Below are 63,075 nucleotides of genomic sequence, written 5' to 3'. Positions count from 1 at the left end.
GCTGTTTTATATACAAATGTATGTAATAGTTCTACAACATTAAATCTCCAAATAGCCGATATCACAAACGTCCCCCCCCCCCCTCCCAACCTGGGGAAAGTTGTTACTACAGACGTTTACTGCTGTTTTATATACAAATGTAAGTAATAGTTCTACAACATTAAATCTCCAAATAGCCGATATCACAAACGTCCCCCCCCCCCCCCCCCCCCCCCTCCCAACTTAAAAAAATACACACGCACGTGGTCACAGTGGCCTATAATATTTCGGTGTGATTGAATCGAAGACCGGGAAAGTTGTTACTACAGACGTTTACTGCTGTTTTATATACAAATGTATGTAATAGTTCTACAACATTAAATCTCCAAATAGCCGATATCACAAACGTCCCCCCCCCCCCCCCCCCCTCCCAACCTGGGGAAAGTTGTTACTACAGACGTTTACTGCTGTTTTATATACAAATGTAAGTAATAGTTCTACAACATTAAATCTCCAAATAGCCGATATCACAAACGTCCCCCCCCCCCCCCCCCCCCTCCCAACTTAAAAAAATACACACGCACGTGGTCACAGTGGCCTATAATATTTCGGTGTGATTGAATCGAAGACCGGGAAAGTTGTTACTACAGACGTTTACTGCTGTTTTATATACAAATGTATGTAATAGTTCTACAACATTAAATCTCCAAATAGCCGATATCACAAACGTCCCCCCCCCCCCCCCCCCCCCCCCTCCAACCTGGGGAAAGTTGTTACTACAGACGTTTACTGCTGTTTTATATACAATGTAAGTAATAGTTCTACAACATTAAATCTCCAAATAGCCGATATCACAAACGTCCCCCCCCCCCCCCCCCCTCCCAACTTAAAAAAATACACACGCACGTGGTCACAGTGGCCTATAATATTTCGGTGTGATTGAATCGAAGACCGGTACCTAAAACACTTTATAAGTCTGACTAGAAATAATCTTAACTTCATTATAACAACCTTGTGTGTTATTTTTAAGTCTGTAGAAGTACAGTGTAAGGTATACAGGTATGATGTTAGTATGTATAAACACCTGTCCACGCCGAGTACAAAGGGAGTGGGGATTATCGGATCAGAAAGGGGGGGGGGGGGGGGGGGGGGGGGGGATATCAAAGGAGGGATATTTGTCCTATATAGGCACTATATCTAATCTAAGTCTGCGATAGTACACAAAGCCGAGGATATATATCTACAGACTCAATTCAATTCATTTATTGACTTTAGGTCTATGACCCATCAGTACATAAATTAATATACATGTATTTATATATGTATATATACATATATGAATACAACATGTATTATAATAAAATTACTGCGCCCAATCACAGAATTGATACTAATTATAATACACTGTTACAGAATAAGGATTCTAGGAGAACTTTTATAACAGTCAGTCAGAGAGACATGGAAAAAAAGTATCAGATAATACCATTTGGTAAACACGACAGACGGACACCGGGAGGTTCAACAATGTATAAGTACACTATTATGCAATAACGTGTTACATCAAAACTCAACACCTACACAAACCGAGTATATTTACACAATTCTGCAACTAAAAGCTTCTTTGATAAATCTTCCTAGCAAATTCAATTCTTTAAGACTATTTGTGTTCAGTAATTCTATTACTTTGAAGACTGAAGGTTTTTTCCAAAAATATTTCTTTATATATTTTCCTCTAAGAGTTGAATATTTTTGACATACGAGTAAAAAATGAAATTCATCCTCAACTTCTAAAGAATTACAGTTAAGGCAATACCTATGACACCTGGGAATATTCCTATACCTTCCTGATTCTATAGCTAGATTGTGTGCTGAAAGTCTCAGTTTTGTTATCATTTTTCTCAATTGACTTGGTAATGATTTGGTGAGGTAGAATTGCAGTGTTACTTTATTAACCATATGTTTGTATAGATCACATTTACTCGACATATGTAATGAGTTAAACAATGTCTGAGAGGCCTGGTCATTAATTCTTTCTTTTATAATAGGCATATAAACAAAATCAGAAGGTAACTGACGTAACCATATACATTGTATATCCAAATCCAAGTTCAAATAATTTGTGCTTCACATGCAAGAGCCAATTCTGACTCGAGGGAACGTGAAGTCCACAAGTATTTCTGTGACGTAACAAAGCGGTGTGTTTTACGCCCGTCACTGGTTGTTTTGTTGTTAGTGGTCAGTGTTACGGTCAATCTGGCCGAAGGCTGAATTTTATATTTACTTTCAGACAAAGGATGGATGACATCGCAGTCAGGGTAATTTACGACAGGTTGTCGAATGTTACGTCACAAAGCGACCAAGTCAACAATTACGTGTCAACATTACGTCACCGCAGGCTCTGGCACTGCTCCGTTATTAGGGGCTTGTGGGGGTCCGAGGTCACGTGATCGCCATAGACGTGGTAGGCACATTAACGTCAATTATATGATATATAAAAAAAATCGTCGGTAACAATTAATATTCGCTGGATCGTTACATACTCTTTGAAACAAACAACTAGATTATTTATTTAAACACCATGACCCTGGTATGAATTTGCAATTCTATGCAATAATGTTGTATGATTATTATTTTTTTTTGTGATTTTTTTTCTTCTTTTCTTTTTTATTAAGTTTATCTCCGTATCAATTCAACAATTACTCCGCCACGTTCCGTTGGTGGCGTGGAATTTACAAATTATGATTTCACATACAATGTAGGTTGTCTCAGTTTAACTTGACACAACTTTTCCCTGTAGTGACCGACCACTCGTCCAGATCTATAAATAGCTCGTTTATATCGCTGGTTGATATTCCATGGGGATAACACACAAAATAAGGTACAAATTGCCACGGTCCACGATACATTTTATATACACATATATTATATAAATGTACATTTATATACACATATATTATATAAATGTACATTTATATACACATATATTATATAAATGTACATTTTATATACACATATATTATATAAATGTACATTTTATATACACATATATTATATAAATGTACATTTTATATACACATATATTATATAAATGTACAATTTATATACACATATATTATATAAATGTACATTTTATATACACATATATTATATAAATGTACATTTTATATACACATATATTATATAAATGTACATTTTATATACACATATATTATATAAATGTACATTTTATATACACATATATTATATAAATGTACATTTATATACACATATATTATATAAATGTACAATTTATATACACATATATTATATAAATGTACATTTTATATACACATATATTATATAAATGCACATTTTATATACACATATATTATATAAATGTATGGCAAGTCGTTTTAACATTTAATCCCATTTAAGTGAAAAAAACATAATGCAGATAAATGTTAACTTCCCTTAAGACAAAAAGAATTTCACTGAAGTGAAAAAGAATTATGTGCAGACATAATGCAAAATACTTGTCCCTAAAGTGAAATTCTTTTCATCTTAAGGTAAATAAACTGACCATATGTTCATAAAGTCACTCTGTCCTCCTATCCACCCCATGGTATAATGGAATGAACCCTCCCATTGGACCTGTCTCCAAACCGGTTTATAGTACCACATTTATATACCAACAACCATAATTGAAGATACTTTTTTTTAAAGTGAAACACATTTCAATATACGTTATGTTTCATTTCCATTATGTTTTCTTTCACCAAAGTGAAAAAGATTTTCCCTTAAGATGAATAAAAATTATTTCACTTAAGTGAAATAAAACATAATGCAAAAAAAGTCTTAAGGTAAAAAGTATTTCACTAAGTGAAATAAATTTGAAGCATATTTTATCTTTTACCTCCACATAGTCTCGTCAGTCGGGGTCATTTTATTGTACATTTACTTAAACGACATTGATGTGTTCAACTTCAATAAGATATTATTGTACTGTAGTGTAATCCCGGTCCCTGTGTTTTCACAGTTTTAAACTTCAATAAGATATTATTGTACTGTAGTGTAATCCCGGTCCCTGTGCTGTCAATGTTTTAAACTTCAATAAGATATTATTGTACTGTTGTTTAATCCCGGTCCCTGTGTTTTCACAGTTTTAAACTTCAATAAGATATTATTGTACTGTAGTGTAATCCCGGTCCCTGTGTTTTCACAGTTTTAAACTTCAATAAGATATTATTGTACTGTAGTTTAATCCCGGTCCCTGTGTTTTCACAGTTTTAAACTTCAATAAGATATTATTGTACTGTAGTGTAATCCCGGTCCCTGTGTTTTCACAGTTTTAAACTTCAATAAGATATTATTGTACTGTAGTGTAATCCCGGTCCCTGTGCTGTCAATGTTTTAAACTTCAATAAGATATTATTGTACTGTAGTTTAATCCCGGTCCCTGTGTTTTCACAGTTTTAAACTTCAATAAGATATTATTGTACTGTAGTTTAATCCCGGTCCCTGTGTTTTCACAGTTTTAAACTTCAATAAGATATTATTGTACTGTAGTGTAATCCCGGTCCCTGTGTTTTCACAGTTTTAAACTTCAATAAGATATTATTGTACTGTTGTTTAATCCCGGTCCCTGTGTTTTCACAGTTTTAAACTTCAATAAGGTATTATTGTACTGTAGTTTAATCCCGGTCCCTGTGTTTTCACAGTTTTAAACTTCACTAAGATATTATTGTACTGTTGTTTAATCCCGGTCCCTGTGTTTTCACAGTTTTAAACTTCAATAAGATATTATTGTATTGTTGTTTAATCCCGGTCCCTGTGCTGTCAATGTTTCAGTCTCCTGTTTTTTGGGCGCCACGTGACCTACACGAGCTCCAGGGAGATAGACTACCCGAGATTATATTGTACATTTGTATTGTTATATACGGATCCTGACTGGGTGGGATTCCTTAACTTCCGTCAATCTGCGATAAAACACTCATACATAGTAATTTGGTTTGAGACAAATTACTCCACAGAAAATCCTATTTTTACAGTTTGTTGAAGGGGAGAACTTTGAAAAAGTCTGTTTTTCTGTGTTTTGTAAAAGGGTCATAATTAACTACATATGTATATGCGAAGGAAAAAGGAACGATATTGCATTTCAAACATGTCAACAAACAAAGTAGAAAACGTCTATAGCTGACAATGGGAGTGTGTAGCTGTCCTGTTTACGACATGGCCGACCTTCCGTAAGGTACTTAACTCCTATCTGAGGAGTTTTATCTTTAACAATGGTCGCCCTGGCAGCCAGGTGAGACAGGCCAGGTGAGACAAGCCAGGTAAGACAACACACTACAATACGGATAAAGCCAGCAATGTAAACAAACCCTGAAATACGATCTGGCTGTGACGGACGATAACGTAAAAGTTGTATTTTGTGACGAATGCAGCTAAATACTGCACCGCTCAACGAAATCTACACGTGATAGGACAATTCTGTCCGAAGTTGTCACGGAGGATCCTGATAGGACACTCCAGCCGGAAGTTGTCACGGAGGATACTGATAGGACACACCAACCGGAAGTTGTCACGGAGGATCATGATAGGACACTCCAGTCGGAAGTTATGACGGAGGATCCTGATGGGACACACCAGCCGGAAGTTGTCACGGAGGATCCTGATAGGACACACCAGCCGGAAGTTGTCACGGAGGATCCTGATAGGACACACCAGCCGGAAGTTGTCACGGAGGATCATGATAGGATACTAATTAGTACTAACATTCCGAAGTCCACCACGATATACCAGGACAAAGTTTACCAATTCAATTTTATTTCACTCAGGCACACTTTATATTGTGTTGGACAGGAGGTCAATATAGAATACAATAATACAATACGATTGACAGTGAAATATACATCTTACAATAACATACACGCAATTACACTCCTCATACAATGATATACACGATATTACACTGTCCATACGTACTATCATACCTTGTAATAATAGTCAATATCCATACACTGTCCATACGTACTATCATACCTTGTAATAATAGTCAATATCCATACACTGTCCATACGTACTATCATACCTTGTTATAGTGGTCAATATCATACCTTGTTATAATAGTCAATATCCATACACTGTCCATACGTACTATCATACCTTGTTATAATAGTCAATATCCATACACTGTCCATACGTACTATCATACCTTGTTATAGTGGTCAATATCATACCTTGTTATAATAGTCAATATCCATACACTGTCCATACGTACTATCATACCTTGTTATAACAGTCAATATCCATACACTGTCCATACGTACTATCATACCTTGTTATAGTGGTCAATATCATACCTTGTTATAATAGTCAATATCCATACACTGTCCATACGTACTATCATACCTTGTTATAGTGGTCAATATCATACCTTGTTATAATAGTCAATATCCATACACTGTCCATACGTACTATCATACCTTGTTATAGTGGTCAATATCATACCTTGTTATAATAGTCAATATCCATACACTGTCCATACGTACTATCATACCTTGTTATAATAGTCAATATCCATACACTGTCCATACGTACTATCATACCTTGTTATAGTGGTCAATATCCATACACTGTCCATACGTACTATCATACCTTGTTATAGTGGTCAATATCATACCTTGTTATAATAGTCAATATCCATACACTGTCCATACGTACTATCATACCTTGTTATAACAGTCAATATCCATACACTGTCCATACGTACGATCATACCTTGTTATAATAGTCAATATCCATACACTGTCCATACGTACTATCATACCATGTAATAATAGTCAATATCCATACACTGTTCATACGTACTATCATACCTTGTTATAATAGTCAATATCCATGCACTGTCCATACGTACTATCATACCTTGTTATAGTGGTCAATATCATACCTTGTTATAACAGTCAATATCCATACACTGTCCATACGTACTATCATACCTTGTTATAATAGTCAATATCCATACACTGTCCATACATACTATCATACCTTGTTATAGTGGTCAATATCATACCTTGTTATAATAGTCAATATCCATACACTGTCCATACGTACTATCATACCTTGTTATAGTGGTCAATATCATACCTTGTTATAATAGTCAATATCCATACACTGTCCATACATACTATCATACCATGTAATAATAGTCAATATCCATACACTGTCCATACGTACTATCATACCTTGTTATAATAGTCAATATCCATACACTGTTCATACGTACTATCATACCTTGTTATAATAGTCAATATCCATACACTGTCCATACGTACTATCATACCTTGTAATAATAGTCAATATCCATACACTGTCCATACGTACTATCATACCTTGTAATAATAGTCAATATCCATACACTGTCCATACGTACTATCATACCATGTAATAATAGTCAATATCCATACACTGTCCATACGTACTATCATACCTTGTTATAGTGGTCAATATCATACCTTGTTATAATAGTCAATATCCATACACTGTCCATACGTACTATCATACCTTGTTATAGTGGTCAATATCATACCTTGTTATAATAGTCAATATCCATACACTGTCCATACGTACTATCATACCTTGTTATAATAGTCAATATCCATACACTGTCCATACATACTATCATACCTCGTTATAATAGTCAATATCCATACACTGTCCATACGTACTATCATACCTTGTTATAATAGTCAATATCCATACACTGTCCATACGTACTATCATACCTTGTTATAATAGTCAATATCCATACACTGTCCATACGTACTATCATACCTTGTTATAATGGTCAATATCATACCTTGTTATAATAGTCAATATCCATACACTGTTCATACGTACTATCATACCTTGTTATAATAGTCAATATCCATACACTGTCCATACATGCTATCATACCTTGTTATAATAGTCAATATCCATACACTGTCCATACATACTATCATACCATGTAATAATAGTCAATATCCATACGCTGTCCATACGTACTATCATACCTTGTTATAATAGTCAATATCCATACACTGTCCATACGTACTATCATACCTTGTAATAATAGTCAATATCCATACACTGTCCATACGTACTATCATACCTTGTAATAATAGTCAATATCCATACACTGTCCATACGTACTATCATACCTTGTAATAATAGTCAATATCCATACACTGTCCATACGTACTATCATACCTTGTTATAATAGTCAATATCCATACACTGTCCATACGTACTATCATACCTTGTTATAATAGTCAATATCCATACACTGTTCATACGTACTATCATACCTTGTTATAATAGTCAATATCCATACACTGTCCATACGTACTATCATACCTTGTTATAATAGTCAATATCCATACACTGTCCATACATACTATCATACCTTGTTATAATGGTCAAATCCATACACTGTCCATACGTAGTATCATACCTTGTTATAATAGTCAATATCCATACACTGTTCATACGTACTATCATACCTAGTTATTATGGTCAATATCCATACACTGTCCATATTATATCAGTGTCAGCAATTTGTATGAACATGTATCTGATTAAATAGACAGACGTCAAGTTTGTTAAAATAAATGACCTTGATCAGGTAATATTACAAATAAAATGTCTAAATCGACACTCGTTAGTGTAAATCGGAGACGATCTGTATCTGTATGTAGTGTTAAATTCAATACCGATAAAAATGTCGTTTAAACAGCTGACCTTGAAGTCACCCTACGTAAAAAAACATATATGATAATGGAGCATATGAACAAGGAACACATTCTGTCAAACCCCAGCCTGTGGTACAGTTATACTTGGTGTTATGTTATACTGGGAAGTATTTAGTGTGAGGTTCGTCCTGAACGGTCACTCTCTCTCTAACCACACATTTATCACACACACGTACGTATGCCGACACACGGAGATGACAGCCACATTTAAATGTATGTAGATTTCCCTCACGGACGTAAAATTAACCTTGTACAGTACCGAATGTCGTCGGGACATTAAGACAAATGTTCCGCTCAATGTCACGTGTCACGTGTCTGCCTGACACGCGGTGAGGGGGAGGAGTGTTCTAGGTGTAAATGACGACTACTTTATCATAAAATTGTTAGAAACTATAAAATAATTAACATGTATCCATTGGATATATTTAATTAGTGTCCTGGGTCGGTATCAATACTGACGTAGGAGATATTTAATGGGTCGGTATCAATACTGACATCGGAGATATTTAATGGGTCGGTATCAATACTGACGTAGGAGATATTTAATGGGTCGGTATCAATACTGACATTGGAGATATTTAATGGGTCGGTATCAATACAGACAATGGAGATATTTAATGGGTCGGTATTAATACTGACGTAGGAGATATTTAATGGGTCGGTATCAATACTGACGTAGGAGATATTTAATAGGACGGTATCAATACTGATATTGGAGATATTTAATGGGTCGGTATCAATACTGATATTGGAGATATTTAATGGGTCGGTATCAATACTGACATCTGAGATATTTAACGGGTCGGTATCAATACTGACATAGGAGATATTTAATGGGTCGGTATCAATACTGACGTAGGAGATATTTAATGGGTCGGTATCAATACTGACATTGGAGATATTTAATGGGTCGGTATCAATACTGACATAGGAGATATTTAATGGGTCGGTATCAATACTGACAATGGAGATATTAAATAGGTCGGTATCAATACTGACGTTGGAGATATTTAATGGGTCGGTATCAATACTGACGTTGGAGATATTTAATAGGTCGGTATCAATACTGACGTAGGAGATATTAAATAGGACGGTATCAATACTGATATTGGAGATATTTAATGGGTCGGTATCAATACTGACAATGGAGATATTTAATGGGTCGGTATTAATACTGACGTAGGAGATATTTAATAGGTCGGTATCAATACTGACGTAGGAGATATTTAATAGGACGGTATCAATACTGATATTGGAGATATTTAATGGGTCGGTATCAATACTGATATTGGAGATATTTAATGGGTCGGTATCAATACTGACATCTGAGATATTTAACGGGTCGGTATCAATACTGACATAGGAGATATTTAATGGGTCGGTATCAATACTGACGTAGGAGATATTTAATGGGTCGGTATCAATACTGACATTGGAGATATTTAATGGGTCGGTATCAATACTGACATAGGAGATATTTAATGGGTCGGTATCAATACTGACAATGGAGATATTAAATAGGTCGGTATCAATACTGACGTTGGAGATATTTAATGGGTCGGTATCAATACTGACGTTGGAGATATTTAATAGGTCGGTATCAATACTGACGTAGGAGATATTTAATAGGACGGTATCAATACTGATATTGGAGATATTTAATGGGTCGGTATCAATACTGATATTGGAGATATTTAATGGGTCGGTATCAATACTGACATCTGAGATATTTAACGGGTCGGTATCAATACTGACATTGGAGATATTTAATGGGTCGGTATCAATACTGACATTGGAGATATTTAATGGGTCGGTATCAATACTGACGTTGGAGATATTTAATGGGTCGGTATCAATACTGACATAGGAGATATTTAATGGGTCGGTATCAATACTGACATTGGAGATATTTAATGGGTCGGTATCAATACTGACATAGGAGATATTTAATGGGTCGGTATCAATACTGACGTAGGAGATATTTAATGGGTCGGTATCAATACTGACATTGGAGATATTTAATGGGTCGGTATCAATACTGACATTGGAGATATTTAATGGGTCGGTATCAATACTAACGTAGGAGATATTTAATGGGTCGGTATCAATACTGACATTGGAGATATTTAATGGGTCGGTATCAATACTGACATTGGAGATATTTAATGGGTCGGTATCAATACTGACATTGGAGATATTTAATGGGTCGGTATCAATACTGACATTGGAGATATTTAATGGGTCGGTATCAATACTGACGTAGGAGATATTTAATGGGTCGGTATCAATACTGACGTAGGAGATATTTAATGGGTCGGTATCAATACTGACGTAGGAGATATTTAATGGGTCGGTATCAATACAGACAATGGAGATATTTAACGGGTCGGTATCAATACTGACAATGGAGATATTTAACGGGTCGGTATCAATACTGACATTGGAGATATTTAATGGGTCGGTATCAATACTGACATAGGAGATATCTAATGGGTCGGTATCAATACTGACGTAGGAGATATTTAATAGGTCGGTATCAATACTGACATTGGAGATATTTAATGGGTCGGTATCAATACTGACGTAGGAGATATTTAATGGGTCGGTATCAATACTGATATTGGAGATATTTAATGGGTCGGTATCAATACTGACGTTGGAGATATTTAATGGGTCGGTATCAATACTGACGTTGGAGATATTTAATGGGTCGGTATCAATACTGACGTTGGAGATATTTAATGGGTCGGTATCAATACTGACGTTGGAGATATTTAATGGGTCGGTATCAATACTGATATTGGAGATATTTAATGGGCCGGTATCAATACTGACATCGGAGATATTTAATGGGTTGGTATCAATACAGACAATGGAGATATTTAATGGGTCGGTATCAATACTGACATTGGAGATATTTAATGGGTCGGTATCAATACTGATATTGGAGATATTTAATGGGTCGGTATCAATACTGACGTTGGAGATATTTAATGGGTCGGTATCAATACTGACGTAGGAGATATTTAATAGGTCGGTATCAATACTGACGTAGGAGATATTTAATAGGTCGGTATCAATACTGACGTAGGAGATATTTAATGGGTCGGTATCAATACTGACAATGGAGATATTAAATAGGTCGGTATCAATACTGACGTAGGAGATATTTAATGGGTCGGTATCAATACTGACGTTGGAGATATTTAATAGGTCGGTATCAATACTGACGTAGGAGATATTTAATGGGTCGGTATCAATACTGACGTTGGAGATATTTAATGGGTCGGTATCAATACTGACGTAGGAGATATTTAATAGGTCGGTATCAATACTGACGTTGGAGATATTTAATGGGTCGATATCAATACTGACGTAGGAGATATTTAATGGGTCGGTATCAATACTGATATTGGAGATATTTAATGGGTCGGTATCAATACTGACGTTGGAGATATTTAATGGGTCGGTATCAATACTGACGTTGGAGATATTTAATGGGTCGGTATCAATACTGACGTAGGAGATATTTAATGGGTCGGTATCAATACTGACATTGGAGATATTTAATGGGTCGGTATCAATACTGACGTTGGAGATATTTAATGGGTCGGTATCAATACAGACAATGGAGATATTTAATGGGTCGGTATCAATACTGACATTGGAGATATTTAATGGGTCGGTATCAATACTGACGTAGGAGATATTTAATGGGTCGGTATCAATACTGACGTAGGAGATATTTAATAGGTCGGTATCAATACTGACATTAGAGATATTTAATGGGTCGGTATCAATACTGACATCGGAGATATTTAATAGGTCGGTATCAATACTGACGTTGGAGATATTTAATGGGTCGGTATCAATACTGACGTAGGAGATATTTAATAGGTCGGTATCAATACTGATATTGGAGATATTTAATAGGTCGGTATCAATACAGACGTTGGAGATATTTAATGGGTCGGTATCAATACTGACATTGGGGTTATTTATAAGGTCGGTATCAATACTGACATTGGGGTTATTTATAAGGTCGGTATCAATACTGACGTAGGAGATATTTAATGGGTCGGTATCAATACTGACGTTGGAGATATTTAATGGGTCGGTATCAATACTGACGTAGGAGATATTTAATGGGTCGGTATCAATACTGACGTTGGAGATATTTAATGGGTCGGTATCAATACTGACGTAGGAGATATTTAATAGGTCGGTATCAATACTGATATTGGAGATATTTAATAGGTCGGTATCAATACAGACGTTGGAGATATTTAATGGGTCGGTATCAATACTGACATTGGGGTTATTTATAAGGTCGGTATCAATACTGACATTGGGGTTATTTATAAGGTCGGTATCAATACTGACGTAGGAGATATTTAATGGGTCGGTATCAATACTGACGTTGGAGATATTTAATGGGTCGGTATCAATACTGACGTAGGAGATATTTAATGGGTCGGTATCAATACTGACGCTGGAGATATTTAATGGGTCGGTATCAATACTGACATTGGAGATATTTAATGGGTCGGTATCAATACTGACGTTGGAGATATTTAATGGGTCGGTATCAATACTGACGTAGGAGATATTTAATAGGACGGTATCAATACTGATATTGGAGATATTTAATGGGTCGGTATCAATACTGATATTGGAGATATTTAATGGGTCGGTATCAATACTGACATTGGAGATATTTAATGGGTCGGTATCAATACTGACGTTGGAGATATTTAATGGGTCGGTATCAATACTGATATTGGAGATATTTAATAGGTCGGTATCAATACTGATATTGGAGATATTTAATGGGTCGGTATCAATACTGACGTAGGAGATATTTAATGGGTCGGTATCAATACTGACGCTGGAGATATTTAATGGGTCGGTATCAATACTGATCTAGGAGATATTTAATGGGTCGGTATCAATACTGACGTTGGAGATATTTAATTAGAGAGGGTCCTGAGTCAGTATTATAACGGACATTTGAGGATATACTCTGTATGTGACGTACGCCGCGGATTTAAATTGACATTAACGTCCTATGTGACCACACATTGTTGTCAGTTTTACCCTCTATATATAGCATGTTTAGAAATTGACACTTCTGTTTCAATTAGGATATAACAAAATAACTTTCTCGTTAATTATAACAGCGATGTCTATAGAGGGAGCTGATTGTATAATTATAACGGTGATGTCAGAATTATTAGAACTGTTGGAACCTACGTAAGTAAAACAGCCCGTGTCAAGATATCGCCGTCAGAGGTGAAGTGTACAGATGTTGTGTCACAGTATGATGCTCAGATCGACAGCGTCTACACAGACGGGATTCATTAAGTCACGTGCATTACACGTGCACAGATAAACTCTACGTCCGTTTGTACTCTCTAAACCTGTATATGTACGAGTCCTATCTTACTGAATCACGAATCAAACCCCGTATTTTACTATCCATGTTATTATACTGATGTCTGTAATGTGGTGTACGTCCTACTGGGGAATAGATCACTATAGGTTAATAATCACACGCTCCTCACCCCGGGGGTGGGGCTCTTATATATCACTGTTTCCTGGACAGAGCGGCATAGGATGGGGTGGGGGTAGGGGGTGTTCTAATACAATGTCACCTAGCCCGAGGGTGGAGTTCATGTAGTGTCACCTAGCCCGAGGGTGGAGTTCATGTAGTGTCACCTAGCCCGAGGGTGGAGTTCATGTAGTGTCACCTAGCCCGAGGGTGGAGTTCTTACATGTAGTGATCCTTAGACAGGGTTGTTATATTTTACTTTCTCCAAATTTCTTTATAAATGTTCCTCAGCCCGATGGGTGGGTTTTATATAATAATTCTTAGCCCGATGGGTGGGGTTTATATAGTATTCCTTGGTCCGATGGGTGGGTTTTTATCAAATGTTTCCTGGCCCGATGGGTGGGGTTTATATAATGTTCCTTGGTCCGATGGGTGGGGTTTTATATAGTATTCCTTGGTCCGATGGGTGGGGTTTTATATAGTATTCCCTGGCCCGATGGGTGGGGTTTATATAGTATTCCCTGATCCCGATGGGTGGGGTTTTGTATTATGTTCCTCAGCCCGATGGGTGGGGTTTATATAATGTTCCTCAGCCCGATGGGTGGGGTTTATATAATGTTCCTCAGCCCGATGGGTGGGGTTTTGTATTACGTTCCCTGGCCCGATGGGTGGGGTTTATATAGTATTCCTTGGTCCGATGGGTGGGGTTTATATAATGTTCCTGATCCCGATGGGTGGGGTTTTATATAATGTTCCCTGGTCCGATGGGTGGGGTTTATAAAATGTTCCTCAGCCCGATGGGTGGGGTTTATATAATGTTCCTCAGCCCGATGGGTGGGGTTTTGTATTATGTTCCCTGGCCCGATGGGTGGGGTTTATATAATGTTCCTCAGCCCGATGGGTGGGGTTTATATAATGTTCCTCAGCCCGATGGGTGGGGTTTTGTATTATGTTCCCTGGCCCGATGGGTGGGGTTTATATATTATTCCCTGGTCCGATGGGTGGGGTTTATATAGTATTCCCTGATCCCGATGGGTGGGGTTCCTGGCCCGATGGGTGGGGTTTATATAGTATTCCTTGGTCCGATGGGTGGGGTTTATATAATGTTCCCTGGCCCGATGGGTGGGGTTTTATAAAATGTTCCCTGGCCCGATGGGTGGGGTTTATATAGTATTCCTTGGTCCGATGGGTGGGGTTTTATAAAATGTTCCCTGGCCCGATGGGTGGGGTTTATATAATGTTCCCTGGCCCGATGGGTGGGGTTTTGTATTATGTTCCCTGGCCCGATGGGTGGGGTTTATATAATGTTCCTTGGTCCGATAGGTGGGGTTTTATGTAATGTTCTTTAGTCCTATTAGACAGATAATTCAGCGTTCTATATTTAGATTATGCGGCCACACGCGAGGTATTATTTATTACCTAAGTGATGTTGGTTACCCAGCTCGTTTGTTAACAACTGTACGAGGTCAATATAATAGTTCTATAATCCCGTTTATCTTAAGTAACGTTACTGGAAATATTTTAAATATGGAGATTTTTATAACGGATTGACCCATGGCTGGTCAAAACAGCTGATCGTTTAAAAATAAAACCTCGATAAATATGCTCTCCGAGCGTTAGGTCGAGAGGAGTTACGTCCCTTGTCTCGTTACTCGCCTGCTATCTCGTGGTAGATACGACACGATCAGATACTAGTGAGACGCTCGTCGTTAATAATGTTTGATATTTGCAACATATTTTTAAATGATATCAATTGCCAAGCTAATTTTGTCAAAACATTGACGATTTTTCTTCAAAGATTAAAGATAAAATAGCACATTTCTCGATCTGTACATCTAAGTAGTCAGAGAGAGAATTCAATTTGAGGTGGCGGTTGGAGGTGATTTTTTATTTCGCCAAAATATAGAGATTTTAGCGTCTCTTAAGAAAAGAAGTTGTCATGATTGAAATGTTGTAACCTCCTGTCGTGATAAGTGACATATTACATATTAAAGTAACCATGGAAATAAAAAATACAACAGACTATAGGCCTACCGTGATTGTTCGTTCTAACCAAGTGGAGTTATCTGCCAAATGATTCTACCTTTCTACAGTGTCTGTATCAAACCGACGTGAATGTCTGTATCAAACCGACGTGAATGTCTGTATCAAACCGACGTGAATGTCTGTATCAAACCGACGTGAATGTCTGTATCAAACCGACGTGAATGTCTGTATCAAACCGACGTGAATGTCTGTATGACTGTTATATAAATGTTTATCTATATGACTGTTATATAAATGTTTATCTGTGTGACTGTTTTATAAATGTTTATCTGTGTGACTGTTATATAAATGTTTATCGGGACCGCGGAGGCCGAGTGGTTAAGGTGTCCCGACACTTTATCACTAGCCCTCCACCTCTAGGTTGCGAGTTCGAAACCTACGTGGGACAGTTGCCAGGTACTGACCGCAGGCCGGTGGTTTTTCTCCGGGTACTCTGGCTTTCCTCCACCTCCAAAACCTGGCACGTCCTTAAATGACCCTGGCTGTTAATGGGACGTTAAACAAAAACAAACCAAAGTTTATCTGTGTGACTGTTATATAAATGTTTATCTGTGTGACTGTTATATAAATGTTTATCTGTGTGACTGTGATATAAATGTTTATCTGTGTGACTGTTATATAAATGTTTATCTGTGTGACTGTTATATAAATGTTTATCTGTGTGACTGTGATATAAATGTTTATCTGTGTGACTGTTATATAAATGTTTATCTGTGTGACTGTTATATAAATGTTTATCTGTGTGGCTGTTATATAAATGTTTATCTGTGTGACTGTTATATAAATGTTTATCTGTGTGACTGTTACATAAATGTTTATCTGTGTGACTGTTATATAAATGTTTATCTGTGTGACTGTTATATAAATGTTTATCTGTGTGACTGTTATATAAATGTTTATCTGTGTGACTGTGATATAAATGTTTATCTGTGTGACTGTTATATAAATGTTTATCTGTGTGACTGTGATATAAATGTTTATCTGTGTGACTGTTATATAAATGTTTATCTGTGTGACTGTTATATAAATGTTTATCTGTGTGACTGTTATATAAATGTTTATCTGTGTGACTGTTATATAAATGTTTATCTGTGTGACTGTTATATAAATGTTTATCTGTGTGACTGTTATATAAATGTTTATCTGTGTGACTGTTATATAAATGTTTATCTATATGACTGTTATATAAATGTTTATCTATATGACTGTTATATAAATGTTTATCTGTGTGACTGTTATATAAATGTTTATCTGTGTGACTGTTATATAAATGTTTATCTGTGTGACTGTTATATAAATGTTTATCTATATGACTGTTATATAAATGTTTATCTGTGTGACTGTTATATAAATGTTTATCTGTATGACTGTTTTATAAATGAGTCTTTTAAATGCATTTCTTTATTTTTTTTATCTTTTAGTGCTAAAAGATACGATGAAAACCTGGAACGCTTACCTTAGTTTGATATTTTCCCTCTCGTCACTACAGATATGGATTTATAAGAAGTTTTTGCGGTGCCCTCAATTGCATGATCTTTATATGTTATAAGTTCGTTTTTCCACTTTTCTCATCTTTCCTCTAAACTATCTGTTATTCATTTTTATCTGTTATTCATTTTTACAGGAATGTTGATATTATGTTCTTCTTGAGAAATATCATAACACCTTTGTATGCTCACTCTCATAAATATTGACAGTAGTCCTACAAATATAATGTACCTTAGTTAATTCCAGTTGTATAAATATAATATACCTTATATAATTCCCATGTTATATATATATAATGTACCTTATATAATTCCAGTTATATATATATAATGTACCTTATATAATTCCAGTTGTATATATATAATGTACCTTATATAATTCCCATGTTATATATATATAATGTACCTTATATAATTCCAGTTGTATATATATAATGTACCTTATATAATTCCAGTTATATATATATAATGTACCTTATTTAATTCCAGTTGTATATATATATAATGTACCTTATATAATTCCAGTTATATATATATAATGTACCTTATATAATTCCAGTTATATATATATAATGTACCTTATTTAATTCCAGTTGTATATATATAATGTACCTTATATAATTCCAGTTGTATATATATAATGTACCTTATATAATTCCAGTTATATATATATAATGTACCTTATATAATTCCAGTTATATATATATAATGTACCTTATATAATTCCAGTTGTATATATATAATGTACCTTATATAATTCCAGTTGTATATATATAATGTACCTTATATAATTCCAGTTATATATATATAATCGTCGGTATTCTGTATTCTCTGCCCACGATATACTTTTAACACACGATAGTTTTGTTTGTTTTGATAGTTTTGTTTGTTTTGATTGTTTTGTTTGATTTCAACCATCAAAGTCTATAATTCGTAACATACAGGATCAATACTCACATCTAGTGTCGATTTTACAGGTATTATAAGTACCTGTTAAATTTCTAAAGTGAAAAATCCCATACTTCACATGTAAAGAAATAATATGTGAATTTCAAACATCAAATTGTAAAATTTATATAGTGAATATTGTAAAAATATTAAAGTGATATATTGTAAAAATATTAAAGTGATAAATTTAAAACATAAAGTACTACTGTATGGTTAAATATACCATCCTGTATTGAACGAACGTTTCATGCAGTGTACACTACAAACTTTGTCTCAATGTATGTTTCACTATTCTGTACAGAATATTATATATTGTATTATGATGTTGTTGTTGACCTCTTGTCGCACACAATAGTGTACCCCCCCCCCCCCCCCCCTCCCCACCACGCTCTACTTGTTGTTTTTAATTTCAAATTAGTGTCTATCACTTAACATAACGTTTCTATATTTAACTGTACTCACGTTGTTTTTCTGTCTGTACAATATCGCTGGGTTAATTTACCGCTGACATACTTTGATATACAAATGTATTTTGATAAAGTACCAAGTGTGTGTATCTCCCAGAGGACTGACATCTGCAGTAAACCATGACTTGTCCCTTTCTGGCTGTCGCGGAGTAAAGGCCGCCTGGCCGGACCATCATCATCTTCTCTAGCCAAGGCTTCTGATTACGTCTGGCCGGACCATCATCATCTTCTCTAGCCAAGGCTTCTGATTACGTTATACTCCACATCCTGGCCGGACCCGGTTGAGGAAATCTTGGAGTATTTATTAGGAAAATCACAGAATTTATTTATTTATTTTACAAACATTGCAAAACAAGTTAAGAAAAAAAAAGATTAGCGCATGAGAGGTCCGTCAGGGGAGAGAGTATCCCCTCACGGTCGACCAGGTGATCCCGTACCCGCCCGATAAGTCAGTGTATCACGACCACCTCAATTCATAGGCCTACGGGAGATAATCCCGGCCGCGACAGTGACTCACCTGTCCAATTCACAGGTAAACATCATCTGCGCATGTCCAAAGGTGTGCGTCCATGTTTGAAAGCAAAGGAAGAAATTTTAGTTATGTGCTGAGCAGGACACACTGTTTACAATGAGGATTCTACTGCTGTTGGTGGTGTTACCGGCCGGTATGTTTGTTGAAATAACTTCAAAATGTGACACCATACTTATTGTTTAATTACAGGTAAATTGTAAAATACAGACGAGTACAGATGTACAGGCGTATGACTCAGGTATTTCCGGAAATGGATTTCGTTGGTATAGTTCACGGAATGTATGGAATATAACATACTCTGTGTCAAATTAGATGTCAGTTTAGGTTTTCTGATAGCGTCATCTATATATAATTCAATTTGGTGACGAATCTGTCAACAGACAGTTTTAACTCGAACAGCTGTAGAGATTATAACTCGATAATATAGGATATTATGGTGTAACACTGAGTAACCAACCCCGGGTATTATAACTTTTCTTCATTCTCAAATAGTCAGATCTACTGACAACTATTTACTTTAGTCATTGTCGTGTATAATCCCCTCCATACCCCCCATGTTTACCTGTCATATATAATGTCCCCACCCCTCTATACCCCCCATGTTTATCTGTCGTGTATAATGTCCCCACCCCTCTATACCCCCATGTTTACCTGTCATATATAATGTCCCCACCCCTCTATACCCCCATGTTTACCTGTCATGTATAATGTCCCCACCCCTCTATACCCCCATGTTTACCTGTCATGTATAATGTCCCCACCCCTCTGTACCCCCATGTTTATCTGTCATGTATAATGTCCCCACCCCTCTATACCCCCATGTTTACCTGTCATGTATAATGTCCCCACCCCTCTATACCCCCATGTTTATCTGTCATTTATAATGTCCCCACCCCTCTATACCCCCATGTTTATCTGTCATGTATAATGTCCCCACCCCTCTATACCCCCATGTTTATTTGTCGTGTATAATGTCCCCACCCCTCTATACCCCCCATGTTTATCTGTCATGTATAATGTCCCCACCCCTCTATACCCCCATGTTTATCTGTCATGTATAATGTCCCCACCCCTCTATACCCCCATGTTTATCTGTCGTGTATAATGTCCCCACCCCTCTATACCCCCCATGTTTACCTGTCATGTATAATGTCGCCACCCTCTATACCCCCATGTTTATCTGTCATGTATAATGTCCCCACCCCTCTATACCCCCCATGTTTATCTGTCATGTATAATGTCCCCACCCCTCTATACCCCCCATGTTTATCTGTCATGTATAATGTCCCCACCCCTCTATACCCCCATGTTTATCTGTCGTGTATAATGTCCCCACCCCTCTATACCCCCCATGTTTACCTGTCATGTATAATGTCCCCACCCCTCTATACCCCCCCATGTTTATCTGTCATGTATAATGTCCCCACCCCTCTATACCCCCCATGTTTATCTGTCATGTATAATGTCCCCACCCCTCTATACCCCCCATGTTTATCTGTCATGTATAATGTCCCCACCCCTCTATACCCCCATGTTTATCTGTCATGTATAATGTCCCCACCCCTCTATACCCCCATGTTTACCTGTCATGTATAATGTCCCCACCCCTCTATACCCCATGTTTATCTGTCATGTATAATGTCCCCACCCCTCTATACCCCCATGTTTACCTGTCATATATAATGTCCCCACCCCTCTGTACCCCCATGTTTATCTGTCATGTATAATGTCCCCACCCCTCTATACCCCCATGTTTATCTGTCATGTATAATGTCCCCACCCCTCTATACCCCCATGTTTACCTGTCGTGTATAATGTCCCCACCCCTCTATACCCCCATGTTTATCTGTCGTGTATAATGTCCCCACCCCTCTATACCCCCCATGTTTACCTGTCATGTATAATGTCGCCACCCTCTATACCCCCATGTTTATCTGTCATGTATAATGTCCCCACCCCTCTATACCCCCATGTTTACCTGTCATATATAATGTCCCCACCCCTCTATACCCCCCCATGTTTATCTGTCATGTATAATGTCCCCACCCCTCTATACCCCCCATGTTTATCTGTCATGTATAATGTCCCCACCCCTCTATACCCCCCATGTTTATCTGTCATGTATAATGTCCCCACCCCTCTATACCCCCATGTTTATCTGTCATGTATAATGTCCCCACCCCTCTATACCCCCCATGTTTATCTGTCATGTATAATGTCCCCACCCCTCTATACCCCCATGTTTATCTGTCATGTATAATGTCCCCACCCCTCTATACCCCCATGTTTATCTGTCATGTATAATGTCCCCACCCCTCTATACCCCCATGTTTATCTGTCATGTATAATGTCCCCACCCCTCTATACCCCCATGTTTACCTGTCGTGTATAATGTCCCCACCCCTCTATACCCCCATGTTTATCTGTCGTGTATAATGTCCCCACCCCTCTATACCCCCCATGTTTACCTGTCATGTATAATGTCGCCACCCTCTATACCCCCATGTTTATCTGTCATGTATAATGTCCCCACCCCTCTATACCCCCCATGTTTATCTGTCATGTATAATGTCCCCACCCCTCTATACCCCCCATGTTTATCTGTCATGTATAATGTCCCCACCCCTCTATACCCCCATGTTTATCTGTCGTGTATAATGTCCCCACCCCTCTATACCCCCCATGTTTACCTGTCATGTATAATGTCCCCACCCCTCTATACCCCCCCATGTTTATCTGTCATGTATAATGTCCCCACCCCTCTATACCCCCCATGTTTATCTGTCATGTATAATGTCCCCACCCCTCTATACCCCCCATGTTTATCTGTCATGTATAATGTCCCCACCCCTCTATACCCCCATGTTTATCTGTCATGTATAATGTCCCCACCCCTCTATACCCCCATGTTTACCTGTCATGTATAATGTCCCCACCCCTCTATACCCCATGTTTATCTGTCATGTATAATGTCCCCACCCCTCTATACCCCCATGTTTACCTGTCATATATAATGTCCCCACCCCTTTGTACCCCCATGTTTATCTGTCATGTATAATGTCCCCACCCCTCTATACCCCCATGTTTATCTGTCATGTATAATGTCCCCACCCCTCTATACCCCCATGTTTACCTGTCGTGTATAATGTCCCCACCCCTCTATACCCCCATGTTTATCTGTCGTGTATAATGTCCCCACCCCTCTATACCCCCCATGTTTACCTGTCATGTATAATGTCCCCACCCCTCTATACCCCCATGTTTATCTGTCATGTATAATGTCCCCACCCCTCTATACCCCCATGTTTACCTGTCATATATAATGTCCCCACCCCTCTATACCCCCCCATGTTTATCTGTCATGTATAATGTCCCCACCCCTCTATACCCCCCATGTTTATCTGTCATGTATAATGTCCCCACCCTCTATACCCCCATGTTTATCTGTCATATATAATGTCCCCACCCCTCTATACCCCCCATGTTTATCTGTCATGTATAATGTCCCCACCCCTCTATACCCCCCCATGTTTATCTGTCATGTATAATGTCCCCACCCCTCTATACCCCCATGTTTATCTGTCATGTATAATGTCCCCACCCCTCTATACCCCCATGTTTACCTGTCATGTATAATGTCCCCACCCCTCTATACCCCATGTTTATCTGTCATGTATAATGTCCCCACCCCTCTATACCCCCATGTTTACCTGTCGTGTATAATGTCCCCACCCCTCTATACCCCCATGTTTATATGTCGTGTATAATGTCCCCACCCCTCTATACCCCCATGTTTATCTGTCATGTATAATGTCCCCACCCCTCTATACCCCCATGTTTACCTGTCATGTATAATGTCCCCACCCCTCTATACCCCCATGTTTACCTATCATGTATAATGTCCTCACCCCTCTACACCCCCATGTTTACCTGTCATGTATAATGTCCCCACCCCTCTATACCCCCATGTTTATCTGTCATATATAATGTCCCCACCCCTCTATACCCCCATGTTTATCTGTCATGTATAATGTCCCCACCCCTCTATACCCCCCATGTTTATCTGTCATGTATAATGTCCCCACCCCTCTATACCCCCATGTTTACCTGTCATGTATAATATCCCTACCCCTCTATACCCCCCATGTTTATCTGTCATATATAATGTCCCCACCCCTCTATACCCCCATGTTTACCTGTCATGTATAATGTCCCTACCCCTCTATACCCCCCATGTTTACCTGTCATATATAATGTCCCCACCCCTCTATACCCCCATGTTTATCTGTCATATATAATGTCCCCACCCCTCTATACCCCCATGTTTATCTGTCATATATAATGTCCCCACCCCTCTATACCCCCATGTTTATCTGTCATATAATGTCCCCACCCCTCTATACCCCCATGTTTACCTGTCATGTATAATGTCCCCACCCCTCTATACCCCCATGTTTACCTGTCATGTATAATGTCCCTACCCCTCTATACCCCCCATGTTTACCTGTCATATATAATGTCCCCACCCCTCTATACCCCCATGTTTACCTGTCATGTATAATGTCCCCACCCCTCTATACCCCCATGTTTATCTGTCATGTATAATGTCCCCACCCCTCTATACCCCCCATGTTTACCTGTCATATATAATGTCCCCACCCTCTATACCCCCCCATGTTTACCTGTCGTGTATAATGTCCCCACCCTCTATACCCCCATGTTTATCTGTCGTGTATAATGTCCCCACCCCTCTATACCCCCCATGTTTACCTGTCGTGTATAATGTCCCCACCCCTCTATACCCCCCATGTTTACCTGTCATGTATAATGTCCCCACCCCTCTATACCCCCCATGTTTACCTGTCATGTATAATCCCCGGCCTTTATACCCCCATGTTTATCTGTCATGTATAATGTCCCCACCCCTCTATACCCCCATGTTTATCTGTCATATATAATGTCCCCACCCTCTATAGCCCCCATGTTTATCTGTCATATATAATGTCCCCACCCTCTATACCCCCCATGTTTATCTGTCATATATAATGTCCTCACCCTCTATACCCCCATGTTTACCTGTCATATATAATGTCCCCACCCCTCTATACCCCCCATGTTTACCTGTCATATATAATGTCCCCACCCCTCTATACCCCCCCATGTTTATCTGTCATATATAATGTCCCCACCCTCTATACCCCCCATGTTTACCTGTCATGTATAATGTCCCCACCCCTCTATACCCCCCATGTTTACCTGTCATATATAATGTCCCCACCCCTCTATACCCCCATGTTTATCTGTCATATATAATGTCCCCACCCCTCTATACCCCCATGTTTATCTGTCATGTATAATGTCCCTACCCCTCTATACCCCCATGTTTATCTGTCATGTATAATGTCCCCACCCCTCTATACCCCCCATGTTTATCTGTCATGTATAATGTCCCCACCCCTCTATACCCCCATGTTTATTTGTCGTGTATAATGTCCCCACCCCTCTATACCCCCATGTTTATCTGTCATATATAATGTCCCCACCCCTCTATACCCCCATGTTTATCTGTCATATATAATGTCCCCACCCCTCTATACCCCCATGTTTACCTGTCATATATAATGTCCCCACCCCTCTATACCCCCATGTTTATCTGTCATATATAATGTCCCCACCCCTCTATACCCCCCATGTTTACCTGTCGTGTATAATGTCCCCACCCCTCTATACCCCCCATGTTTACCTGTCATGTATAATCCCCGGCCTCTATACCCCCATGTTTATCTGTCGTGTATAATGTCCCCACCCCTCTATACCCCCCATGTTTACCTGTCATATATAATGTCCCCACCCCTCTATACCCCCATGTTTATCTGTCATGTATAATGTCCCCACCCCTCTATACCCCCATGTTTATCTGTCATATATAATGTCCCCACCCCTCTATACCCCCATGTTTACCTGTCATGTATAATGTCCCCACCCCTAAGTCCCCACAATAAGCTTTGGCATGAAAGAGTCGCGACGAATCAGACAATTTTAATTTCAGGCCAGGTGTGTGATGAACAGATGTTGATCTAGACTTCATCAATATGATTTTATTATGTATTCTGTCATTTTCTCTTCCTATTCCATTTCTTTCTCTTTTCTGGATGGTAGACCATAACTCCTTAGATGGTAAGTGGATATATGTATTATGTTATAACCGATGTATGACCACACCTTTTGATTATGGATGACCTAAATATTTTGTCAGCAAACTGTCAGGGACTGGGGGAACACGTTAAGAGAAAGGATATTTTCTCATATCTGAGAGCAAAAGATTATAATATATATTGTCTACAAGATACCCATTTTACAGCAGAAAAAGATAATTTGATTCGCAGCGAGTGGGGATATGAATGTTACTTTAATTCTTTTAAATCAAATGCTAGAGGAGTTGCAATTTTATTTAATAATAATTTTGAATTTAAAATTAAAAAAACAAAATCGGACTCAACTGGTAACTTTTTAGCAATTAACCTAGAAATTAGAAATATGGAATTTACTCTGATTACTGTCTATGGCCCTAATTCAGACAATCCTAATTTTTTTAACCTTATTGATGATACTATAGATATTTTCAGTAATAATAGAATAATAATATGTGGTGATTTTAATCTAGTTTTAAATCCTGATAAAGATTATGATAAGAGTTACAGAAACATAAACAATTCAAAAGCCAGAGAGAAGATCTTAGAAATAATTGAAAACCACAACCTAGTCGATATATATAGAGAACAGCATCCTGATAGCATTAGATATACATGGAGAAAGCCAAATCCATTAAAACAGTCTAGATTAGACTTTTTCCTAATTTCAGAAAATATTTCGTCGTTAGTAATAAATTCTTCCATAGAAACAGGATATAGATCAGACCATTCATTCCCCAAAATTTGTATGCAACTTCATGAATTTAAGAGAGGTAAAGGACTGTGGAAATTTAACAATTCGTTACTTAGTGATGTAGAATATATAGATGTTGTTGATAATATTATCCTAGAAACTAAAAAACAATATTGCTTACCTATGTATAATATAGACAATTTAGAAAATATTCCAAATTCAGAAATACAATTTAATATCGATGACCAACTATTTCTTGAGACACTTCTGATGAATATAAGGGGAAAAACAATATCTCATGCTGCTTATAGGAAAAGATCACAAAATTTAACAGAAATTAATCTTCAAAAATCAATAGAAGAATTAGAAAGTCAAAGTGTTTTAAATACAATAGAAATTGATAAAAAGAAAAAAGAATTAGAAGAAATCAGAACGAAAAAGATAAAAGGCAGCATTATTAGATCTAGGGCAAAGTGGGAAGAAGAAGGGGAGAAACCAACTAATTACTTTTTCAGTTTGGAAAATAGAAACTTTACATCAAAAATAGTTCCAAAAATTCAGTTAGAAGATGGCACCTTAATTACAAAACAAGAAGAAATTCTAGATAAAATCCAATGCTTTTATGAAAATTTATATAATTCAGATGATACTTTAACTGATATAACTCTTGATTCTCTTATTGATTTCGAAAACATCCCAAAACTAAATATGTATGAATCTGATAAATTAGAAGGACTTATTACTATTGAGGAAGCATATAAGACATTAAGCAATATGAAAAATAATAAAAGTCCTGGCTCTGATGGCTATACCGTTGAATTTTTTAAATATTTTTGGGAACAACTTGGGTATTTCATTGTCCGTTCACTAAATTATGGGTACATGAAAGGAGAATTATCTGTAACACAACGCCACGGTGTAATAATTTGTATTCCAAAAAAAGATAAACCACGTCAATATATCAAAAACTGGAGACCTATAACTTTATTAAATATTATATATAAAATTGGATCAGGGGTTATTGCAAATAGAATAAAATCAGTTTTGGACATAATTGTTAACAAAGATCAATCAGGTTTTATAGCAGGTCGATACATTGGGGAAAACACTAGACTTTTATATGACATTATGAATTATACTGAAGAAAATGATATTCCGGGGATGGTTTTAATGATAGATTTTGAAAAGGCGTTCGATTCTGTTTCTTTTAACTTCATAGCAAAAGTGTTAGATTTTTTTGGTTTCGGAAATTATATAAAAAATTGGGTACAATTGTTTAACTGTAATGTAGGAGCTTCTATTAATCAGGGAGGGAATCTTTCATCATTTTTCAGAATAAAAAGGGGATGTAGACAAGGGGATCCGATCGCACCATATATCTTCATTCTTTGTGCCGAAATTCTTGCTATTAGGCTTAGAAATAACAAACATATTAAGGGGATAGAAGTTGATAATACAAATATTTTACTTTCACAATATGCAGATGACACATACTTAACTCTTGATGGATCTGAGAAATCTCTTAAAGAAACAATGAATGAATTAAATATTTTTGCATCAATGTCAGGATTAAAAATTAATATTGATAAGACAGAAATTGTATGGATTGGCAGTAAAAAATATAGTCAAGATAAATTTCTACCTGAACTAAACTTGAAATGGGGAAAAGAAAAATTCACTCTATTAGGAATAGATTTCAGCGTTGATCTACATGAAATGATTAAAATGAACTTTGATAAGAAAATAGTAAAATTAAAAAATATTATTACTGCTTGGAGCAGACGTAACTTAACTCCAATAGGTAAAATTCATTTAATAAAATCATTAATGATCTCCCAATTTAATCATTTATTTATTGCTCTACCAAACCCAGGTGACAAGATAATTAAAAAAATAAACTCTATTTTATTTGAATTTTTGTGGCATAGTAAAGTGGATAAAATTAAAAGAGATATTATTGTACAAGATCACTCTCATGGGGGACTAAAAATGCTCAATACTCAAAATTTTGTTGATTCATTAAAAATTGGCTGGGTTAAGCGACTGTTTCAATCTTCAGGAAAATGGAAAACACTACTAGAAAAATATTTAGACCTAGATAAACTAATGAATATTGGAGGGAACTATATAGATCTATGCCAACAAAATATTAGCAATTCTTTTTGGAAAGATGTACTTAGGGCTTGGTCAAGATTAGATAACTCTACTAATATGAAAATAGTCAAAGGGAAAGCACTCTTGCATACACCTGTCTGGCATAACAAAAATATTACAATAGGTGGTGGAACAATTTTCTACTCTAAGTGGTATGAAAAGGGTATTTATGTCATTGGTGACTTCTTTAAAGATGTAAACAACAACACTTTTTTCTCTTTTAATGAATTTATTCAAAAGTATAGCATTAACACTAACTTTTTGAAATATAATGGAGTAATATCTGCAATAAAAAAATGTTTACAACACTTTGAATTTGATTCCACTACTTATAACTTTGTATATCCAGTTTTACCTAGCAATATTGCAATATTTCTTAATATTAATAAAGGCTCGAAGATATTTTATGATATTCTAAATTCAAAGAATGATATTACTGCTAAAGGGAAAGAGAAATGGTCTAACGTACTTGATTTCAATTTAAATGATTGGTGTAGTATATATACACTTCCTTTTACAGTAAGTAAAAACTCACGATTACACTGGTTGCAATTTAGAATATCACATCATATCTTAACAACTAATTCATTTCTTTTCAAAGCCAAACTAACAAACAATCCATTCTGTAACTTTTGTAACTCAGAAATTGAATCAATTGTTCACCTTTTTTGGGAATGTGATCAAGTTCAGAATCTTCTTGAAGGTCTAGATATATTATTAGATGCATTATTTATTCCCTTTAGACTAAATAAAAAAACAATGCTTTTTGGTAAATATGATGGTGATTATAAAAATCCATCCTTTAAAGTAGATAATCAAATTATTTTGATTATAAAACAATACATATACAGAAACAGATGTCTGCATAAATCTTTAAATATCAACTCTTTACTCTATTGTATCTATGATCATTATAAAGTCAGAAAATTTTGTAGCTCTAAAAAAGGGGAAAAAGAAAAAAACAAATGTTTGGCTGAATGGAGAAAATGGGATAAACTTTTGCAGATTATGGAATAATACTTTTTTAATCTGTTTTATTGACTTATACATTACACATTTATTTGTATTAAATATTAATAATCGCATACATGTGGTACCTTCTTCTTTTGCTGGAATCCCAGTGTCTGACAATTGCAGTAAATATATATAATTGAGTTAATCTACATTTTTAGTAACAAGTCTACCATCCAGTTCTTTCCTCTTTTGGCATAAATTGTGTAAAGTATGATATTTATTTATTTATTTTTTTTTTCTTCTTCTTTTGTACTATCTTTGAATAAAAATACTTTAAAATATTACAAAGTACTCCCTTCCTTTTCTTCTTCTCCTTCCTTTCTTTCTTCCACTTTTCATCCTTCTTCTCTTCCTTCTCCTTCCTTTCCTCTTCTTTATGTATGTCTGTATATGTCTATATGGATTTTTGTCGTTTTGTTCAAGATTAAATAATATAAATGTTATGATTTGTATCCTGTCCACGTGTATCTGTGTTTGTTTTTATCTTATACCATTGATGTTAGGTGTGTATGTTTTTTAGGGTGAGAGGGTGAAACCATATGACGTTAAATATGAAAGGTTTTGGAAGAATATATAGTGTGAAAGCTGAACAATTGAGTGAATAGATGCAATATACATTAATTTGAATGTCAAAAAGATAGAATGTAGAGTGAGTGAGTGAGTAAGTATGTAAATGTTTCCGAAGTAAAATATATATATGTACCTATGTATAATATGCCTTGGAAAAATAAAACAAATATAAAAAAAAATAATGTCCCCACCCCTCTATACCCCCATGTTTACCTGTCATGTATAATCCCTGGCCTCTATACCCCCGTGTTTACCTGTCATGTATAATGTCCCCACCCTCTATACCCCCCATGTTTACCTGTCATGTATAATGTCCCCACCCTCTATACCCCCGTGTTTACCTGTCATGTATAATGTCCCCACCCCTCTATACCCCCATGTTTACCTGTCATGTATAATGTCCCCACCCCTCTATACCCCCATGTTTACCTGTCATGTATAATCCCTGGCCTCTATACCCCCCATGTTTACCTGTCATGTATAATGTCCCCACCCTCTATACCCCCATGTTTACCTGTCATATATAATGTCCCCACCCCTCTATACCCCCATGTTTACCTGTCATGTATAATGTCCCCACCCCTCTATACCCCCATGTTTACCTGTCATGTATAATGTCCCCACCCTCTATACCCCCATGTTTACCTGTCATATATAATGTCCCCACCCCTCTATACCCCCCATGTTTATCTGTCATATATAATGTCCCCACCCCTCTATACCCCCCATGTTTATCTGTCATGTATAATGTCCCCACCCTCTATACCCCCATGTTTACCTGTCATATATAATGTCCCCACCCCTCTATACCCCCATGTTTATCTGTCATATATAATGTCCCCACCCCTCTATACCCCCCATGTTTATCTGTCATATATAATGTCCCCACCCCTCTATACCCCCCATGTTTACCTGTCATGTATAATGTCCCCGCCCCTCTATACCCCCATGTTTATCTGTCATATATAATGTCCCCACCCCTCTATACCCCCCATGTTTATCTGTCATATATAATGTCCCCACCCCTCTATACCCCCATGTTTATCTGTCATATATAATGTCCCCACCCCTCTATACCCCCATGTTTATCTGTCATATATAATGTCCCCACCCCTCTATACCCCCATGTTTACCTGTCATATATAATGTTCCCACCCCTCTATACCCCCCATGTTTATCTGTCATGTATAATGTCCCCACCCTCTATACCCCCATGTTTACCTGTCATATATAATGTCCCCACCCCTCTATACCCCCATGTTTATCTGTCATGTATAATGTCCCCACCCTCTATACCCCCATGTTTACCTGTCATATATAATGTCCCCACCCCTCTATACCCCCCATGTTTATCTGTCATGTATAATGTCCCCACCCTCTATACCCCCATGTTTACCTGTCATATATAATGTCCCCACCCCTCTATACCCCCCATGTTTATCTGTCATGTATAATGTCCCCACCCTCTATACCCCCATGTTTACCTGTCATATATAATGTCCCCACCCCTCTATACCCCCATGTTTATCTGTCATATATAATGTCCCCACCCCTCTATACCCCCATGTTTACCTGTCATATATAATGTTCCCACCCCTCTATACCCCCCATGTTTATCTGTCATGTATAATGTCCCCACCCTCTATACCCCCATGTTTACCTGTCATATATAATGTCCCCACCCCTCTATACCCCCATGTTTATCTGTCATGTATAATGTCCCCACCCTCTATACCCCCATGTTTACCTGTCATATATAATGTCCCCACCCCTCTATACCCCCCATGTTTATCTGTCATGTATAATGTCCCCACCCTCTATACCCCCATGTTTACCTGTCATATATAATGTCCCCACCCCTCTATACCCCCCATGTTTATCTGTCATGTATAATGTCCCCACCCTCTATACCCCCCATGTTTATCTGTCATGTATAATGTCCCCACCCCTCTATACCCCCATGTTTACCTGTCATGTATAATGTCCCCACCCCTCTATACCCCCATGTTTACCTGTCATGTATAATGTCCCCACCCCTCTATACCCCTGTGTTTATCTGTCATGTATAATGTCCCCACCCCTCTATACCCCCATGTTTACCTGTCATGTATAATGTCCCCACCCCTCTATACCCCTGTGTTTATCTGTCATGTATAATGTCCCCACCCTCTATACCCCCATGTTTACCTGTCATATATAATGTCCCCACCCCTCTATACCCCCATGTTTATCTGTCATGTATAATGTCCCCACCCCTCTATACCCCCATGTTTATCTGTCATATATAATGTCCCCACCCCTCTATACCCCTGTGTTTATCTGTCATGTATAATGTCCCCACCCCTCTATACCCCCATGTTGATCTGTCATGTATAATGTCCCCACCCCTCTATACCCCCATGTTTACCTGTCATATATAATGTCCCCACCCCTCTATACCCCCCATGTTTATCTGTCATGTATAATGTCCCCACCCTCTATACCCCCCATGTTTATCTGTCATATATAATGTCCCCACCCCTCTATACCCCCATGTTTACCTGTCATGTATAATGTCCCCACCCCTCTATACCCCTGTGTTTATCTGTCATGTATAATGTCCCCACCCTCTATACCCCCATGTTTACCTGTCATATATAATGTCCCCACCCCTCTATACCCCCATGTTTACCTGTCATGTATAATGTCCCCACCCCTCTATACCCCTGTGTTTATCTGTCATATATAATGTCCCCACCCCTCTATACCCCCCGTGTTTACCTGTCATGTCTGATATTTACCTGGATAAAGAATTACCTGTGTTTATAACTAAGTGAATGTGATTATGTTTGATAATTTCAGTTTTTTGTGTCGACCCTGAAGTAATCATTAAGGACACAAACCCAGGAACAAAGATGTTACCTGGTGGTACCAAACAGATCGTCATCAACAAGAACAAAGACGCCTACTTAACGTGTGTCGTCCACAACAAACAGGCCGACACTGAGGTAGGTGGTGTAAGGTTCCTCCCGGACAAGTTCTGGGTAAAATATTAATGATCTGTGAGTCCTGTTTGTAGGATTATACTAATGCCATCAATTATCTATCTTTCCATTTGAAAAAATCAAACTGTTTAAATTATGAACATTGAAAAACTAATATTTGAATTTATTTTCTAAAAAGGATTCTGATATATTTGTTAGGTGTGTGAATCATCTGTATACAATGGTGTTTTGTTGAGAGTACAACAGATTATACACTGTTTGTTGAGAGTACAACAGATTATACACTGTTTGTTGAGAGTACAATAGATTATACACTGCTTGTTGAGAGTACAACAGATTATACACTGTGTTTGTTGAGAGTACAACAGATTATACACTGTTTGTTGAGAGTACAACAGATTATACACTGTGTTTGTTGAGAGTACAACAGATTATACACTGTTTGTTGAGAGTACAACAGATTATACACTGTGTTTGTTGAGAGTACAACAGATTATACACTGTTTGTTGAGAGTACAACAGATTATACACTGTGTTTGGTGTTTTGTTGAGAGTACAATAGATTATACACTGTTTGTTGAGAGTACAACAGATTATACACTGTTTGTTGAGAGTACAACAGATTATACACTGTGTTTGGTGTTTTGTTGAGAGTACAATAGATTATACACTGTGTTTGTTGAGAGTACAACAGATTATACACTGTGTTTGTTGTTTTGTTGAGAGTACAATAGATTATACACTGTGTTTGTTGTTTTGTTGAGATTACAACAGATTATACACTGTGTTTGTTGAGAGTACAACAGATTATACACCGTGTTTGTTGAGAGTACAACAGATTATACACTGTGTTTGGTGGTACAACAGATTATACACTGTGTTTGGTGGTACAACAGATTATACACTGTGTTTGGTGGTACAACAGATTATTCACTGTGTTTGGTGGTACAACAGATTATACACTGTGTTTGGTGGTACAACAGATTATACACTGTGTTTGGTGGTACAACAGATTATACACTGTGTTTGGTGGTACAACAGATTATACACTGTGTTTGTTGAGAGTACAACAGATTATACACTGTGTTTGATGTTTTTTCTATAGGTAGAGTAGATATTATTTACAGTGTATTTTTTTAAGGTCGAGTGGAGACTGGTTTCCCAAGGATTCTCCTTCACGATATCTGTCGGACAAGATTCCAAGGATCCTTTCCGTTACCAGGTCGACCAGCCGTCAGCCATTTCCTGGCGTCTGAAAGTCCAGAATGTACAAGTTTGGGCGTCTGATTCGCGCTACGTCTGTCAGGTCCTCATTGGTGACAAGAAGTACGCTAAGGACGAGCGTACCATCAGGGTCGTCGGTAAGGAGTTAGCTCAGGATAACTTAGTTATCTAGTATATTATACCGAGTAGGTAAGGTGACAGCTCAGGATAACTTAGTTATCTAGTATATTATACCGAGTAGGTAAGGAGTCGGCTCAGGATAACTTAGTTATCTAGTATATTATACCGAGTAGGTAAGGAGTCGGCTCAGGATAACTTAGTTATCTAGTATATTATACTGAGTAGGTAAGGAGTCGGCTCAGGATAACTTAGTTATCTAGTATATTATACTGAGTAGGTAAGGAGTCGGCTCAGGATAACTTAGTTATCTAGTATATTATACCGAGTAGGTAAGGAGTCGGCTCAGGATACTGTCAAACTTAGTTATCTAGTATATTATACCGAGTAGGTAAGGAGTCGGCTCAGGATACTGTCAAACTTAGTTATCTAGTATATTATACCGAGTAGGTAAGGAGTCAGCTCAGGATAACTTAGTTATCTAGTATATTATACTGAGTAGGTAAGGAGTCGGCTCAGGATAACTTAGTTATCTAGTATATTATACCGAGTAGGTAAGGTGACAGCTCAGGATACTGTCAAACTTAGTTATCTAGTATATTATACCGAGTAGGTAAGGAGTCGGCTCAGGATACTGTCAAACTTAGTTATCTAGTATATTATACAAAGTTTCAGACAAACGTTGTAGATTTCCTAGTTTATATAAAGTTTGTACCAGAGAAATGCATTTGTAAATTGCATCTTTTAGGTCAAATGGAAACCATATTTTATTCAAAATAATTCAATGAGATTTCTTTGGTGTATTTCTGGTTTAATTTTTACATATAAATGTTATATTTTACAGATCCTCCTAAGATCCTCGATCTACTGACGGACAGTGATATGACGGTCGAGGAAGGTAATCCTCTTGCCCTCCGTTGTAACGCTACAGGTGTGCCATTCCCGAAGGTCAAGTGGCAGAGGCTTGCTGGAGGACTCCTACCCAGTGGTGGGGCAGAACACGCTGTAAGTACACTATAGTCTATTTCATATAACACGATATGTTAGTACACTATAGTCTATTTCATATAACACGCTGTTCGTACACTATAGTCTATTTCATATAAGACACTGCTAGGACACTATAAAGTTTATTTCATATAAGACGCTGTTAGTACACTAAAGTCTATTTCATATAACACACTGTTAGTACACTAAAGTCTATTTCATAAAACATGCATAATAACAATTATGGTCATTATGAAGACCTCTCCTACAGAAGTACATGTGGCCGATATAGATTGTGGTCATTATGTGGCCGATGTAGATTGTGGTCATTATGTGGCCGATGTAGATTGTGGTCATTATGTGGTCAATATAGATTGTGGTCATTATGTGGTCGATGTAGATTGTGGTCATTATAAACATCTCCCCTACAGAAGTACATGAGGCTGATTCCTTTAGATACATGGCTTGTCGCTGGATGATAATATTCATTCTTCACTTCCAGGATTTTACCATGAACATGGGAATCGCAACTCCGAGTCACCGTGGAGCCTACAAGTGTTCGGCTCAGAATGATGCGGGGAAGGATGAGCGTATCGTTGTAATTAACATCATTTGTAAGGACATTTATTGTTATATATATCTATATCTGATGTAGGTAGTTCTACCTAATTGTTTGATTTCTTTTGTATTTCAAATGGTTACAATTCATGCAAGCATGAAAACATTAAATTGTTGAATACCAGTTAATACCAGTTAATTCTTCTGATGCAAATTATTGCCATTTCCTTTCTAAAGTGGTTTTAATTTTTGTCGATAAAAGTAGTGAAATAGTTATATATGACCTGTACTGTTCCTAGCAGTCATAGACATGTGTTTTGTTTTACAGTCAAGCCCCGAGTACAACAGCGACATCGCATCGTGTCTCAGGCTGTTGGTTACCGTACCGACCTCGAGTGTACGGCAGCAGGGTACCCCATACCGGAGGAAAGTCAGTTTATCTGGACCAAGTTAGGCAAGCCAGTGACTGGCAGCAAGTAAGTAACTTATATCTCCATGGGAGGGGGTATATATATATAGGTAAGTAACTTATAACTACATGGGGGGTCATATATATATACATTGACTTTGTAACAAGGTGACCTATATATGATAGTTTATCTAGTTACAAGGTGACCTATATCTGATAGTTTATTTATCTAGTTACAAGGTGACCTATATATGATAGTTTATTTATCTAGTTACAAGGTGACCTATATATGATAGTTTATTGATCTAGTTACAAGGTGACCTTTGTTTGATACTTTATTTATCTAGTTACAAGGTGACCTATATCTGATAGTTTATTTATCTAGTTACAAGGTGACCTATATCTGATAGTTTATTTATCTAGTTACAAGGTGACCTATATCTGATAGTTTATTTATCTAGTTACAAGGTGACCTATATCTGATAGTTTATTTATCTAGTTACAAGGTGACCTATATATGATAGTTTATTTATCTAGTTACAAGGTGACCTATATATGATAGTTTATTTATCTAGTTACAAGGTGACCTATGTTTGATACTTGTTAACGTCAGGGTGCCTTTGTCACCTGCCGTTATAGGCGTGGTGGGAAAATGTTGTTACTGACACCTCTGTTCCGGCTAACAAATCCTCTTTTCAGTTGATTTTTTTTTTCAAACTTTACAAGCAGCTTAACTGATTCAGGAGTATATCAATAATCTTCCACAAGCATTAAAGAAATAGGGAAAGAACTATATTCAGCTATTGTAAAGTTGTCAGCTGATATATATGTTATACATGTTTTCTTGAATATATATAGAATAGGAATACCAGGGCCAGATGAAGACATTTCATCTGATACAAATGTAACTGTCTGACTATAAAATCAAATTTTAAATTTCTTATAATATGACCTCAGACCCTGACGTTTCTCGGGGCCTTTGGCCCTTTGATTTTATCTAGTTACAAGGTGACCTATATCTGATAGTTTATTTATCTAGTTACAAGGTGACCTATATTTGATACTTTTTTTTATCTAGTTACAAGGTGACCTATATCTGATAGTTTATTTATCTAGTTACAAAGTGACCTATATCTGATAGTTTATTTATCTAGTTACAAAGTGACCTATATCTGATAGTTTATTTATCTAGTTACAAGGTGACCTATATCTTACACTTTATTTATCTAGTTACAAGGTGACCTATATCTGATATTTATTTATCTAGTTACAAGGTGACCTATATCTTATACTTTATTGATCTAGTTACAAGGTGACCTATATCTTACACTTTATTTATCTAGTTACAAGGTGACCTTTATCTTACACTTTATTTATCTAGTTATAAGGTGACCTATATCTGATATTTATTTATCTAGTTACAAGGTGACCTATATCTTATATTTGTTTATCTAGTTACAAGGTGACCTATATCTGATACTTTATTTATCTAGTTACAAGGTGACCTATATCTTATACTTTATATATCTAGTTACAAGGTGACCTATATCTTACACTTTATATATCTAGTTACAAGGTGACCTATATTTGATACTTTTTTTATCTAGATACAAGGTGACCTATATCTGATACTTTATTTATCTAGTTACAAGGTGACCTATATCTTATACTTTATTTATCTAGTTACAAGGTGACCTATATCTTACACTTTATTTATCTAGTTACAAGGTGACCTATATCTTATATTTATTTATCTAGTTACAAGGTGACCTATATCTTATACTTTATATATCTAGTTACAAGGTGACCTATATCTTACACTTTATTTATCTAGTTACAAGGTGACCTATATCTTATACTTTATTTATCTAGTTACAAGGTGACCTATATATGATAGTTTATTGATCTAGTTACAAGGTGACCTATATCTTACACTTTATTTATCTAGTTACATGGTGACCTATATCTTATACTTTATTGATCTAGTTACAAGGTAACCGATATCTTATACTTTATTGATCTAGTTACAAGGTGACCGATATCTTATACTTTATTTATCTAGTTACAAGGTGACCTATATCTTACACTTTATTTATCTAGTTACAAGGTGACCTATATCTTATACTTTATTGATCTAGTTACAAGGTAACCGATATCTTATACTTTATTGATCTAGTTACAAGGTAACCGATATCTTATACTTTATTTATCTAGTTACAAGGTGACCTATATCTTACACTTTATTTATCTAGTTACAAGGTGACCTATATCTTATACTTTATATATCTAGTTACAAGGTGACCTATATCCAGGGTGCCTCTAACAACGTCTTCAGCAAACTGACCATCTTCAATGTCCAGCTCTCAGATTTCGGCCTCTACAGCTGTACCGCCTCCAACGTTAAAGGCGACTCTGTTCCCGCCCAGATAGAATTAAAACGTAAGTATATCCCAGATATATACTGATGATTGTATATATATATACTGATGATTGTATATATATATATACTGATGATTGTATATATATATACTGATGATTGTATATATATATACTGATGATTGTATATATATATACTGATGATTGTATATATATACTGATGATTGTTTATATATACTGATAATTGTATATATATACTGATGATTGTATATATATACTGATGATTGTATATATATATACTGATGATTGTATATATATACTGATGATTGTATATATATGTACTGATGATTGTATATATATATACTGATGATTGTATATATATATACTGATGATTGTATATATATATACTGATGATTGTATATATATGTACTGATGATTGTATATATATATACTGATGATTGTATATATATGTACTGATGATTGTATATATATATACTGATGATTGTATATATATACTGATGATTGTATATATATATACTGATGATTGTATATATATACTGATGATTGTATACATATATACTGATGATTGTATATATATATATACTGATGATTGTATATATATACTGATGATTGTATATATATACTGATAATTGTATATATATACTGATGATTGTATATATATATACTGATGATTGTATATATATATACTGATGATTGTATATATATACTGATGATTGTATATATATATACTGATGATTGTATATATATACTGATGATTGTATATATATACTGATAATTGTATATATATACTGATGATTGTATATATATATACTGATGATTGTATATATATTGATGATTGTTTGTTGTTTTTCAGAATCCAACACACCCACTCCTGACAGTACAGGACAGATCCGTAGTGGTGCCGGGGTTCTCAGTTTCAGCCTTACAACCATCCTCACTTTGTTACTGGTGTGTCTTCTACAGAAAATGTAAAACATTCATAGTCAACTACCCGAGACAAGACATGCCCATAACATTCCTAGACTCCTGGTATGTCCTATTATCACATCCAGGACTCATTACTTGGAGACTCATCAGTAAGTCGGAGAGACTCATTGGTAACTCGGAGACTCATTGGTAACTCGGAGACTCCACTTCTGTCCCCATTGTGTACCAGGATGTTTACCGATGTTTTGGGGGTTGATACTGCAGTTTTACATGGACAATAGATACCTACAGGACAATAGATACCTACAGGACAATAGATACCTACAGGAGAATAGACACCTACAGGACAATAGATACCTACAGGACAATAGATACCTACAGGAGAATAGACACCTACAGGACAATAGATACCTACAGGACAATAGATATCTACAGGACAATAGACACCTACAGGACAATAGATACCTACAGGACAATAGACACCTACAGAACAATAGATACCTACAGGACAATAGATACCTACAGGACAATAGATACCTACAGGACAATAGATACCTACAGGAGAATAGACACCTACAGGACAATAGATACCTACAGGACAATAGATATCTACAGGACAATAGACACCTACAGGACAATAGATACCTACAGGACAATAGACACCTACAGGACCATAGATACCTACAGGAGAATAGACACCTACAGGACAATAGATACCTACAGGAGAATAGACACCTACAGGACAATAGATACCTACAGAACAATAGATACCTACAGGACAATAGATACCTACAGGACAATAGATACCTACAGGACAATAGATACCTACAGGACAATAGATACCTACAGGACAATAGATACCTACAGGACAATAGACACCTACAGGACAATAGATACCTACAGGACAATAGACACCTACAGGACAATAGATACCTACAGGACAATAGACACCTACAGGACAATAGATACCTACAGGACAATAGATACCTACAGGACAATAGACACCTACAGAACAATAGATACCTACAGGACAATAGATACCTACAGGACAATAGATACCTACAGGACAATAGATACCTACAGGAGAATAGACACCTACAGGACAATAGATACCTACAGGACAATAGATACCTAAAGGACAATAGATACCTACAGGACAATAGACACCTACAGGACAATAGACACCTACAGGACAATCTACATCTACAGGACAATAGATACCTACAGGACAATAGACACCTACAGGACAATAGATACCTACAGGACAATAGACACCTACAGGACAATAGATACCTACAGGACAATAGACACCTACAGGACAATAGACACCTACAGGACAATAGACACTTACAGGACAATAGATACTTACAGGACAATAGATACCTACAGGACAATAGACACCTACAGGACAATAGACACCTACAGGACAATAGATACCTACAGGACAATAGATACCTACAGGACAATAATACTATAATGTCTGATCTGGCTCAAACATGGAAAAGTCGCCGTATGAAGAAATTAGTATTTTTGCTATCCAGAGATTTTTATAGCAATATTTAGTTAATGAATATTTCTTCATTTCCCATCATTACATACTTTTTGTATATAAAAAACAATGTAAATTTGAGTATGATGGTGATTACTGTGACATCATTAAACTGTGTAAGACTGGTGATATGAAGATATAGCATGAAGAGAATTTTACCTGATGGTGTGGAACTCGGAGAAGATCTGAATCTTTGACGAGGAATTCTACAGATGTGGATATCAAAAAGGTATCAACATAAGAATGAAACAGTTCTTCAGGGTTGAGAAACTTCTTTAACAATGTTTTAGTATACAAAATTATTAGGTGATTTAATTTGTTTTAAAAAACTATTTCATATTCATATGACCAGGTAAATGTGTGTGACCTAATTAGGTCACAGAAATCAAATTTTAAATAATCAAGGTAAATATCATACATTTTTTTTAATACGTTATTCATTCACCGGAGTAGAGAAGTCCTGTTTTATATAGCCATATGTACATACACACATATTCAGTCAGCTGTTTGTCATCAAGTGTTGTGAATATTATCATTTGTATATTTTGTAAAAAACAAATAATATTTTTCTAGGTAATATAATCATGTTTTGTATATAATAATGATATTGATGTCATCCTTCCAAACTTCATGCCCGACAAATTATTTCCGGTTTGATATTTCACTTTCACGATTGAATTTTTATTGAATTTAAATATACATTATTGTATGTATATCTGAGGAGACATCAAATTCATCAATACACTTTTTACTCCGAATTTAAGTAGAAATTATGAAGTTACGACACGTTTAGTACAAGATTATGTGGTTTTGTATGTGATAATAGTGATATGGGTCATAATATATAAGTCATAACATTTAAAAAAAAAAAAATCAATTTCTTTGCAATAAACAATGAATCCATTATGACTGTGTTTGGAAGATGACTGAGACTTGTACTTGGAAGACTGACTTCTGTATATAATCATTTGTACATTTTAACATTTGAAAGCATCAATTTTGTATGTCAACATTTTAACAAAATTTCATTTTTTAACAATAATCATTTTTATATTGACAAGGTACTGTGTAGCGTTATAGCTGTGTATCTCATCATTAACCGGGACCAATGCCTTTGTACTGTTAAACGTCTTCCCTCCCCAATAGTGTGGATTTCATTCGACAAAATTATTAACATTGGTTTTGAAATCTTACCAAATTATGATTAAAGCTTGTTTGAAACAAGAATTTTTATTGGCTTGAAAATTAAGATAATTTCTAAGAGAAAATATTTCGTCTATAAAACAAATGTTCACAAGGAATGTGTCAATTAGATTGTTCTAATCAATTTGAATATATTTTGAAAATAAATCGGACTTGCTTAAAATGCCCATTTTTTTTAGGGAAATAAAAGTTGTATTTATTACCGTTAATAGGTTATTTCAATGCATCAAAATTTCTAAAATATTATTTCTATGCATTTTGCTCTGTAACCATGGAAACAGGTAAATTTATCCGGAATGGTATGTAATATAATTATATTTTACTTTCAGATCGTAGTAAGATTTGTAAGACAGAATGATGAATCAATAAATAAAAAATTGACAATTATTATATTTTATTTGACTTCTGTGTATATTGTCCAGTTGATGTTGATGAGGAGTAGACAATATGTTGTGTTTCTCGGACCCCGAAAAACGTTTTCGTGGAGTAATTCTGCTTGCAGCCTGGTTTGTGGAAGGGGAGGTAACTCGTATTGTATTCAGTCTCGGAGTTTCCAATCGATAAGTGGATTCTACATTCGATACTTAAAATGAAAACAGAAAACCTCGGATTGGTTCTGACGTCATTTCCATGAAAGAGGCATACAAAATGGCCGTGCTGGTTGAGCTGATTGAAGTATTTTGTAAGCAACAATGATGTTACTTGCTTCATATCAGTCGATATTGAAATGCTTGAACAATGTATATAACATGAACATGCCAGAACAGATAGGTATATCAGGCCCAGTCAGTAACGAACAATGTATATAACATGAACATGCCAGAACAGATAGGTAAGGCCCAGTCAGTAACGAACAATGTATATAACATGAACGTGCCAGAACAGATAGGTAAGGCCCAGTCAGTAACGAACAATGTATATAACATGAACGTGCCAGAACAGATAGGTATATAAGGCCCAGTCAGTAACGAACAATGTATATAACATGAACATGCCAGAACAGATAGGTATATAAGGCCCAGTCAGTAACGAACAATGTATATAACATGAACATGCCAGAACAGATAGGTATATAAGGCCCAGTCAGTAACGAACAATGTATATAACATGAACATGCCAGAACAGATAGGTAAGGCCCAGTCAGTAACGAACAATGTATATAACATGAACATGCCAGAACAGATAGGTATATAAGGCCCAGTCAGTAACGAACAATGTATATAACATGAACGTGCCAGAACAGATAGGTAAGGCCCAGTCAGTAACGAACAATGTATATAACATGAACGTGCCAGAACAGATAGGTATATAAGGCCCAGTCAGTAACGAACAATGTATATAACATGAACATGCCAGAACAGATAGGTATATAAGGCCCAGTCAGTAACGAACAATGTATATAACATGAACATGCCAGAACAGATAGGTATATAAGGCCCAGTCAGTAACGAACAATGTATATAACATGAACATGCCAGAACAGATAGGTATATAAGGCCCAGTCAGTAACGAACAATGTATATAACATGAACGTGCCAGAACAGATAGGTAAGGCCCAGTCAGTAACGAACAATGTATATAACATGAACGTGCCAGAACAGATAGGTATATAAGGCCCAGTCAGTAACGAACAATGTATATAACATGAACATGCCAGAACAGATAGGTATATAAGGCCCAGTCAGTAACGAACAATGTATATAACATGAACATGCCAGAACAGATAGGTAAGGCCCAGTCAGTAACGAACAATGCATATAACATGAACGTGCCAGAACAGATAGGTATATAAGGCCCAGTCAGTAACGAACAATGTATATAACATGAACATGCCAGAACAGATCGGTAAGGCCCAGTCAGTAACGAACAATGTATATAACATGAACGTGCCAGAACAGATAGGTATATAAGGCCCAGTCAGTAACGAACAATGTATATAACATGAACATGCCAGAACAGATAGGTAAGGCCCAGTCAGTAACGAACAATGTATATAACATGAACGTGCCAGAACAGATAGGTATATAAGGCCCAGTCAGTAACGAACAATGTATATAACATGAACATGCCAGAACAGATAGGTATATAAGGTCCAGTCAGTAACGAACAATGTATATAACATGAACATGCCAGAACAGATAGGTATATAAGGCCCAGTCAGTAACGAACAATGTATATAACATGAACATGCCAGAACAGATAGGTATATCAGGCCCAGTCAGTAACGAACAATGTATATAACATGAACATGCCAGAACAGATAGGTAAGGCCCAGTCAGTAACGAACAATGTATATAACATGAACGTGCCAGAACAGATAGGTATATAAGGCCCAGTCAGTAACGAACAATGTATATAACATGAACATGCCAGAACAGATAGGTAAGGCCCAGTCAGTAACGAACAATGTATATAACATGAACGTGCCAGAACAGATAGGTAAGGCCCAGTCAGTAACGAACAATGTATATAACATGAACATGCCAGAACAGATAGGTATATCAGGCCCAGTCAGTAACGAACAATGTATATAACATGAACATGCCAGAACAGATAGGTATATAAGGCCCAGTCAGTAACGAACAATGTATATAACATGAACATGCCAGAACAGATAGGTATATAAGGCCCAATCAGTAACGAACAATGTATATAACATGAACATGCCAGAACAGATAGGTATATAAGGCCCAGTCAGTAACGAACAATGTATATAACATGAACATGCCAGAACAGATAGGTAAGGCCCAGTCAGTAACGAACAATGTATATAACATGAACATGCCAGAACAGAAAGGTTAGGTCCAGTCAGTAACGAACAATGTATATAACATGAACATGCCAGAACAGATAGGTATATAAGGCTCAGTCAGTAACGAACAATGTATATAACATGAACGTGCCAGAACAGATAGGTATATAAGGCCCAGTCAGTAACGAACAATGTATATAACATGAACGTGCCAGAACAGATAGGTATATAAGGCCCAGTCAGTAACGAACAATGTATATAACATGAACATGCCAGAACAGATAGGTATATAAGGCCCAGTCAGTAACGAACAATGTATATAACATGAACGTGCCAGAACAGATAGGTATATAAGGCCCAGTCAGTAACGAACAATGTATATAACATGAACATGCCAGAACAGATAGGTATATAAGGCCCAGTCAGTAACGAACAATGTATATAACATGAACGTGCCAGAACAGAAAGGTTAGGTCCAGTCAGTAACGAACAATGTATATAACATGAACATGCCAGAACAGAAAGGTTAGGCCCAGTCAGTAACGAACAATGTATATAACATGAACGTGCCAGAACAGAAAGGTATATAAGGCCCAGTCAGTAACGAACAATGTATATAACATGAACATGCCAGAACAGATAGGTATATAAGGCCCAGTCAGTAACGAACAATGTATATAACATGAACGTGCCAGAACAGATAGGTATATAAGGCCCAGTCAGTAACGAACAATGTATATAACATGAACGTGCCAGAACAGATAGGTATATAAGGCCCAGTCAGTAACGAACAATGTATATAACATGAACATGCCAGAACAGATAGGTATATAAGGCCCAGTCAGTAACGAACAATGTATATAACATGAACGTGCCAGAACAGATAGGTAAGGCCCAGTCAGTAACGAACAATGTATATAACATGAACGTGCCAGAACAGATAGGTATATAAGGCCCAGTCAGTAACGAACAATGTATATAACATGAACGTGCCAGAACAGATAGGTATATAAGGCCCATCAGTAACGAACAATGTATATAACATGAACGTGCCAGAACAGATAGGTAAGGCCCAGTCAGTAACGAACAATGTATATAACATGAACATGCCAGAACAGATAGGTATATAAGGCCCAGTCAGTAACGAACAATGTATATAACATGAACGTGCCAGAACAGATAGGTAAGGCCCAGTCAGTAACGAACAATGTATATAACATGAACGTGCCAGAACAGATAGGTATATAAGGCCCAGTCAGTAACGAACAATGTATATAACATGAACATGCCAGAACAGATAGGTATATAAGGCCCAGTCAGTAACGAACAATGTATATAACATGAACATGCCAGAACAGATAGGTATATAAGGCCCAGTCAGTAACGAACAATGTATATAACATGAACATGCCAGAACAGATAGGTATATAAGGCCCAGTCAGTAACGAACAATGTATATAACATGAACGTGCCAGAACAGATAGGTAAGGCCCAGTCAGTAACGAACAATGTATATAACATGAACGTGCCAGAACAGATAGGTATATAAGGCCCAGTCAGTAACGAACAATGTATATAACATGAACATGCCAGAACAGATAGGTATATAAGGCCCAGTCAGTAACGAACAATGTATATAACATGAACATGCCAGAACAGATAGGTAAGGCCCAGTCAGTAACGAACAATGCATATAACATGAACGTGCCAGAACAGATAGGTATATAAGGCCCAGTCAGTAACGAACAATGTATATAACATGAACATGCCAGAACAGATCGGTAAGGCCCAGTCAGTAACGAACAATGTATATAACATGAACGTGCCAGAACAGATAGGTATATAAGGCCCAGTCAGTAACGAACAATGTATATAACATGAACATGCCAGAACAGATAGGTAAGGCCCAGTCAGTAACGAACAATGTATATAACATGAACGTGCCAGAACAGATAGGTATACAAGGCCCAGTCAGTAACGAACAATGTATATAACATGAACATGCCAGAACAGATAGGTAAGGCCCAGTCAGTAACGAACAATGTATATAACATGAACATGCCAGAACAGATAGGTATATAAGGCCCAGTCAGTAACGAACAATGTATATAACATGAACGTGCCAGAACAGATAGGTAAGGCCCAGTCAGTAACGAACAATGTATATAACATGAACGTGCCAGAACAGATAGGTATATAAGGCCCAGTCAGTAACGAACAATGTATATAACATGAACATGCCAGAACAGATAGGTATATAAGGCCCAGTCAGTAACGAACAATGTATATAACATGAACATGCCAGAACAGATAGGTATATAAGGCCCAGTCAGTAACGAACAATGTATATAACATGAACATGCCAGAACAGATAGGTATATAAGGCCCAGTCAGTAACGAACAATGTATATAACATGAACGTGCCAGAACAGATAGGTAAGGCCCAGTCAGTAACGAACAATGTATATAACATGAACGTGCCAGAACAGATAGGTATATAAGGCCCAGTCAGTAACGAACAATGTATATAACATGAACATGCCAGAACAGATAGGTATATAAGGCCCAGTCAGTAACGAACAATGTATATAACATGAACATGCCAGAACAGATAGGTAAGGCCCAGTCAGTAACGAACAATGCATATAACATGAACGTGCCAGAACAGATAGGTATATAAGGCCCAGTCAGTAACGAACAATGTATATAACATGAACATGCCAGAACAGATCGGTAAGGCCCAGTCAGTAACGAACAATGTATATAACATGAACGTGCCAGAACAGATAGGTATATAAGGCCCAGTCAGTAACGAACAATGTATATAACATGAACATGCCAGAACAGATAGGTAAGGCCCAGTCAGTAACGAACAATGTATATAACATGAACGTGCCAGAACAGATAGGTATATAAGGCCCAGTCAGTAACGAACAATGTATATAACATGAACATGCCAGAACAGATAGGTATATAAGGTCCAGTCAGTAACGAACAATGTATATAACATGAACATGCCAAAACAGATAGGTATATAAGGCCCAGTCAGTAACGAACAATGTATATAACATGAACATGCCAGAACAGATAGGTATATCAGGCCCAGTCAGTAACGAACAATGTATATAACATGAACATGCCAGAACAGATAGGTAAGGCCCAGTCAGTAACGAACAATGTATATAACATGAACGTGCCAGAACAGATAGGTATATAAGGCCCAGTCAGTAACGAACAATGTATATAACATGAACATGCCAGAACAGATAGGTAAGGCCCAGTCAGTAACGAACAATGTATATAACATGAACGTGCCAGAACAGATAGGTAAGGCCCAGTCAGTAACGAACAATGTATATAACATGAACATGCCAGAACAGATAGGTATATAAGGCCCAGTCAGTAACGAACAATGTATATAACATGAACATGCCAGAACAGATAGGTATATAAGGCCCAGTCAGTAACGAACAATGTATATAACATGAACATGCCAGAACAGATAGGTATATAAGGCCCAGTCAGTAACGAACAATGTATATAACATGAACATGCCAGAACAGATAGGTATATAAGGCCCAGTCAGTAACGAACAATGTATATAACATGAACATGCCAGAACAGATAGGTAAGGCCCAGTCAGTAACGAACAATGTATATAACATGAACATGCCAGAACAGAAAGGTTAGGTCCAGTCAGTAACGAACAATGTATATAACATGAACATGCCAGAACAGATAGGTATATAAGGCTCAGTCAGTAACGAACAATGTATATAACATGAACGTGCCAGAACAGATAGGTATATAAGGCCCAGTCAGTAACGAACAATGTATATAACATGAACGTGCCAGAACAGATAGGTATATAAGGCCCAGTCAGTAACGAACAATGTATATAACATGAACGTGCCAGAACAGATAGGTATATAAGGCCCAGTCAGTAACGAACAATGTATATAACATGAACGTGCCAGAACAGATAGGTATATCAGGCCCAGTCAGTAACGAACAATGTATATAACATGAACATGCCAGAACAGATAGGTATATAAGGCCCAGTCAGTAACGAACAATGTATATAACATGAACGTGCCAGAACAGAAAGGTTAGGTCCAGTCAGTAACGAACAATGTATATAACATGAACATGCCAGAACAGAAAGGTTAGGCCCAGTCAGTAACGAACAATGTATATAACATGAACGTGCCAGAACAGAAAGGTATATAAGGCCCAGTCAGTAACGAACAATGTATATAACATGAACATGCCAGAACAGATAGGTATATAAGGCCCAGTCAGTAACGAACAATGTATATAACATGAACGTGCCAGAACAGATAGGTATATAAGGCCCAGTCAGTAACGAACAATGTATATAACATGAACGTGCCAGAACAGATAGGTATATAAGGCCCAGTCAGTAACGAACAATGTATATAACATGAACATGCCAGAACAGATAGGTATATAAGGCCCAGTCAGTAACGAACAATGTATATAACATGAACGTGCCAGAACAGATAGGTAAGGCCCAGTCAGTAACGAACAATGTATATAACATGAACGTGCCAGAACAGATAGGTATATAAGGCCCAGTCAGTAACGAACAATGTATATAACATGAACGTGCCAGAACAGATAGGTATATAAGGCCCATCAGTAACGAACAATGTATATAACATGAACGTGCCAGAACAGATAGGTAAGGCCCAGTCAGTAACGAACAATGTATATAACATGAACATGCCAGAACAGATAGGTATATAAGGCCCAGTCAGTAACGAACAATGTATATAACATGAACGTGCCAGAACAGATAGGTAAGGCCCAGTCAGTAACGAACAATGTATATAACATGAACATGCCAGAACAGATAGGTATATAAGGCCCAGTCAGTAACGAACAATGTATATAACATGAACATGCCAGAACAGATAGGTATATAAGGCCCAGTCAGTAACGAACAATGTATATAACATGAACATGCCAGAACAGATAGGTATATAAGGCCCAGTCAGTAACGAACAATGTATATAACATGAACATGCCAGAACAGATAGGTATATAAGGCCCAGTCAGTAACGAACAATGTATATAACATGAACGTGCCAGAACAGATAGGTAAGGCCCAGTCAGTAACGAACAATGTATATAACATGAACGTGCCAGAACAGATAGGTATATAAGGCCCAGTCAGTAACGAACAATGTATATAACATGAACATGCCAGAACAGATAGGTATATAAGGCCCAGTCAGTAACGAACAATGTATATAACATGAACATGCCAGAACAGATAGGTAAGGCCCAGTCAGTAACGAACAATGCATATAACATGAACGTGCCAGAACAGATAGGTATATAAGGCCCAGTCAGTAACGAACAATGTATATAACATGAACATGCCAGAACAGATCGGTAAGGCCCAGTCAGTAACGAACAATGTATATAACATGAACGTGCCAGAACAGATAGGTATATAAGGCCCAGTCAGTAACGAACAATGTATATAACATGAACATGCCAGAACAGATAGGTAAGGCCCAGTCAGTAACGAACAATGTATATAACATGAACGTGCCAGAACAGATAGGTATATAAGGCCCAGTCAGTAACGAACAATGTATATAACATGAACATGCCAGAACAGATAGGTATATAAGGTCCAGTCAGTAACGAACAATGTATATAACATGAACATGCCAGAACAGATAGGTATATAAGGCCCAGTCAGTAACGAACAATGTATATAACATGAACATGCCAGAACAGATAGGTATATAAGGCCCAGTCAGTAACGAACAATGTATATAACATGAACATGCCAGAACAGATAGGTAAGGCCCAGTCAGTAACGAACAATGTATATAACATGAACGTGCCAGAACAGATAGGTATATAAGGCCCAGTCAGTAACGAACAATGTATATAACATGAACATGCCAGAACAGATAGGTAAGGCCCAGTCAGTAACGAACAATGTATATAACATGAACGTGCCAGAACAGATAGGTAAGGCCCAGTCAGTAACGAACAATGTATATAACATGAACATGCCAGAACAGATAGGTATATAAGGCCCAGTCAGTAACGAACAATGTATATAACATGAACATGCCAGAACAGATAGGTATATAAGGCCCAGTCAGTAACGAACAATGTATATAACATGAACATGCCAGAACAGATAGGTATATAAGGCCCAGTCAGTAACGAACAATGTATATAACATGAACATGCCAGAACAGATAGGTATATAAGGCCCAGTCAGTAACGAACAATGTATATAACATGAACATGCCAGAACAGATAGGTAAGGCCCAGTCAGTAACGAACAATGTATATAACATGAACATGCCAGAACAGAAAGGTTAGGTCCAGTCAGTAACGAACAATGTATATAACATGAACATGCCAGAACAGATAGGTATATAAGGCTCAGTCAGTAACGAACAATGTATATAACATGAACGTGCCAGAACAGATAGGTATATAAGGCCCAGTCAGTAACGAACAATGTATATAACATGAACGTGCCAGAACAGATAGGTATATAAGGCCCAGTCAGTAACGAACAATGTATATAACATGAACGTGCCAGAACAGATAGGTATATAAGGCCCAGTCAGTAACGAACAATGTATATAACATGAACGTGCCAGAACAGATAGGTATATAAGGCCCAGTCAGTAACGAACAATGTATATAACATGAACATGCCAGAACAGATAGGTATATAAGGCCCAGTCAGTAACGAACAATGTATATAACATGAACGTGCCAGAACAGAAAGGTTAGGTCCAGTCAGTAACGAACAATGTATATAACATGAACATGCCAGAACAGAAAGGTTAGGCCCAGTCAGTAACGAACAATGTATATAACATGAACGTGCCAGAACAGAAAGGTATATAAGGCCCAGTCAGTAACGAACAATGTATATAACATGAACATGCCAGAACAGATAGGTATATAAGGCCCAGTCAGTAACGAACAATGTATATAACATGAACGTGCCAGAACAGATAGGTATATAAGGCCCAGTCAGTAACGAACAATGTATATAACATGAACGTGCCAGAACAGATAGGTATATAAGGCCCAGTCAGTAACGAACAATGTATATAACATGAACATGCCAGAACAGATAGGTATATAAGGCCCAGTCAGTAACGAACAATGTATATAACATGAACGTGCCAGAACAGATAGGTAAGGCCCAGTCAGTAACGAACAATGTATATAACATGAACGTGCCAGAACAGATAGGTATATAAGGCCCAGTCAGTAACGAACAATGTATATAACATGAACGTGCCAGAACAGATAGGTATATAAGGCCCATCAGTAACGAACAATGTATATAACATGAACGTGCCAGAACAGATAGGTAAGGCCCAGTCAGTAACGAACAATGTATATAACATGAACATGCCAGAACAGATAGGTATATAAGGCCCAGTCAGTAACGAACAATGTATATAACATGAACGTGCCAGAACAGATAGGTATATAAGGCCCAGTCAGTAACGAACAATGTATATAACATGAACATGCCAGAACAGATAGGTATATAAGGCCCAGTCAGTAACGAACAATGTATATAACATGAACGTGCCAGAACAGATAGGTAAGGCCCAGTCAGTAACGAACAATGTATATAACATGAACGTGCCAGAACAGATAGGTATATAAGGCCCAGTCAGTAACGAACAATGTATATAACATGAACGTGCCAGAACAGAAAGGTTAGGCCCAGTCAGTAACGAACAATGTATATAACATGAACATGCCAGAACAGATAGGTAAGGCCCAGTCAGTAACGAACAATACATTTCAGAGACAGGATACATGATAGTGATCAATTAATATGTGGAGAAAAACGCAGTTGATTGATTACGCTTTGAAAACTTTGGAAAGAAATTATACTTGGACGGTAATTCACAGGAATTTTATATAGTTTATCGGGAAACATGACGGACATCACAAGATTTAATGTGTGTACGAATTAAACTGAATCACAGTGTGAAAATTCAAGTGAGCTTTTAAAAAAGTAAATTTGCGGCTTTTTAAAGTAAATAAAATTCCATGACAGAGTATCACCTGTAAAATATCCAGGATGCACTTTTAAACATAAACCAAAACTGTCTTATTTTCTGCCGTTTAACATCTATATACTAGACCCGATAGAGGTTCCTCCTATCACAGACCCCGATAGAGGTCCCTCCTATCACAGACCCCGATAGAGGTCCCTCCTATCACAGACCCCGATAGAGGTTCCTATCACAGACCCCGATAGAGGTTCCTCCTATCACAGACCCCGATAGAGGTCCCTCCTATCCCAGACCCCGATAGAGGTTCGCCCTATCACAGACCCCGATAGAGGTTCGCCTATCACAGACCCCGATAGAGGTTCCTCCTATCACAGACCCCGATAGAGGTCCCTCCTATCACAGACCCCGATAGAGGTTCGCCTATCACAGACCCCGATAGAGGTTCGCCCTATCACAGACCCCGATAGAGGTTCCTCCTATCACAGACCCCGATAGAGGTTCCTCCTATCACAGACCCCGATAGAGGTTCGCCTATCACAGACCCCGATAGAGGTTCCTCCTATCACAGACCCCGATAGAGGTCCCTCCTATCACAGACCCCGATAGAGGTTCGCCTATCACAGACCCCGATAGATGTTCGCCCTATCACAGACCCCGATAGAGGTTCCTCCTATCACAGACCCCGATAGAGGTTCCTCCTATCACAGACCCCGATAGAGGTCCCTCCTATCACAGACTCCGATAGAGGTTCCTATCACAGACCCCGATAGAGGTTCCTATCACAGACCCCGATAGAGGTTCATATCACAGACCCCGATAGAGGTCCCTCCTATCACAGACCCCGATAGAGGTCCCTCCTATCACAGACCCCGGTAGAGGTTCCTATCACAGACCCCGATAGAGGTTCCTCCTATCACAGACCCCGATAGAGGTTCCTCCTATCACAGACCCCGATAGAGGTCCCTCCTATCACAGACCCCGATAGAGGTTCCTATCACAGACCCCGATAAAGGTTCCTATCACAGACCCCGATAGAGGTTCCTCCTATCACAGACCCCGATAGAGGTTCGCCTATCACAGACCCCGATAGAGGTTTCTATCACACACCCCGATAGAGGTTCCTATCACAGACCCCGATAGAGGTTCCTCTTATCACAGACTCCGATAGAGGTTCCTCCTATCACAGACCCCGATAGAGGTTCGCCTATCACAGACCCCGATAGAGGTTCGCCTATCACAGACCCCGATAGAGGTTCCTCCTATCACAGACCCCGATAGAGGTCCCTCCTATCACAGACCCCGATAGAGGTTCCTCCTATCAGAGACCCCGATAGAGGTCCCTCCTATCACAGAACCCGATAGAGGTTCCTATCACAGACCCCGATAGAGGTTCCTATCACAGACCCCGATAGAGGTTCGCCCTATCACAGACCCGGATAGAGGTTCCTACTATCACAGACCCCGATAGAGGTCCCTCCTATCACAGACCCCGATAGAGGTTCCTATCACAGACCCCGATAGAGGTTCCTATCACAGACCCCGATAGAGGTTCGCCCTATCACAGACCCCGATAGAGGTTCCTCTTATCACAGACCCCGATAGAGGTTCCTATCACAGACCCCGATAAAGGTTCCTATCACAGACCCCGATAGAGGTTCGCCTATCACAGACCCCGATAGAGGTTCGCCCTATCACAGACCCGGATAGAGGTTCCTACTATCACAGACCCCGATAGAGGTTCCTACTATCACAGACCCCGATAGAGGTTCCTCCTATCACAGACCCCGATAGAGGTTCCTCCTATCACAGACCCGATAGAGGTTCCTCCTATCACAGACCCCGATAGAGGTCCCTCCTATCACAGACCCCGATAGAGGTCCCTCCTATCACAGACCCCGATAGAGGTCCCTCCTATCACAGACCCCGATAGAGGTTCCTACTATCACAGACCCCGATAGAGGTTCCTCCTATCACAGACCCCGATAGAGGTTCCTCCTATCACAGACCCCGATAGAGGTCCCTCCTATCACAGACCCCGATAGAGGTCCCTCCTATCACAGACCCCGATAGAGGTCCCTCCTATCACAGACCCCGATAGAGGTTCCTCCTATCACAGACCCCGATAGAGGTTCCTCCTATCACAGACCCCGATAGAGGTCCCTCCTATCACAGACCCCGATAGAGGTTCCTCCTATCACAGACCCGATAGAGGTTCCTCCTATCACAGACCCCGATAGAGGTTCCTCCTATCACAGACCCCGATAGAGGTCCCTCCTATCACAGACCCCGATAGAGGTTCGCCTATCACAGACCCGGATAGAGGTTCCTACTATCACAGACCCCGATAGAGGTCCCTCCTATCACAGACCCCGATAGAGGTTCCTATCACAGACCCCGATAAAGGTTCCTATCACAGACCCCGATAGAGGTTCCTCCTATCACAGAACCCGATAGAGGTTCGCCTATCACAGACCCCGATAGAGGTTTCTATCACAGACCCCGATAGAGGTTCCTCTTATCACAGACCCCGATAGAGGTCCCTCCTATCACAGACTCCGATAGAGGTTCCTACTATCACAGACCCCGATAGAGGTTCCTCCTATCACAGACCCCGATAAAGGTTCCTATCACAGACCCCGATAGAGGTTCCTCCTATCACAGACCCCGATAGAGGTTCGCCTATCACAGACCCCGATAGAGGTTTCTATCACAGACCCCGATAGAGGTTCCTATCACAGACCCCGATAGAGGTTCCTCTTATCACAGACTCCGATAGAGGTTCCTCCTATCACAGACCCCGATAGAGGTTCCTCCTTTCACAGACCCCGATAGAGGTTCCTACTATCACAGACCCCGATAGAGGTTCGCCTATCACAGACCCCGATAGAGGTCCCTCCTATCACAGACCCCGATAGAGGTTCGCCTATCACAGACCCGGATAGAGGTTCCTACTATCACAGACCCCGATAGAGGTCCCTCCTATCACAGACCCCGATAGAGGTTCGACTATCACAGACCCGGATAGAGGTTCCTACTATCACAGACCCCGATAGAGGTTCCTCCTATCACAGACCCCTATAGAGGTCCCTCCTATCACAGACCCCGATAGAGGTTCGCCTATCACAGACCCGGATAGAGGTTCCTACTATCACAGACCCCGATAGAGGTCCCTCCTATCACAGACCCCGATAGAGGTCCCTCCTATCACAGACCCCGATAGAGGTTCGCCTATCACAGACCCCGATAGAGGTCCCTCCTATCACAGACCCCGATAGAGGTTCGCCTATCACAGACCCCGATAGAGGTTCCTCCTATCACAGACCCCGATAGAGGTTCCTATCACAGACCCCGATAGAGGTTCGCCTATCACAGACCCGGATAGAGGTTCCTACTATCACAGACCCCGATAGAGGTTCCTCCTATCACAGACCCCGATAGAGGTCCCTCCTATCACAGACCCCGATAGAGGTTCGCCTATCACAGACCCGGATAGAGGTTCCTACTATCACAGACCCCGATAGAGGTCCCTCCTATCACAGACCCCGATAGAGGTCCCTCCTATCACAGACCCCGATAGAGGTTCGCCTATCACAGACCCCGATAGAGGTCCCTCCTATCACAGACCCCGATAGAGGTTCGCCTATCACAGACCCCGATAGAGGTTCCTCCTATCACAGACCCCGATAGAGGTTCCTATCACAGACCCCGATAGAGGTTCCTCCTATCACAGACCCCGATAGAGGTCCCTCCTATCACAGACCCCGATAGAGGTTCCTCCTATCACAGACACCGATAGAGGTTCCTCCTATCACAGACCTCTATAGAGGTTTGCCTATCACAGACCCCGGTAGAGGTCCCTCCTATCACAGACCCCGATAGAGGTTCCTCCTATCACAGACCCCGATAGAGGTTCCTCCTATCACAGACCCCGATAGAGGTCCCTCCTATCACAGACTCCGATAGAGGTTCCTATCACAGACCCCGATAGAGGTCCCTCCTATCACAGACCCCGATAGAGGTCCCTCCTATCACAGACCCCGATAGAGGTTCGCCTATCACAGACCCCGATAGAGGTTCGCCTATCACAAACCCCGATAGAGGTTCGCCTATCACAGACCCCGATAGAGGTTACTCCTATCACAGACTCCGATAGAGGTTCGCCTATCACAGACTCCGATAGAGGTTCCTCCTATCACAGACCCCGATAGAGGTTCGCCTATCACAGACCCCGATAGAGGTTACTCCTATCACAGACTCCGATAGAGGTTCCTCCTATCACAGACCCCGATAGAGGTTCGCCTATCACAGACCCCGATAGAGGTTCGCCTATCACAGACCCCGATAGAGGTTACTCCTATCACAGACCCCGATAGAGGTTCCTCCTATCACAGACCCCGATAGAGGTTCCTCCTATCACAGACCCCGATAGAGGTTACTCCTATCACAGACCCCTATAGAGGTTTCTCCTATCACAGACTCCGATAGAGGTTCCTATCACAGACCCCGATAGAGGTTCCTCCTATCACAGACCCCGATAGAGGTCCCTCCTATCACAGACCCCGATAGAGGTTACTCCTATCACAGACCCCGATAGAGGTTCCTATCACAGACTCCGATAGAGGTTCGCCTATCACAGACCCCGATAGAGGTTCGCCTATCACAGACCCCGATAGAGGTTCCTCCTATCAAACACTCCGATAGAGGTTCGCCTATCACGGACCTCGCTAGGGATTTTCTGTGATGGTCGATCTGTCTAACATTCAAAACAAGAGTTTGTCGCCTGTACACGTGAAGCTGTATCCATGTGTGCTGTTATCACATCCTGTTAAACTATTACATATATTGTTATTATATAACATCCTGTTAAACTATTACATATATTGTTATTATATAACATCCTGTTAAACTATTACATATATTGTTATTATATAACATTCTGTTAAACTATTACATATATTGTTATTATATAACATCCTGTTAAACTATTACATATAGTGTTATTATATAACATCCTGTTAAACTATTACATATAGTGTTATTATATAACATCCTGTTAAACTATTACATATATTGTTATTATATAACATCCTGTTAAACTATTACATATAGTGTTATTATATAACATCCTGTTAAACTATTACATATATTGTTATTATATAACATCCTGTTAAACTATTACATATAGTGTTATTATATAACATCCTGTTAAACTATTACATATATTGTTATTATATAACATCCTGTTAAACTATTACATATATTGTTATTATATAACATCCTGTTAAACTATTACATATATTGTTATTATAAAAACAAAAGGACAATGACAAAACAGTACTAGAGCTTTATTTAGGAACACACATCTCGTATAGACAATACATCAATACATACAACAAATAGCACTCATTGTCTGTATCAATATAACAACAGTGGATAGTAACAGAGGTAAAACCCAGTAGTTCATCACGTGATCTGTGACGTTAACCATCATAACTGTTCGTTATCGTCCTATCACACCAGTCGTGTTCCCAGAAACCTCTGTTTGTCAACACTGGTGAAACCTAAAGAACCAATTATGGCGAAACTTGAAACTTTTACAGAAACTGTGACTGTTAGCGAACATGTATTAGTGTTTGTGTGGCGCGCCTGTACACTGTGACTGTTAGCGAACATGTATTAGTGTTTGTGTCGCGCGCCTGTACACTGTGACTGTTAGCGAACATGTATTAGTGTTTGTGTCGCGCGCCTGTACACTGTGACTGTTAGCGAACATGTATTAGTGTTTGTGTCGCGCGCCTGTACACTGTGACTGTTAGCGAACATGTATTAGTGTTTGTGTCGCGCGCCTGTAAACTGTGACTGTTAGCGAACATGTATTAGTGTTTGTGTGGCGCGCCTGTAAACTGTGACTGTTAGCGAACATGTATTAGTGTTTGTGTCGCGCGCCTGTAAACTGTGACTGTTAGCGAACATGTATTAGTGTTTGTGTGGCGCGCCTGTAAACTGTGACTGTTAGCGAACATGTATTAGTGTTTGTGTCGCGCGCCTGTACACTGTGACTGTTAGCGAACATGTATTAGTGTTTGTGTGGCGCGCCTGTTAACTGTGACTGTTAGCGAACATGTATTAGTGTTTGTGTCGCGCGCCTGTACACTGTGACTGTTAGCGAACATGTATTAGTGTTTGTGTCGCGCGCCTGTAAACTGTGACTGTTAGCGAACATGGATTAGTGTTTGTGTCGCGCGCCTGTACACTGTGACTGTTAGCGAACATGTATTAGTGTTTGTGTCGCGCGCCTGTACACTGTGACTGTTAGCGAACATGCATTAGTGTTTGTGTGGCGCGCCTGTACACTGTGACTGTTAGCGAACATGCATTAGTGTTTGTGTGGCGCGCCTGTACACTGTGACTGTTAGCGAACATGTATTAGTGTTTGTGTCGCGCGCCTGTAAACTGTGACTGTTAGCGAACATGTATTAGTGTTTGTGTGGCGCGCCTGTAAACTGTGACTGTTAGCGAACATGTATTAGTGTTTGTGTGGCGCGCCTGTAAACTGTGACTGTTAGCGAACATGTATTAGTGTTTGTGTCGCGCGCCTGTAAACTGTGACTGTTAGCGAACATGTATTAGTGTTTGTGTGGCGCGCCTGTAAACTGTGACTGTTAGCGAACATGTATTAGTGTTTGTGTCGCGCGCCTGTACACTGTGACTGTTAGCGAACATGTATTAGTGTTTGTGTGGCGCGCCTGTTAACTGTGACTGTTAGCGAACATGTATTAGTGTTTGTGTCGCGCGCCTGTACACTGTGACTGTTAGCGAACATGTATTAGTGTTTGTGTCGCGCGCCTGTAAACTGTGACTGTTAGCGAACATGTATTAGTGTTTGTGTCGCGCGCCTGTAAACTGTGACTGTTAGCGAACATGGATTAGTGTTTGTGTCGCGCGCCTGTACACTGTGACTGTTAGCGAACATGTATTAGTGTTTGTGTGGCGCGCCTGTACACTGTGACTGTTAGCGAACATGTATTAGTGTTTGTGTGGCGCGCCTGTACACTGTGACTGTTAGCGAACATGCATTAGTGTTTGTGTGGCGCGCCTGTACACTGTGACTGTTAGCGAACATGTATTAGTGTTTGTGTCGCGCGCCTGTAAACTGTGACTGTTAGCGAACATGTATTAGTGTTTGTGTGGCGCGCCTGTAAACTGTGACTGTTAGCGAACATGTATTAGTGTTTGTGTCGCGCGCCTGTACACTGTGACTGTTAGCGAACATGTATTAGTGTTTGTGTCGCGCGCCTGTACACTGTGACTGTTAGCGAACATGTATTAGTGTTTGTGTCGCGCGCCTGTAAACTGTGACTGTTAGCGAACATGTATTAGTGTTTGTGTCGCGCGCCTGTACACTGTGACTGTTAGCGAACATGTATTAGTGTTTGTGTGGCGCGCCTGTAAACTGTGACTGTTAGCGAACATGTATTAGTGTTTGTGTCGCGCGCCTGTAAACTGTGACTGTTAGCGAACATGTATTAGTGTTTGTGTCGCGCGCCTGTAAACTGTGACTGTTAGCGAACATGTATTAGTGTTTGTGTCGCGCGCCTGTAAACTGTGACTGTTAGCGAACATGTATTAGTGTTTGTGTGGCGCGCCTGTAAACTGTGACTGTTAGCGAACATGTATTAGTGTTTGTGTCGCGCGCCTGTAAACTGTGACTGTTAGCGAACATGTATTAGTGTTTGTGTCGCGCGCCTGTAAACTGTGACTGTTAGCGAACATGTATTAGTGTTTGTGTGGCGCGCCTGTACACTGTGACTGTTAGCGAACATGTATTAGTGTTTGTGTGGCGCGCCTGTACACTGTGACTGTTAGCGAACATGTATTAGTGTTTGTGTGGCGCGCCTGTACACTGTGACTGTTAGCGAACATGCATTAGTGTTTGTGTGGCGCGCCTGTACACTGTGACTGTTAGCGAACATGTATTAGTGTTTGTGTCGCGCGCCTGTAAACTGTGACTGTTAGCGAACATGTATTAGTGTTTGTGTCGCGCGCCTGTAAACTGTGACTGTTAGCGAACATGTATTAGTGTTTGTGTCGCGCGCCTGTACACTGTGACTGTTAGCGAACATGTATTAGTGTTTGTGTCGCGCGCCTGTACACTGTGACTGTTAGCGAACATGTATTAGTGTTTGTGTCGCGCCTGTAAACTGTGACTGTTAGCGAACATGTATTAGTGTTTGTGTCGCGCGCCTGTAAACTGTTACTGTTAGCGAACATGTATTAGTGTTTGTGTGGCGCGCCTGTACACTGTGACTGTTAGCGAACATGTATTAGTGTTTGTCTCGCGCGCCTGTAAACTGTGACTGTTAGCGAACATGTATTAGTGTTTGTGTCGCGCGCCTGTAAACTGTGACTGTTAGCGAACATGCATTAGTGTTTGTGTCGCGCGCCTGTAAACTGTGACTGTTAGCGAACATGCATTAGTGTTTGTGTCGCGCGCCTGTAAACTGTGACTGTTAGCGAACATGCATTAGTGTTTGTGTCGCGCGCCTGTAAACTGTGACTGTTAGCGAACATGTATTAGTGTTTGTGTCGCGCGCCTGTACACTGTGACTGTTAGCGAACATGTATTAGTGTTTGTGTCGCGCGCCTGTACACTGTGACTGTTAGCGAACATGTATTAGTGTTTGTGTGGCGCGCCTGTACACTGTGACTGTTAGCGAACATGTATTAGTGTTTGTGTGGCGCGCCTGTACACTGTGACTGTTAGCGAACATGTATTAGTGTTTGTGTCGCGCGCCTGTACACTGTGACTGTTAGCGAACATGTATTAGTGTTTGTGTCGCGCGCCTGTACACTGTGACTGTTAGCGAACATGTATTAGTGTTTGTGTCGCGCGCCTGTAAACTGTTACTGTTAGCGAACATGTATTAGTGTTTGTGTCGCGCGCCTGTAAACTGTGACTGTTAGCGAACATGTATTAGTGTTTGTGTGGCGCGCCTGTAAACTGTGACTGTAAGCGAACATGTATTAGTGTTTGTGTGGCGCGCCTGTAAACTGTGACTGTTAGCGAACATGTATTAGTGTTTGTGTGTCGCGCCTGTAAACTGTGACTGTTAGCGAACATGTATTAGTGTTTGTGTGGCGCGCCTGTACACTGTGACTGTTAGCGAACATGTATTAGTGTTTGTGTCGCGCGCCTGTACACTGTGACTGTTAGCGAACATGTATTAGTGTTTGTGTCGCGCGCCTGTAAACTGTGACTGTTAGCGAACATGTATTAGTGTTTGTGTCGCGCGCCTGTAAACTGTGACTGTTAGCGAACATGTATTAGTGTTTGTGTCGCGCCTGTAAACTGTTACTGTTAGCGAACATGGATTAGTGTTTGTGTCGCGCGCCTGTAAACTGTGACTGTTAGCGAACATGGATTAGTGTTTGTGTCGCGCGCCTGTACACTGTGACTGTCAGCGAACATGTATTAGTGTTTGTGTCGCGCCTGTAAACTGTGAC

General features: G+C 38.6%; 1 protein-coding gene across 1 annotated transcript; it reads left to right on the top strand.

Annotated features, from left to right (window-relative positions):
* Positions 1 to 19,789: 19,789 nt before the first annotated feature.
* On the top strand, positions 19,790 to 43,152 carry LOC117340211 (protein amalgam-like). The gene is made up of 8 exons (XM_033901964.1): positions 19,790 to 19,917; positions 33,249 to 33,394; positions 34,533 to 34,752; positions 35,577 to 35,737; positions 36,222 to 36,333; positions 36,606 to 36,753; positions 38,977 to 39,125; positions 39,937 to 43,152. The coding sequence occupies exons 1-8, from the start codon at positions 19,881 to 19,883 to the stop codon at positions 40,053 to 40,055; spliced, it is 1,092 nt and encodes a 363-aa protein (XP_033757855.1). The 5' UTR covers positions 19,790 to 19,880; the 3' UTR covers positions 40,056 to 43,152.
* Positions 43,153 to 63,075: the final 19,923 nt, after the last annotated feature.

This window comes from Pecten maximus, chromosome 13, assembly GCF_902652985.1.
Source record: "Pecten maximus chromosome 13, xPecMax1.1, whole genome shotgun sequence".
Lineage (NCBI taxonomy): Eukaryota > Metazoa > Mollusca > Bivalvia > Pectinida > Pectinidae > Pecten > Pecten maximus.
Note: the sequence above shows the minus strand (reverse complement) of the source record. Positions and strands in the feature narration are given on the sequence as shown.

Coding starts and splice junctions, on each gene's coding strand:
- LOC117340211 (XM_033901964.1), top strand. CDS start 19,881: ATGAGGATTCTACTGCTGTTGGTGGTGTTACCGGCCG. Junction 34,753..35,576: donor GCGTACCATCAGGGTCGTCG/GTAAGGAGTTAG, acceptor TATATTTTACAG/ATCCTCCTAAGATCCTCGAT. Junction 35,738..36,221: donor GTGGTGGGGCAGAACACGCT/GTAAGTACACTA, acceptor CTTCACTTCCAG/GATTTTACCATGAACATGGG.